The sequence below is a fragment of the Lygodium microphyllum genome, chromosome 10 (genome assembly GCF_053477565.2).
Source record: "Lygodium microphyllum isolate KBCC chromosome 10, Lygodium_microphyllum_v1.1.10, whole genome shotgun sequence".
Taxonomy (NCBI): domain Eukaryota; kingdom Viridiplantae; phylum Streptophyta; class Polypodiopsida; order Schizaeales; family Lygodiaceae; genus Lygodium; species Lygodium microphyllum.
Genome location: NC_141144.1, coordinates 71,902,843 through 71,974,931, shown reverse-complemented (window position 1 = coordinate 71,974,931; position 72,089 = coordinate 71,902,843). Strand labels below are relative to the sequence as shown.

At 42.0% G+C, this 72,089-nt stretch overlaps 1 protein-coding gene and 2 non-coding genes across 4 annotated transcripts; all 3 read right to left on the bottom strand.

Moving 5' to 3' along the window:
• Nucleotides 1-16,977: 16,977 nt before the first annotated feature.
• Nucleotides 16,978-61,209, bottom strand: LOC148030150 (Nucleoporin, Nup133/Nup155-like protein). Of its 2 annotated transcripts, none has more exons than XM_087686425.1 (8): nucleotides 60,894-61,209; nucleotides 32,870-32,994; nucleotides 30,966-32,750; nucleotides 29,991-30,727; nucleotides 29,568-29,723; nucleotides 18,277-18,625; nucleotides 18,134-18,201; nucleotides 16,978-18,027 (listed from the first exon to the last, which is right to left on the bottom strand). In XM_087686425.1, exons 1-8 carry the CDS (start codon nucleotides 61,145-61,147, stop codon nucleotides 17,548-17,550), a joined length of 3,954 nt encoding a protein of 1,317 aa, XP_087542551.1. In that variant the 5' UTR covers nucleotides 61,148-61,209; the 3' UTR covers nucleotides 16,978-17,547. The 2 variants fall into 2 exon arrangements, with proteins under 2 accessions (XP_087542551.1, XP_087542550.1); XM_087686424.1 differs by having other exon boundaries at nucleotides 16,980-18,030.
• LOC148030152 (U6 spliceosomal RNA) lies at nucleotides 19,002-19,102 on the bottom strand. Its single transcript, XR_015692294.1, has one exon. It is a non-coding gene; the product is annotated as a U6 spliceosomal RNA (small nuclear RNA).
• Nucleotides 20,180-20,282, bottom strand: LOC148030151 (U6 spliceosomal RNA). The gene has a single exon (XR_015692292.1). It is a non-coding gene; the product is annotated as a U6 spliceosomal RNA (small nuclear RNA).
• Nucleotides 61,210-72,089: the final 10,880 nt, after the last annotated feature.

The window sequence follows — 72,089 nt, the reverse complement described above, 5'->3', positions numbered from 1 at the left end:
CCAAGCCTACTTAGAATACTATCATCTAGTATAGTACTTAGTGACTTGTTTACTAAAGGTATAGTCATTGCCATAGCTTCATCCCAGACAATGTCACAAAGATACACTTGGCTACTCAATTATTACGATTACATGATCTCTTACCTTGGATATATGAAGAGGATATAAGGTTCTCCATTTTTCTCATTTCACTACAACAAGCAAGCCCTTGTGGACTTTCCATCTAACTATCAAAGATAGTGGAATACCCCAAGTTGTCAAGCTAACCAATAGAAATCAAGTTCTTTGTGAGATTTGGCACATATTATATAACATTAAGAGTGAAGTAGAGCCATTATGAAATGAAAACTACAGATCTCCTGCACCAACTATGTCACACACATAGTCCTTTCTAAGGTGGATAGATCCATGCCTCCCAATTCAAGTGCCAATCTGATGCAACCAACACATTTGCATGAAGATTAGAAGTAAATAGCACTTCACTATCATCTTTATGTGCACTTATTAGATTCACTTCCTTAATCTTCACTTTGTCTTTCCCCTCTTTCTTGTTTAGCATCCTTCTTCATCTCCTTTTGTTCTCACTTCCATTTATAAATCCTTCTTGATATGACTTGTTTTACCACAATGGAAGCATTCAATATCTTTCTTTGACCTAGATTTTCTATGTTGTGATAAATCACTCACCTCATATTATAGACCTCACTTTCATGTTGAGAGTACAAACAAGTATAGTATCCCAACAATCCATTCTTTCTATCTCAATAAACCTAATTGTGTCATGATGCAAACCAATATTTTGTAGTTGGCCTTTTAATGGATCTATTAGATATAACCCTCCATCCATCCATAAAGTAATGTGGTTATTTCCTTCATCTCTTAACCTTTTGATTTCAACTTGATTGGTAAGAACCTTATAGTTATTTCCTCTCCATGTGGAATATAGTTCTTTCCTCTCCATGTGGAATATAGTTCTTCCATCACCATATGAATATGAGTCTTATTTTTTAAAAAATCTTCATCCATGTCACATGTGTGTGTGTGTGTGTGTGTGTGTGTGTGTGTGTGTGTGTGTGTGTGTGTGTGTGTGTGTGTGTGTGTGTGTGTGTGTGTGTGTGTGTGTGTGTGTGTGTGTGTGTGTGTGTGTGTGTGTGTGTGTGTGTGTGTGTGTGTGTGTGTGTGTGTGTGTGTGTGTGTGTGTGTGTGTGTGTGTGTGTGTGTGTGTGTGTGTGTGTGTGTGTGTGTGTGTGTGTGTGTGTGTGTGTGTGTGTGTGTGTGTGTGTGTGTGTGACATTCAAATATATGTTTAGAGTGACTTCTCAAACTAATACATGTGAAAACACAAAGAAATATTGTGATCTAGTAGTCTAATCACCTTGACAAGCTTCTTGCTTCTTATAATCCAATTGATATGTCAAACTTCTTCCAATAGTGCATATAAATACACAAAAAGAGTAAGAGCAATTGTGAAAGAGAGAAGACAAAGAGAAAAGCCTAAAGCAATTGTTCCTGATTTGGGCAAAGTTTCTTCTTGACTTTGTACATCAAAGCAATTGTTTTCACCACCATTGCTTGGATCATCAGGATTTTGGATTCTTCTCCCTCATTTGGGTGAGTTTCCTTCTTGACTCTAGCTCTGGACTAGAGGCGAGAGATCTAGTTGCATTTTAATGGAGGGCAAGGGTCTACAGAATTTTGATTGGGACAGGGAATACCCATCTCTTCATGTCTTGCGCTACTCTAGCCAAATGTTCCTCTAGAATGTGGTGCCAAAGAAGGTTGGATTCTACCTTCTAGTCCAGGTTTAGGTCTAGCACGGCCTATTGTAGCACTTGAATCTACTCCTCGGCCCAAGCATTTTGTTGCTCTAGTAATTGACAATGCTTAACCATCATCTATAATTTTGAATTTGTAGAGCTAGTGCCAGTAGAGAAGTCAATGAAGAAGTCTAGAACAACCAGTGGTTTTGGTAAAGGTTCCTCCTCACTCCTCTTGGGACTAACAAGTTCCTCCATGGCAATCTCCTTCCCTTTACTTATGGGCACGAAGGTCCCTCCATGGCCGATCTGCAAGGATGTGGAGTGTGGATAGTCTAGGCAACAAGTTTGAACTTGGCAAAAAAGTCAAATGCAAAGTGGGACTAATATAAGGCAGAGTTGGTAGGGGTGCTCTCACCTTACTGCTGGGGGGAATGGGCTAGGTTGCAATGGATTGGAGGTTGGGTAGAGGGGGAGAACTTTGCCTTAGATTCTCCTTCATTTGGCTTGTCGGATAGAGGTAGGAGCTTGGAGCCACTCCTACTTGTAGTCACACTTGAGTTTCTCAATGATCTCCAAGTAGAGTGGGATTACGCCATTTGAGTGCTTTGCTCTAACTGCATGCACTTGGAGAAAGACATTCTCCCTCTCTAATTGGTAGGCATTGTTTCAGGACATCATTTGCAAAGGCTAGCTGGGCCTAATAGCATGTCTCTAGCCTTTGTCAATGTTCGTAGGGGGCAATGTCCTTTTATTAGAGTTGCTCAAAGAGGATGGTTTTGCCTAATGGTGGTCCACTTGGGTAGTGAGCTCGTGTTCTTGGTGGGCAATTTGGAGGGTTGGCGTTCTTGGGGTGACTAGTCCTGCTCTCGGGGCTTCATTGTGAGTGTCTTCCTCTATTTGGTCCTCATTTTTAAGGACTTTGTCTTGAGGGTGTTGTTCCATTGAGTCCTACTGAGGGTTGGTCGTGCAAGGTATTGATGTCATGTTGAGACTAGGCAATATCCATAAATGTTGAGAGCTAACAAGGTGGGTTAAGTTGTTTGCACATCACCTTCACGATTTTGATGCTAGACAATCAGTGTGCTAGGAATTTTACCTCAACAAAAAGTCAATCATGGAAGACATGGGTCTAAGCAATGGGAGAAGCAAAAAGGGAGAAGAAGAGAGATGCTACCTTTTTGGAGATGTTGAACAATTGGCTTGCAGGTACAAGGCTTCGACAAGGAACTTCATGCTATTGTGCTTAGATTTGTGGGGATTGATAAGGTTTCTCAATTGGTACTCGACTTGGTTAAAATGTTACATAGCACCTTGTTGGTTGATTCTACTAAGCCATTAGCTTGTGCATAATAAGAGGACTTTTTATGTACAATGAGAAAAAATGATATGAGTTCTTTGATGACCTTATTGACAAACCATGTACCTATATCATTGACCGATTGAATAGGGGTACCATACTGGGTGAAGATATCTTTAAATAAGCATCTGCAATTGATTTGGTGGTGTTATCTAGTAGAGCCCATGCTTTCTATGCATTTCACACAATAATCAATTATTATCATGATTTACTTATTTCTTATATAAGCAGTCATTGGTGAGATTTGAGCAATAAAGTCTAGACCCCATTTCTAGAAGGGCTTCAAAGGTAGGATTGGTTGAAAGGGCAAGTGATCTTTTGCACTAGGCTAACCCAACCTTTGGCAAGAGTCACACTGTTGGATCCGCTTATGTGCATCACCATGCATGGTAGGCCACCACAAGCTAGCTTGATAGATTTTGCAATTTGTCACCTCTGTAGCAAAGTTCTTGTTGGAAATCCCTTAGTGAGCTTCCTCCAAAATTGTAGGTTGCTCCATCTAAAGGATTACTCTTTGTAGCACTTCAAAGTGGGCATGGTAATACAGCTGGCCCATAATGGCCCCAAAACTCTAGCTCCAGAGAGCTAATTGTTTATGTTGATCCTTCTAGAGATGGGGCAGGGGCACTCTGGTCTCCAGGAAGGTCATCATTTTTGCATACCATGTCCATGGAGGGTTAGGTGGCTCAGGCTTTGGTACATCCATTGTAGTTGTAAATAAATAGCATTCGAGAACTCATCTTCAACACCTGTTGGGGGTTTTCCAAAATCAAGGCATGCCAAAAAGTTGGCAATCGTGTGTTAGGCTCTAGGGCAATGTATCACCTTATATTTAAATTTCTTGCAACATCAAAATCCATTGGGTTAGTGATCCAGTGACATTTTGCTACTTGACCAAATAAACTAAAACTAAATGGTCCACATGAAAAACAAAAGCATGTTCAAGAAAATAATACCAAAACTTCTTGATGTAATAGATCATGCCAAGGCACTCTCTTTTCATGGCTGAGTAGTTCTTCTCTACATTGGACAATCAATCTCTTGCTTGTATAAAATATTGGGCAAGACTATCTACTAGCATCTTCATGCATAAGTACATTGCCAACAGCCATATTAGAGGCATCAACAAATACATGAAATGGTATCCCGAATCTGGTGGGATTACGATTGGGGCTCTAGAAAGTAACAGTCCGAGGCAACAAAATGTTGTCTACCTCTTGATTCCATGGGTTCTGCCACCTGTGCCAATTTATTCAAGGGGATGGCCAAGCACGCTAAATGTCACACAAGTGGCGAGCATGCCATCAGATTTGGCTCAAGAATTTAGTGTGGATGGTGAATCTGGCACTACAGGTTGCATGATTACTACCACATTGGTGGGATCGACAACCATGTCAACTTGAGAAATAATTTGGCCTAGGAAAATTCATCCTTTAATAGCAAACACACATTTTAAAGGATTTAAACTTAAGCTTACCCCTCGACAACATGTTAGACAAAGCTGAAGGTGCATATCATGTGCAGCATTGTTTTTTCAAATAGGCTAAAGTCATCCAGAAAGACTCATAAAATCAAGTAGATAAGGCCCAAAGATCTCTTGTAGTTCTTGTTGAAAAGAGGGTGATGCATTTCATAGGCCAAACCACATCACCATACAGACATACACACCCCATGCAGTTATGAAAGCTATTTTAGGCTAATCTTCTAGGATAGCCACTGAAGCCATCAAGAAAGAAGTATATCTTATGGCTAGCCATTTCATCCAGAATACTATCCGAGTAGGGAATCAAAAACAAATCCAAAATGGTAGCTTCATTGAGCTTTCTATAGTCAATATAGATTTGTAGCTTCTTGTTCTTCTTGGGGACTATGACAATCAAGAAAATCCAGTCAACTCAATCTACTGGGGGTATAGTGCCAACTCATAGTAGTTGGTCTAACTTCTCTTTCACCTATTTGTCCATGTCAGGGTTCATCTGATATCGATGCATCTTAATTGGAATAGCATATGTTTTAAGGGAATCCAGTGTGGGTAGAATCTAGGATCCAGTCCATTCATCTATGAGTACTCCCAAGCAAACACATCTTTAAACAAAGTCAAAAAAAGTAATGAGTTGGTTGCAAAATTGCGGCTCCAATTGGACCTTGATCTTCATTGGTTTGGTATTTTCTACACCAAGAAACACTATCTAATTCATCTTCGTGCACTATTATGACCTTTTGCATTTGTGTCTCAAACTCTCACTCTTGTCTATATACGTCTTTTATCTCAACTTTAGCAATCTCATCAATACCAACATCTTTTTTCTCACCACCCAAACTTCTAGATTCCAGAACTGTTTGGAGTGTTGTCCTCCTCCTTTGGGGTTTTGTCATAGGCAGGCTCTATGCCTACATATACTATTCACTAATATACAACACATTGATTAGACACAATGGCTGTAAATCTACATTAGTATTTAGAAATTCCTCCTCCTCATCATCACTTAGGCCTTCTACCATGGTGACTATTTCACTAGTCTACATTGTGGTGAGGGAGGGGTAATATTTTTCAAAAACACATTCACTTTATGTTGATTCTTGTGGATGGTGAGTTTGCCTTTATCCCAATTATGGGTTATTATTGCTTGTACAGAGTCAAGGCCTTCCCAACAATAGGCAGTAATATTTGCTTGCTCCTCCATATTTAACACAGATAAAGAAACCAAGAATTGAATTGTAGTGATTGCCAAAAGTAGACCATATGATACCAAGTGGTCTCGCCCTTTGTTGATTTTTCAGGAGTCGGTTCCCAATCCATCAATCCCAATTCTTGATAGGTTGCCAATGTGATAATTTTGACACCGGATCCGCTGTCAAGAAAGATATTCTAGATGATTTGGTCCTTACATCGAATAGGAATGAACGAAATGGTCAAACTAGACAATGGACATGGTGGTACTAGCTCTTGTTGGATTCTTTGAACATCATCATTGACCGTGACTATTGTTTTTATACTTGCACTTATGATTCTTCTTGGGTAGATCGAGCATTCAACTCTATAGAGGATGGTGCTTCTAAGTACATTATATCCTGCATGGATTTGTTTACCTTTGTTGTTGTAGCTCCTATTGGCAAATCAGTGCAATGCGCCAACAATGCATCTTATCTTGTTAGAGTCAGAGGCAAAGTTATGGCATGCTCATATGGGACATATGAACTATGCCAGTTTGATGCTAATGCATCATACTTAAATTTTGGAAGGCTTACATGTCTTGGAGAGACCTCCTAAGCACATTTGTAAGGGATGCATTTTGAAAAAAATGCATCGGTTTTCTTTTTCTCATGATGTTTCTTTTAAAGCTACGGCCAAGTTACAGATTGTGCATTCAAATTTATGTGGACCTATGCGGAAAAAGTAATTGGTTGGATCTTATTACTTTGTTACCTTTATTGATGACTTTTACACTCTTTTTGGGTTTATTCAATGGTAAAAAAGTCAATGTATGATACATTTTTTGCTTTTACTACACTTGTGGAAAATCAATCCGACTGTGAGATAAAGACTCTCTATTTAGACCAAGGAGGGGAATATATGTCTTCCTTGCTGAATAATTTATTGAAGAAAAAATGTCTTGCACATAAATATACTACTGTGTATACTCCACAACAGAATGCGGTTGCAAAAAGGAAGAATCTGTCACTCATGGAGATGGCCAAATGTAAAAAATTGCCACAAGGAGTTTGGATGAAAGTAGTTATGTGTGGTTGTCATGTTTTGAACAGGTGCCCTATAAGGCGTTGAAAAATATAATGCCTTTTGAGGCTTGGGACAATCGTAAACCTTCAATTGGTCACTTTCATACTTTTGGGTGTCTTACATATGCTCACATTCCCAAAGTATTGAGAAAAAAGTTGGACAATAAGACTGTCAAGTGCATATTTGTGGGGTACATCAATGAAAGAAAAGGGTACAAATTGTACGATCTTGTTTTCAAGAAATTTTTTGTCAATAAAGATATTCTTTTTGATGAAAAACTAGAATTATCTCTTGCTGGTTATGATACATGTCATGCTGCAAAAGATGTGTTTGAGCAGTTGTTGCATATTTCTTTTGATGATACAATGGGGGCTTTGTTAAATAAACAAAAGGTTCAATCACCTACTCCATTAAATAATGCAGAATTTCAGCCTATGGTTGATCTGAATATTCAACAAGCTATTGAACATGAGGTTTATCAAGAGCATGTACATAACCAAGAGGCTAGACATATACATAGATGGTACCTGCAAACTCTACAAGACAATCATTTGGATGCTCCTCTTGCTTGGTCATACTCGAAGACAAACCCATCTGCATGATCATGCTAATGCTACAGAGTTTGTTATGGCAATAAACACACTTGATGATGATGAGCCTGGTTCTTTTGAGGATGCACAACATAGTCTACATTAGATGGTAGCAATGCAAGTTGAATATGATTCTATCATGAGGAATCAAATATGGGATCTAATTACATTGCATGTGGGAAGGAAAGCCATTGGTACTAAAACGGCCTATAAGCTAAAATGAAAAGTGAATGGATCCATTGATAAGTGCAAGGCCAAGCTTGTGGCAAAAGGCTATGTGCAAAAGAAAGGCATAGATTATAAGGAGACATTTGCTCCTACATCTCATATAACCACTATTATGTGTGTGGTTGCATTGGCTATCCATTATGGTTGGATTGTGCACCAACTTGACGTTAAAAAAAATATTTTTATATGGGAAACTTCAAGAAGAAGTGTATGATCAGCAACCCACGGATTTTGCAATTAAAGGATGTGAACACTTGGTATGCAAGCTGAAAAAGGATTTGTATGGTTTGAAGTAAGCAGCTCCACGTGCTTGCTATGCCAAAATTGATGTCTTCTTACTCAGCCAAGGATTCATTAACAGCCCATCAGAGTCTACTCTTTACATATACAAAGAGGGGGAATCCTTACTTGTCATTTTCCTTTATGTAAATGATCTTTTTCTCGCATGGATACATGTTGATCAAATTTTAGCATTTAAGAAAAAATTGCAGCAAACTTTTGATATGTCCGATTTGGGGCCTTTCCATTACTATTTGGGTATTCATTTTATTCATGATACTAGAGGCATTGGATTGTCACAATCCAAATATATATGTAAACTCCTTGAGAGATTTGGCTTTCAAGTTTGCAAGGCAATAAGCACACTGATGGAGACTAGACCTAAACTAGCTTTGCATGATGACAATGATATGTTTGACATTCATACATATACTCTAGTAGTTAGATGCCTTATTTATTTATGCAACACAAGGCCACATATGCGATTTGTAGTTTCAACCTTGAGCAGATATATGCACAACCCATGCATGTCACATTGGCAAGCTATGAAGCACGTTTTCCATTACTTGCATGACACTAGGACTCTTGGATTGCCTTATGGCAAGGGTAGACCACTACAGTTACATGCTTACAATGATTTCTATTGGGCTGGAGATTTTGATTCTCATCATTCTACAAGTCAAAATTATTTTCTTCTTGGCTTACCAATGAATAATCCACTGTTGCCACATTGTCTTGTGAAGCTGAATACAAGACGGTTTTCACTACTACAATTAAATGTGTATGGCAAGTTCCTTGCTTGGTCTTGATGTATCTATCACATAGCCTACTCCTTTGTTTACTAACAATTAGAGTTCCATTGCAGTGACACGAAACCCAATGTTTCATGCATGCACAAAACACATTGAGATACATTATCACTTTGTTAGAGAGAGACTACATGCAAGGGATATTAGCCTTGTCTACTATCTGTGAGAAATGCAGGATCTAGAGCATGGCAGTGATTTATGGTGGATGGAAGGAGAAATGTGGACTCATGATGAAGAAGATAAAGACATTGTTTATTACACAAGTGAATTAGGTTCCAAGATTGAGACTTGGACTCATAAACACAATCTTGTGTATGTGGACAATGACATTGACACTTCACTGAAAAGAAAAGAGTACTATCATTGCATTAAGAAAAGGAAGCAAGTACAATGCTTTATAGGAAAGTAGGAAACTACAGTAGGCACCATTGTGCATATGGGATAGGTTAGCCTGCATGTCCTTGGCCCCGAAGCTCCATACAAAGAGGCTGTTTAGTGAGTGTGATTGCTGAATCTCAACACCCCTCCTCAATCACAACTAGAAAGGCACAAAGTGTGTAGAGGCTGTAATGAGAACCACCTACAAAGTGTGGACACACCACAAACATGGTAGACACCAGAGGCTGTTGCAGAAAAGGCCAAGTGTGGGCACCAAAACATGATGGACATCCAGAGGCTGTAACAGAGGCCTCATAAAGTGTACAGGGACTGTAATGCCAAGTTACATGAGGAGTTTACAAAGCTTATGGCAGGAAGCATTAGGGCAAGGAAATACAAGGCTTTTAAAACAGTCTATCAGAGTTATGAGAGTAGAAGGACTAATGAGTCTTGTCCTTCCGATCCTGGTGGTCTTCATCTTCTTCTTCTTCTTCCTTTGCTCCATTTTCTTCTTCTTCTTTGACTGCAACTAGATAGGCCTTTTGGGTTCTCTTTCTTGCGTGGCAGAACTTCTCGGTGTGTCCGGTCCTTTTGCAGAAGTCACAGAAGAGCTGATCCTTCTTGCCTTTGTACATGTTGCCAACATATAATGCATGCTCATCTCTAGAGGTACTTGGTTCTTCCTTAGTTTTTAGCTTCTTTTCCTCTTCTAACAGTGATGCCTGGATATCAACAAGTTCAGGATTTGGCATGTTGATTAAAGTTGTTGATACATTATTATATTCAGGAGGCAAACTCTTAAGTAGAACACCGATGCAAACATCTTCATCCATTTTAATGTTGATTCTTGCAAGTTGGGTTAGGAGTCCTTCCATGTAATTGAGATGTGTGGCAAGTGATGTGCTAGACTTCATTTCAAGCCTGAAGAACTCAATCAGGAGACCATACTTTGATGATTTAGATTGTGCACCGAACAAGGTGTCAAGTCTTTTCCATGTATCCTGTGAGGTCTTACAGTTATCCACATGGTGGATATAACTGTCGTCTAGCTTCAGTTTGATAATGGCATGGGCTCTGTCATCATTCTTTTGCCAAGTAGTTGCAAGGTCTGCATCCCGAGGTTTCTTCTCTTTGCCATTTGTGATGGCCCAGAGACCCTTTTTCATCAAGATGAGCTTGATGCGGGTTTGCCAGGTGTGAAACCCGACTCCTTTGAATCGAGCATTTGGAGAGTCTTTTCCCATGTTGAGGTTTCAAGATCAGCAACAAATCAACACCAGAATTTTGAGATTTTGTCAGTAGAAGAGCAGAATGCAGTGTGTCAAGAGACACAGTTAGTGACAGTGTGAAAACACACTATGTCAGTGTTGATGTTGAGCTTGATTCTTCTTGTTCAGGATCGTTCGATCGTTCTTCAATCTTCTCAGGTCCTTCCCCTCCTTGATTTGATGCTGGGTCAATGGATTAGAGTGACAGAGGCTTGGGTTGAGTGTCAGGAGAGAGAAAATGAAAGAAAAAATGAGTTTTTGGAGATTTTGGCTATGGTGGAATTAGGGTTTCTGAGACAGGGGCCTGGTTTTTCTCAGATTGCAGGAGCTATACTTTATCATTTTCAAAAATTTTTACATGTCTAGGAAGCTTACTTTATGGGCTATCAAAACCCTATGGAAATCGTCCAGATCGTGGACAGCACGACGCAGGCAGAAGGCGCGAACAGCCACGGCGCAGTTTGGGGCAACGATGACGAATTTCCGTAATACCAAGGTCAGGCGCAGCAATGTGGTCGATTGATGTGCCAGGGTGAAGCGCCTTGAGTAGGAAAACAATCTCCTAGAAGGAATCAGGAGCTGAAGTGGCCTGGTTGAGAAGTTATGGAAGCTCCAAGTGAGGTAGGTCCTGTCTGGCTATGGCAGACACAGAGCAGAGATTGAGAATTTTCACAATGCTGAGCTTCAGATAGCCAAATGTCATGGATTGATGTGATACAGGGAAGCTTTGTGAGTTAGGGAATACTTTTCCAGAAGGAAGCTCCAAGAGATTTGACCTGTGGAGTGAGATATAAGCAGCTCAATCTAATAGGGTGCTGCTGGCTATGGCTGCCATGGAAGCTTCAGTGAGGGTAGAGTTGGGAGATGAAGTCATGGGATGGAACTAAGCTGACCAGAGATTATCATGAGCTGAGAGAGGGCAGAGGAGAGCTAAGCCGAGCTGAGCCATGCCCGACTGGGCTTTGATACCATGTGAGAAATGCTGGATCTAGAGCATGGCAATGATTTATGGTGGATGGAAGGAGAAATGTGGACTCATGATGAAGAAGATAAAGACATTGTTTGTTACACAAGTGAATTAGGTTCCAAGATTGAGGCTTGGACTCATAAACACAATCTTGTGTATGTGGACAATGACATTGACACTTCACTGAAAAGAAAAGAGTACTATCATTGCATTAAGAAAAGGAAGCAAGTACAATGCTTTATAGGAAATTAGAAAACTGCAGTAGGCACCATTGTGCATATGGGATACGTTAGCATGCATGTCCTTGGCCCTGAAGCTCCATACAAAGAGGCTGTTTAGTGAGTGTGATTGCTGAATCTCAACACTATCCTACCAACAACAATGTGACAAACATCTTTACCAAAGCTCTTCTTCGTGAAAATTTTGAAACATTTCACAATGCTATAAATTTAATCTCCTTTGGTAGATGATCCTTTAATATTGATCATTTATCACTTCATGGGTATTTATTGGGCCTTACTAATGCCTACACTCACACAAGAGTGTCGATGATCTGCACATAAGACACTAGGACACTTTTTACTCTCCGTAAGAAGTTTTTTTTCCCAATCACATTATTCTTCATTTGTGTATTTATGTTACACAATTTAGTTAGTTACCCACATAGTACACACTTCTATGTGTGAACATACTTTAAGCCACTTACACAACCCTAAATTCTAAGGGTTGTACTTTGTTCTTTGATACCTTACTTTGCAATCAATCAAGTGTCGAACAATGACCACACAGTCTCTCTTTCTCTATATCTACAAACTCTCCCAATCTGATATGTTCTCCTTCAACAAAGATTCCAACAAATTATGAAGCATGTATATTAATATGTTTAGTGGGGCTGGAAGGCCAAGTAGAAGGCAAACCATAAGTAGTGCAGATTTACTCGTAAGATGAGGTTGAATCATAGAATCTAAGAAATGTTTGCCTAGAAAAGAAAGTTCATGAGTAGAGTTTAGGTTCTATACATTTACAAAATAATTGGTTCATGATGATGTTTCAAGACTTAGTTTGGATTTTATGCATCATGTGATTTTTTTTGTTTGATTCATGCATTCACAGGGATATTCAAGGCTCATGATGGTAGCCTTATGATTTTGATCCTCTATGTGGATGATATGTTGATTGTTGGGAGTGCTCATGATGAGCTGGATGCCTTGAAAAGTCAACTCAATAAGAGCTTTGAGATAAAAGACATGGGATAGGTCTCACATATTCTTAGGATGCACCTTACGTGCGATCACTCCAAGGGGCTCCTCTACTTGTTGCAGAAGGAGTACATTCAAAAGGTCCTTGAGAGGTTTCATTTGTAGGATGTTAAGCCTATTGACTATCTTTTACCTTCTCACGTGAAGGTTTGTCAAGCCGATTCTCCACAGCTTGATGAGCAGAAGACCGAGATGGCCAAGATCCCTTATTCATCCGCAGTGGGCAGTTTAATGTATGCCATGATAGCCACTTGTCCTGACATAGCATTTGCAGTGGGAGTTGTGGCACCCTATATGGCTACACCTAGCAGACGGCATTAAGATGCCGTCAAGAGTATCATGAGGTACTTGAAGGGCACATCAGCTATGTGCATCTATTATTATGGTGGGCACGATACAGGAGTCGTGGGATACACTAACTGTGACTATACAAGACATGCAGATAGTAGGAGGTCCACCTCTAGCTATGTCCCCACCTTCGCTGGAGGAGTTGTTTCTTGAATATCCAAGGTATTGAAATGCACATCCCTATCTACCACAAAGGCAGAGTATATTGCAGCCACTAAGGCTTGCAAGGAGGCTCTCTAATTAGGCCATCCAGTGTGGCAAGCACCTTGGCATTATTGATGTTGTCCCTACATTGCATTCAAATTCTATGAGTGCTATTCAATTGACCAAGAATCCATCTTCCGTGCGAAGATAAAGCACATTGAGGTATGTTACCATTTTATACAAGAGGTCATTGAGGACAAGTCTATTAAACTTGTCAAGATCTCAACTAACCAAAATCTTGCAGATCTGCTCACTAAAAGCCTCTCAGTGAGCATTTTTCCTTTCTTAGGAAGTTGATGGGAATTGGATGAGATGACGTCTTTCCTCATCCTATTGTACTTATGTACATTTGTACTTTCACTTTTTTTTCTTATTCTCTCCTCACTAGGGGCACATTCTCCTTTAAGTGGGCGGTTGTTGGGAATAAAGGCATCTATGCCTAGCCACCCATGTATTAGTTACACTAACCATACTCACATGCTCATACACTTAGACACTATATGTAGTAGGCGTCCATCACTGTCACTTCACTCATTATTCTTTCAGTGACATTTGAATAAAGGAAAGGCCAATCACACATCTCTCTCTATACCAAAGCTCGTACTTCCACTCGGTGCTTCCACTTCAGGGCTCATTCACTTCAAAAACTAATCTGAATTTTGTATGATTAGCTTTTTGGCTATAATATGCTCGAGGATGTGAGCTATCAAATCTTCACAATGCTTGTTTTTTGAATCCAAGACTAAAATAGCTCAAGTAATTATGTAATGTTTTTGTAGAGCGTGCATTATGGAGGCAACAACTAGTCATTATTGCTATCACTAATGGAGCAAGTAGTTCTACATCAAGGTAACAGTGGTTAAGTGTGATATGATTTAGTTGATCAAAGCTTGGTATTTATTGTAATTTCTAAAAATTTACAGATTTCCAAGTCAAGCGAGCTTTTGTTATCACTCTTGTACATTTCGAAGAGTGACATTTATCATGGCAAATCAAGGACAAAGTGATATCTTCACTAATGTATCAAAAGATTATAGATTAGATGGCAACAACTATTCTCTACAGTTCTTCATAATGAAGAATTTGCTTCTTGCGAAAAATCTCTGGGGTTATGTCAATGTGGGAAAGAAGTCTATCCCAGTGATGTGGCTCCTACAACTTCTCCACAAGGATGTCATGGTCAAAGGAAAGCTCTCATTTAGCCACAACCCCAAAGAGCAACTACATAGAAGGCTTGGAACACTAGGAATGCCTAAGCATTATCACTTATTGCATTGGTAGTTCAACTGTCTATAATCCAACATATCTAGTCTACCGCTACTTCACGAGTAGCATGGCTTACACTTGAGCATATATTTACTAGAGAAAATGATACTTACATTTTTTTATGAAAAAGCTTGAATATGTGAAGATAGAAGAATGTGACGCTATACAAGATCACCTTTATAAAATTCAAAACTTCTACAACACTTGATGAATGTAGATGAGTATTATTCTAATACTTAGATAATCTCTATAACTTTGAACTCTTTGCTACTTTCTTATTTAGCCTTTCATACGACATTGAATCTTACAATGCAAATTTCTATGCAATCACTTGTTTTTCTTCAAGTTGATAGTTTATTGCTAAAAGAAAAGCAAATAAGAAAAAATAGTAGGGTGGATATTATAGCTTCTGAATAAGCTTTTATGGTACAACAGAAGGACAAGGAAAATCAATCCAAGAATGCTCCGTAAAGTTCTAAAAGTTTACAAACTTCATAGAACAATAAAAAAAAGAACACATAATCCAAGGACAAGTGCCATTACTATAAAAAGCCAAGTCATTACATCACAAAAATGCAAGAAACATATTGCTAAGGAGAAAAATGAATCTAAGATGACAGTTTTAAATGCACCTATTATTGCTGCAACAAAATCTACATCATTTGTCATTGACCATAACTATTATTTTTATACTTGTAGTTATGATTCTTCTTGGGCAAATAGAGCATTCAACTCTATAGAGGATGGTATATCCCACACGGATTTGTTTATCTCTACTATTGCAACTCTTGTAAGCAAATCAGTACAATGTACCAACAATGCATCTTATCCTGTTAGAGTATTGGACACCGTTTTGAAAGCCATTGATAACTCTACTCTTCGTTTACACGATGCTTTATATGTACCAAGGATAAAAAAGTTATCATGTTAGAGTGTTGCACAAATTGTTTTAAAAGCCATTGATGACTCTACTCTTGGTTTACACGATGCTTTATATATACCAAGGATAAAGAAGAATTTGCTATCCATTTTTCCTTTAGCAAAATGTGAAATGCAAATCACATTTGATGATAATAAATACATAGTCAAGAATAAAGAATTCTTAACTTTGATACCCGATGACACATTATGTTATAGACTTTGAGTTAGATGCTCAGTTGATTGATCAATCAATTTATTTAACATCTACTCTTACTCCTACTAATGTCAGAGGTAAAGTTATGGCATGCTCATATAAAACATATGAACTATGGCAATTTGATGATTATACATCATACTCAAATGTTGGAAGGCTTACCTATCTTAAAGAGACCTCCTAAGCACATTTGTAAGGAATGCATTTTGAAAAAAATGCATCGATTTCTCTTTCTCGTGATGTTGCTTTTAAAGCTACGACCAAGTTGCAAATTGTGCATTCAGATTTATATGGACTTATGCGAACAAAGTCATTGGGTGGATGTTATTACTTGGTCACCTTCAATGATGACTTTACACGTTTTTGTTGGATTTATTCATAGGTGAAAAAGTTAGAAGTGTATGATACATATGTGGCTTTTACTGCACTTCTGGAAAATTAATCCGGCTATGAGATAAAGACTCTGTTTGGACCAAGGAAATATATGTCTTCCTCGCTAAATAATTTTTTGAAGCAAAAAGGAATTGCATATAAATATACTACATATACTCAACAAAATTCTAAATCCTAAGGGTTGTACTGTGTACTTTGATAACTAACTTTGTAATCAATCAAGTATCGAGCAATGACCACACACTCTAATGTCCACACTCTCCCAAGCCGAGATGTTGTTTCCCTTCAACAAAGATTTCAACAAATTATGAAACACGTATATTAATATGTTTAGTGGCTGGAAGGCTAAGTAGAAAGCCAACCATAAGTAGTGCAGATTTACTCGTAAGATGAGGTTGAATCATAGAACCCAAGAAACATTTGCCCAAGGAAGAAAGTTCATGAGTAGAGTTTTGGCTCCATACATATATGAAATAATTAGACATCTATGGTTCATGAGCATGTTTCAAGACTTTGTTTGGATTGTATGCATATCATCTGTTTTTTTTTTTTGTGATCCATGCATTTGCTATATCTAATAGTGTGATGGATAGGGTTTTCACACTCATAGAAATTTTTTGAGAGACCAACCTACATCTCAGTGTACTACAAATTCAGAACAGAATACATTAAAAAATACTGCTAAGGGCATCAGTTTTGGGACCAATCGAGCATCAGCTATCTAAGATTTTTGTGATAAAGTTGTTTCACATTTGTGAATTTATTTGCTTGCTGGAATGTGTTAAATTAGGTAATCTACCACCCTATCTGAGAAGGAAGGCTGGTTTGACTAGGTCAAGCTTATAGCAGCTAAGTTGTGGCAGTTATAGAGCCCTTAATCACCTTGGAACAACTATTGGTACTTTGTAACACCTTTATTCCGAATATCTTTTCAACAACGTTTTCCAAGGTCACTACAATATACATTGCCTCATATCTGTCATTTTAGATGGTCACATTCACATTTCATTATAATCTTGAAGGCATGGCCTAATGTACACTGCACCTTAAACTTCACAATGATTGGCCTTAGCTTTAAACAAGATCAAGGGCCGCTCACATCCATATTATCAATCTGAACAGCTGCAATGCAAACTGTATAAAGTCTCAAAAGTAGTTCACAATGAACTCTGTGAAAGGGCAAAGGATGCATGACAGACCAGAACCCTCACCTAACATTACAACATCTAACTACTAGTTGGGGGAAGCCCAGCACATGGCAGAAGAAAAATGTTACAAGGATCAGTGTATTAAAACTGAATTCGCTATGCATCCAATATGAACAGCAGTTGACTCTCTGGTTGGACAGGCAGTCCTAAGATTTCATCTCCAATATAAGACACAGAGCTTGCACTGAGTAAGGGTTGTACATAACTACTGGTATACTGAGATACAATCTGATTTATGATGTCGGTGTTGATTTTACAGATACAACTCTAAACTCGCTATGAACACAAGTACCGAGTATTTGAAAAACAGCATGCATAAGATCCAAAAACATTTCAAAAGGAATTGCATTCCCTTCAATTCATTCACCCTTACCCATGCGAATGGCAGTTAGCATGGCATGGCCTGCATCAGGAAAGTCTCGATGTTGCATCAACACTGTCTCTACACTTCCTACATGCTCCAGCCCTTCAGTTTCTTCTTGCAAGAGAGGTAGTACATTTCCAAAAGAGCCCCCAAGACAAAAGGAGTACTCCCCATAACAGCGCTTTGAGGCATAATACAGTACTGTACTCCGCAAGGCCTCTAGGTGTTGCTCATCACTCCATCCATCTCTTTCAGATACCTGTCGCATGGTTACCCAGTCATCTTGATCAGCAGCCCTTAACCAAGCATTCTCGAGGAGACTCTTATTACTCTTTCGAAACATGTCTCCACCCCAGGCAAAGACATCAAATGCCTGCAGCACTAGATCCCTGCTTTCACTATTGAGGCAAACCTCTACAAGCTGCCTTGGTGTCAATACATCATCATCAGCTACAATTCCCAACTGAAAAGCTTTCTCCTACAAGTACAGCCTTATCTTGTTAGACTAGCACACCAGTCTCATTGGTTGAATAAGGTTCAAGTGAATACAAGGAATTAATCTTTCACTTCATACGACTTACCTGAACATTAAGCATCCCGATGTCTGCATCAATATTTAAAGCTCGCTCCTCCAAATCCACGTCACCACCTGCAGGAGGTTCTTTCACTAACAGCAAAAGCAAATTAAACAATTAACCGCTCTTTTGAAAAGAATGGTGCACACCTGCAAAGGCAGAAAGTTTTGCCAGATTTAGGAGCCGTTTTCGATACCGCAATTTGAGCCTGCCATATTTACAAGAAGCCTTCAAGTTCCCTTGAGCAGTCTCTATGGTGGCAGACACTGCCTCCTCAGTAGAGAGAGCCAGCCAACGCAGAGTGCTTGATGCAAGCGCAAAATGTTGCAAGTAGAGTTCATGAAGCCAAAGGAGGTCCTTGTGGCTTTGAAGGAATAGAGAAAGCTCTTCTCTGAATTCTTCCCCCAATCGAAGTAACTTTGAGTACTGGCAGTTTTGATAGCACTTCTCAAACACAAAGTTACTGAACCTTCCCTCCTTCAGGCCCATGCTTTCATGCTATCCAATTTTATTCCATTTTTAGTCTCTCCCTCCCTACCTCCCTCCCTCCGTCCCTCATCCCTCATGACATTCAACCCCACTAATGTTTAGAATTTTGTCTTGTCATCATTTTGCTAGTGCCTTCCAGCACACCCAAAGTAGAATGATTTTGTTAGTGCCTTCAAGCAGACCCACCTTAGTCCCTGCTTCCCTCATATCTAACCCCAGTACTGTTTAGGAATTTGCCTTGTCATGGTTTTGTTAGTGCCTTCAAGGTTCGCCAAAGTAGAATGTAATGATAAATCTAAATGTAGCATGGTTTTTGTGCCATGCACTCTTAAATTGATGGCCATTCTCTCTCTCTCTCTCTCTCTCTCTCTCTCTCTCATATTTATTTAATTTGGACCATTTCAATTTGTGTGTGTCATCCTTGCACAGGGGCCATGCTAATCTTCTTTATACTGCTCCAATTTTATCAAATGTCTCCAAAAAGACAACCATACTCCCTTTTTTTTTCGTGAAGATAATTGAATTAAGTAGTAAATATTTACATCAAACCATCAAGTCAACATTCTCTCTGTATCTCTTACATTCTATTACATCAGACCATCAGGTCAGCATACTCTGTCTCTCTCATACTTTATAGAATATTTACATGAGGCCTGCAGGCTCTCAGAACAACCAGAACAACCTATCACATGACCCATTCTAATAAATCACGCAGAAGGAACAACTAGAGTAGAGCGAACAATCGCCAGCCAGGGAACAGCAATATCCGGAAGAACCAGGTCAGCTGACATCATAGAAGAGATTTGCCATAGCACCAATCCATGCACACAAGCCACATGTCCATGGATGCCTGATGCCGAATCAAAAATAAAGGCATTGCGAGTACGCCATATATGCCACAGGGCTGTCCATCTGAGGAAATGGAATAGGCAGGAACAATCTGAAGGCAAAGAGGGCGTAGAGGACATTTCCCAGAATCCACGAACGAACTGGTAAGCAGTGCTAAGCCACCGAGAACCACACACGGGGAATGAAATTCCAGATCTGTCACACAACAGGGCAGGAGACAAAAAGGTGAAGCAGTGTCTCATCACATGTAGTACAAAAAACACGACCTGCAGAGATCTTTCAGGCACAGAGCACTTTTCCCATTGGAAGTTCCCCAATGAGCAACCGCCACATGAACACTTTACCCTGATACGGAACCTCAGACTTCCAAAGCTAGATAAATCTTTCCCGCCACTTCTTTTTGCTATCCCTGAGATGCCAGAGCTTATTGACCTTACCCGTGACCCATCTCTTAGCTTCCACCATCTAATGATATATCGGATTAGCTGACCTTTTCTCAAAGTCATCAAGTAGCACAAACATCCAGTCACGCCATGGATGCAATGCCTATAGGACAGGCAAAGGAGAGAACCTCTGAAGATTGTCCTATATGGACACCCAAATGTCCCTGTATCCACGAGGCACCCTAAAGTACTGACGAATACGCCTAAAGGAATAAAGGCGGGGTTGTCCAAGGACAACAATACTCTCTCTCTCTCTCTCTCTCTCTCTCTCTCTCTCTCTCTCTCTCTCTCTCTTTGTGCGTGTCATCCTTGCGCAGAGGCCATGCTAATCTTCTATGTATCATTCCAATTTTATCAGATGTCTCCGAAGAGACTCTCTCTCTCTCTCTCTCTCTCTCTCTCTCTCTCTCTCTCTCTCTCTCTCTCTCTCTCTCTCTCTCTCTCTTCGTAAAAGGTAATTGTATTAATTACGAAAAAAGGTACAAGTTTACATGATTACAAGATACACGATGGCTCTAAGACATCATGTGTAAAATCTCAGTACTAAACAACAAAAGAGTTACAAAAGTCATGGCAAAGACGCAGAGGAAATTGCCATATGCCAGGGAAGTAAGTCCTCCTGAGGAAGTAAGTCAGAGTGCTGAATAAGATCTATCTGCCAATGCAAGAGACCTTTAAGCCTCACAATATGTCCCGGAACATTAGAGGCCGAATCAAAAAGAAAGGCATTCCGAGTGGTCCAATTGTGCCAACATCCCCAGTATCTAAGAAAGTGAAACAAGATCTTCATATGCGACTGTGCTGGTGTGGGGTATTTTGGCCATACAAAAACCCAATCAAAAGGGCTTAGCAAGAAACCAACCGCTGCTCACCAAACCACTGACAAGAGCGACCAGATATTCTTAGCGAGAGGGCAAGAAATAAATCGATGACGGGCCGATTCCACAGTAGTGGTACAAAAGAAACAATTGTTGTTAGAGATTCGACGCTTGGAAAGGGCTGTAGCAAGAGGAAGACCACCAATCATCACCCTCCAAAGAAAAACCTTGCATTTGAAAGGTGTCTTATTCAACCAGCCCTCCATCACAGTTGCCTTCCACCATGACTGAGATTTCCGCAATCCCCAAACAGTATTAGCTTTAGTAACCAACCATTGATGATCTTTAATCAGAAGATGATACCCCTAGTTAGCTGAGGCCTTTTCCGAATTTAACTGACCTGCAAGGTCCCAATCCTGCCAAGGACGACCCAAAGCAAGGCCAGGAAAGGGTTGCCTACTTTGGAGCACTAACAAAAGCTGTTCCCATAAATCACAGTATCCATGAGGGATTTTGAAAAGCCTCCTGGCTGTACGAAACGATATCAAGACATTACGACTGGCAAGGGTGGCATCTGTAACAACTGAAGTCAAGGCCAAACGTGCCATGCGGTTAAATTTTAGTCTGAGCTCATGTTTGCCTTCCCAAGAAAGTAATCGCGAAGCTGCCAACAATTCCAGTTGAAAAGAGTTAGTATGTAAGCGGTCCTCCGCTGGATGCCAACGCGCCTTCTGGAAAACCAATTTCCAAGAGCAGACCAAATGAACAAGCAGGGATGAGGAAGGACTAGAAAACCGAGAGTCTGCATTAAGAACATGCCACCAGGAGCTCCGAATTTGTGTATTACCATGCACAAGCCCTTGATCCTCAAGAAAATAACGGGCTATAACAACCCACGGGTGATGATCCACGCACATGGCACGAAAAAGAGACCAACGAAATGCCAACATATGAGTTTTGACATCCAAAATAGCCCCACCGCCCATGCGTTTAGGAGTACATGTATGCGACCAAGAAATCCATGAAATGCTTGCATGCAAGGAATCCTTCTTCCATAACATGAAACGAATGTGCTAAGTAAGAGCATTCAAAGTAGTAGTAGTCCAAGGCAGCAATGGCAAGAAATATATGAGCATTGGCAACATAATTGTCTGAGCCACTTTGAGGCGAACATGGAAGGGCCAAGATTGCGACTTCCAATACAGAAACTTAGCTGCCAGTTTCTGTGAAATCCACTCTAGTAGTTGGTAAATCGGACTCCATGCAACTGAGAATGGTTGATTTGAAAGCATTGATACGAAGACCAGAAGCATGACCAAAGAGCGTCCAAACATCTAATGCTTTGCGAAGATTGTCCTTGTCCGCACGCAAAATCATAAAGCTGTCATCAGCCAAAGATTGACTAATGAAGTGCTGTCCAAAAGGAAGAGACAATCCAGCCAACTGAGTAGAAGCTGCCATAGAAGATAACATCGAAAGAACCGGATGAGTCGCAAGGGCAAAGAAGAGAGGACTCAAAGGGCAACCCTGTCTCACAGAGCATGCAAGGATAAATGGCTCAGTAACACCACCATTTAACATAACTCGAGAAGAAGCTGTAGCACTAATGGTGTAGATCAAGCGGGATATCCGAGTACCAAAGCCCATAGTAGACATAAGTTCAACAATGAAAGACAAGTCTAAATAATCAAAAGCCTTTTCCAGATCCAATTGAATCAATACCACTTCCTAATTAGAGTGCCTTGCATTGTCAATAGCCATTTGCACATTTAAGATATTATGCAGAATGTTTTGACCCTTAATGAAACCATATTGAAGAGGATGCACAATGGCCGAAAGATGCTTGTGAAGCCGATTCGCCATCACTTTAAAAAAGATTTTATACATCGAACCCATCAAAGAAATTGGTCTCCAATGTTTCAACATTGACGGCGAAGGAACTTTTGGAAGCAGTTTGATAAGACCTTCTTTCCATGAGGAAGGCATGAACCCCGTTTCCCAAACCTGCTGAAACATAGTCGTCAATGGTTTCACCAGTTCGGTAGCAGAAATCTCAAAGAATTCATTGGTGGACCATCCCAACCGGGACTTTTATCCTTGGGCAGGTGTAACAAAACATCCATAACCTCCGCTTCCCAAATATCTATCTCCAAAGTAGTTTGCATATCAAGTGAAACCTGATTGCAGACCAAATCATAGAAAACTGAGTGTGCATGAGTAACTTGGTCAGAAGGTGAAGGAGAAGAACCAAGAAGGTCTAGAAAATAATTCCTGCACATATACACAACAGTTTGAGGATCAGTGACCATTCAACCTTCTGGATCCTGGAGTCTAGTCATATTTTCTCGAGCAGGAGATGCATGTAGAGCTCAAAAGAACTTATGAGTCTGACAAGCACTATCTTGCAAGTTCTCAGTCAAATTTTGCAATTTGGCCTGCTGATAAGATTTCAACTGAAACTCTTTAATAAGATCAACCAAACGCATCACCCGTGACAGCAGAAATACATCATCTGGAGTGTCCACCAATAAAGAGCGAACCAAAGCCAGTAAGTCCTCCCTTGCTTATCGACGCCGCCAACAAAGAGAGGCATAATGGATCCCATACTGCCGAACAACCCGCTGCACATTAGAGAGCAATCGTTCAAAAGAAGCATTGCCCTCAGAGGCGAAGTCCAATAAAAATCTATCAATCAATTGTTACATATAGCCCTGAAAGATGGAATGCTTCAAATAAGACGAGTTGAAACGCAAAGGGAGTCTATCCAGAAATTGCTTAAAAGGTGCAATGGGTTGTGCAAGTATCTCAAGCTATAGAGGGAAATGGTCCGACAAGGCATATTGCTGCAACACTTTCATTTCCAGCATCTCAAGAACATATCATCATCCTGCATGATGTACATGCGGTCCAACCGCGACCATGTAGTTGCATACTGTGCCGAATGGAAAGTAAACCCTGTAGAAGAAGGGTGTAGCCAAGACCAAAGATCTTGCTTAAGTACAGCAAGAGCAAACGCATTCTACACACGACTTTCCGGAGCGTCCATCACCGAATGCTCTGATGTGGACTGTGAAGAATCAACATACATATTAAAATCCCCCATCAAAAAACCTCGTCTGCCAAGTGACAAGGAGGTCTGCAAAGTATTCCAAAGATCCCGGCGAGATAAAGGGTCATTCGGAGCATAGAGGCCCAGTAACCATAAGATCTCTCCTTCAAATGAAACTTCAATTACCACAAAACGGCCATGTACATCATTTTTAATAAGAACAGACTGATATTTCTCATGTACAATCATAAGCACACCAAAATAATGCATTGCAACACATGTGCATCTTTTAATTGCACATTTGATTAATCCTTTAATCAAATGTCAATTAAACATAAGCAAAGCATCAAATTTTCACGTCCTCGTGACAGACCACCCCCTTGAAATCCTTGCAATCGTCCTTGATTGCACTGTAATGTGTCAAAGCAAATAATATTGCACTGGAATTTTCACAAGGCATCATAGTCAACACAACATTGGCCACTACTAGCTAACTATCTCATATGCCCACCATTTGCTGAAAATTTCCAGCCAGCATAAACATAGCATAAAGCTCAACAATATTCTAGAACTGTTGCTAGAAACTCATCAGATGCATCCCAAACTCTTGTTTCTCAACAGTGCTGACTACACAACCATAGTAAAGCATAAATCGAGCCAAAACCATGGCTGAATTGTCAATGGCATTCAATACACATGTTGTTGTCCACATAACCAATTGAATACCACCGAAACTAATGATCATACACTGAAAACTAGCACTTGGTAATCAATCTCTCATGCAATGTACAGTTTCAGAGCTGCAATGAAAACCATAGCCATTTGCATTCATACTACAGTGACTAGTACACTGAATAGTGACCTCATGGCAGACATACTATCAGCACAGTACCTTGGATGCATGCTGAATACATCTGAGATTCACTATACACGAGAGCAGTCCATTCCCGGAGGAGTGGAAGTGCTACCTCCCCCTTGAGTATCAGGTGGTACTCTGGACCCTTGCCCTGCTAAACCTGAAAGAGTCCGATCTAAAGTCAGCTCTAAGTGAAAGGCATCAAGGTAAAGTTGCAACAACTAAGGATGGTCTGCCAAGTTATCCTCTTCCATTCATTTAGCATCCATTGGTGAACAGTAGTGAAACTTCACCCAATAGCTTATGGAAGCTTTGCCTTTGACCTTTCCTCTTTATGTGCCAAAATCTGCTCGGATACCAATATCTCATTCAACTCCTCTACATTGGACTGAATTTCAGCAGATACATCCTTAGGCACATCAGCATAAAAAGACCTCAACAAGCTCACATAAAAGGAGGTAGTGTTTCCGCTAGTGTAGAGGCAATTTCCATGATAGCCAGCATTAAAAGAAGCATTTGCATGACCAGCACTTATTCCTTGAACCCCAAAAGCACAACAGGGTACCGATGCTTGTCCATATGCGTGATTTTGCACACCAGGCATCATACCGATGCTGCCATACATCGGATTATGCATTCCATGAGCCATACGCGAGTGCATTGGGTTATGCAAACCATGCATTGGTTGCTGAAAATTATGGGGAGGTGTGCCATACATTCCCACATTCGGTCGCTCACCCACCATAGCATGAAAAATTGTGCTACCACCAAAGTATGTTGGCTGCCCTAAATTCTCATGCAAACCTTGCTGTCCAAAAACCATAGGATTAGCATTCACATCATGAAATTGCATTTGCATTTCTTGCCCAACTGGCACCAACTGCTTTTCACCATGAGCATCTTTAGGAGCATCTTGAGAAGGCTTTGGCTTGTTCTTCGGTGCATCTTGCTGTCCCGAAGTTCTAGAAGAGGATTTTCTCTTCTTGTCCTTAATGTCCTTCGTAGGAGTGTTCAAAAACCGAGTAAACTGAGGATCTTTTGCCAATTCAGCAAAGATATTGGTTACTGCCCTCATTCGATTCTTGCATGCATCATCGAATTCCATTTCCCTTTGTTGATCATCATCCTCTTTCTGCATTGAGGGTCCAACATCTTGGCCTTCAGCCACATTTTCAGCATGTTGTCCATGATTCGTGCCTTGTCCAAGATCAGGCATTGCATTTCCTTCTTCCCCATGTGAATGTCCATCATGAGAGGCATCATTACTACTTCATTGCGTCCCACTGTATGAAGACATCTTGCTATAATTTCTCAGCTGAGCACAAAGATCAACACTAGCACAAAGCTTTGGCTTGCAATCAGGTGCCTCGGGCCCACCAAATCAAGAGATCTGATGTATCCCGGCAATGGAACCATGTAACCCGCCTTCCTTCTCGGATAGGGTGGTTTAACCTAATTAAACACTTAATTACAGCAATTAGCAAATAAACATAAACTGAAATGCTCACTTTACCTTCATAAACTTAGACAGTGGACACCCTGTTGGCCCCAAAACTGGTCCCCTTTTCCGTATTTCTTTAATTTCAATTGTTGATGGATAAATTACAAGCCAAGATTTCACGATCTCCTTGGCTGATTCAAAATCCCCTTGCTATTCCAATAATCAGCAAAGCATTCGAGAAAATTGCCCCTTTGATTTTCACCCAAGACTTGCTCTAATGGAACCCCAACTGGTCAAATGCTGCCCCAAATTCACAATAGATGGGACAGCATCTGAAATCCTCACAATTCCACGAATTTCCGGTGCTGATTTCAATGTACAATGCCTTTGACTGATTACACGGATCCCAAGGTGGCTGCTAAACCCTAATTACTGCTGTAATTTAGGGTTTACAACGTAAACTCTCTGCTGTCCACCAAATTTGGCTCTACTCTACTACCTATAGCTAAGAATTGCTGAGAATTCTTGAGCATAGACTGGAGGAGATGAGAGAATGCTGTAGAAAGAGAGAAAATTCCGAGATTTGTTGCGAAGAATTGATCAAAATCAGTTGCTACCCTGCTGTAACAGCCCCAAACGGATGCACCAACAACCATAGGAGCATCAAAGACTGTGATCTTCAGGAGAAAGTGCATCAGCAGCAATTGCCACCTTCCCAAGGTCAAGAATATGCAATCTCCATCACCAAAATGGTCTCCAATAGCTGGGAAATGGCCCCAAAAGCTGGTAGCCGCAGTCCAACAGCTCCAAAATGAAAAAACAAGATTTCCCTCTCCCTTCAACCCTATTTTGCCTTTCCCCCACTTGCATGGGAAAGTTTTGCCAAGTGGCAGCTTTCTTAATCCATTTTCAGTAATTTCCAGTCATTTAATTAATTTTCAGAATTAATTAATTCTGAAAAATAATTCAGCCCTTAATCCATGCCAGAAAATTGACCTTGCCCATGCATAAATTAATTGGCTAGGCCATTTGCAACCCCAAGTGGTCCCATGCATTAATTGACCCTTGGACAAGCATTAATCCATTAATTAATGCCTAGTCGCTAGTGTTACCACTGACACTTAATGGCCAATTAATGGTCCTAGGGGCAAACTGACACCAAAACTCACCTAGAATCTAACAAGTGTCACTTGTTATAACTTTTGCCTTTGACATCCATCTTTTTCACAGGGTCCTTCGGCCTTCAATTGTGGAAAAGTACCTTGCGCCTCACATGTGCATCTTTTAATTGCACATTTGACTAATCCTTTAATCAAATGTCAATTAAACATAAGCAAAGCATCAAATTTTCACGTCCTCGTGACAACAAGCATAAAACTAATGAGTTTGGCAATTGTTATCATATCAAGCATCCAAACAGGACAACAGTTTATATTTTACATATTGCTCATTGTGAAGAGTCTGTACTCTACATTTCAACCATTGTGAATAAGTGGTCAATTCATCGAATGAGTCCCCAGCTTGCTGCAAGGTGACAAATTGTTCCAACAAAGATTGCAAATGCTGTAATTCTGCTCTGAATGCAAATGCTTGCTGAGTCCCATGAGCTCTGGACAAAAGCACATGTATTATTATGAAAGATTGCCCATGCTCCAATAGAAGGAGAAGTAGAGCGGGACACTAGATGCTCCTTGGATGTAGAGAGCTAGGGATGTCAAAGTTAGATTGTGTCACTCTTGAAAACCTAGTGCTCACAATAACTCAAGATACTCCTTATGGAGCACCAGCTCTAATAATATGTGAGGATACACTAGGGTTTGCAAAGAAAACACAGAGTGTGCAAACATTACTAACAAATAAACTCAAACAAGAAAGTAAATGAAGAAGAAAAAGAATGAAGAATGCTAAATGAAAACTTAAATGAATAATCACCAAAAGTATACAAGGTGTGATACAAGGATGCTTAAGGAGTGGGAGGGCTGTTCACCAGCCATTGCCTCTCGTGGGAACCGGCCAAGGGATAGTGTGACATACTCTAAGAGATCCTGAATGCAGCAAACCACGAATTCTTAATGTCAAAATCTGTTGTAGGCCACTCTGGCAGCAAGGCCGGCAGAGGGGATTCAAACACAGAAGTTCCAAAGAGGATCAGGAATGCATAGGCCAAACGCAGCAGTGTGGAAGATGGCTGACTGCAAAATGATGATGTCTGGCAGCAAGAGTGCACATGGAACCAAAACACAGCAAGTATGATAGCTGGAGATGCAAAATACAGTAAAATAACAGCCCATCAACAGCTTTTTGAGGCAAGGGATGATGAGAGAAACCAAAGGGAGTAAGTAGATGGGCAGAAAATGAGGCAAGGCAGCAGCATGTGATGACGCCAATGAGAAGATGAGAGCAAGAAGAGTTGGACAGCTGGTGCTGATGTGACATAAAATGAATTTTGAGGATTCTATTTTGGGGCTGTATGAGAACCCAAGGAAGTTCACCAAAAAATTCGTTTACCTTTTAGATTGATCCTAAGTAGCTAATCACATGCATCGAATGAAAGTTCATACCTTTCTCAGGATAGACCTTCCTCCAGACATAGAAAAGGCAGAGGTTACAAGCACTTGAAGGAGGCATGGTGACAATACAGTCTATTCATGAGGGAGTTCCTGAGGATTGAAGGACAGATTTTCTTTCATCATAGACTTGGCTAGACCTCTTTTCTAGAGGATATGTGCTGTTGTTGTGGATAGCCACAAGGAGGGAGGTATCCTTCCATTTCACAGTTGAGGAGGATAGTAGACTCACAGAAAAAGCTGAATTGTCAATTACGCTGGCTGCATTAGACAAAGGATCAGGGTAGCTCATTGTGACTGTGACCCAGCTTCTTGTTCACATGTGCAGTGGAGATTTTGGGCTTATCAGAAGAGACCTTCACAAAGTCAAGAGTGGATATGGAGAGACCCTTTCAGGACGGAGCTCCATACATCCCCTTTTTCTTTTAGAGATGACTGGGCTTAATTCTAGGCCCGGGAATTTTTCGTCTTCTTGTGGCTTATGGCACCTAGGAGGTTAGCAAAAAGCAATTAGTTGGACGCTGGCATAGTCACAGTTGCTTGTTCAGATGCAGAACGATTGAGGAGACTCAGAGACACTGTGTTTGAGATTGCCCCAGGGCTCAGAAGTTTTGCAGGAGAGCCCTCATATTAGTTCACACCACTGATGTGATGAGATTATGGTGACCTGGCAAGAAATAGATTCTGAGGATTTGCAAGAGAGCCCTCAGATTAGTGCAAGATTATAATTTTTAGTGACCTGGGGAGCAATAGCATGGGTCAAAAACGGTAAGCCAGTGGATATAAGGACTTTCAGGAGAGTACATCCTATCAGACGTTAGACCACTGTCCTTTCCTGGTCAGTTGCAAGTGTTTTGAATAGAATATCTTTGTGAAGACTCTGGAAAATTTATACTACAGAACAGGACAAGAAGATAAAAACACTTACCATAAGGCTTCTTAAGCAGTCCATGTCATTTAAATCAGTACAGATGTCCCAAAGTGTCTGGTAGCCAGCATGACGCTTTGCAAGAGCCATTAAAGGTGGGTAAAACTTTTGTAACACACTCAGTTTTTTCTCTCCTCCATCTGGAAGCCTGTCACCCTGGAGAAAGAACCATTTAAAACAAAAATCAGATCATCCCCAATTTTTGCAGCATTTATATGAGGTGCTAGTGCTCTCTTCTTAATCAGAAGGAAGCCCAACCTAGCAACTATGATGCAAAGAGGCACTTTATCCTAGAACTCGCAAAATGAATCTATATCGTCAGATTTGATATGCATCATGTATTGACAAATGAACAGGAAGTTTTTAGCCCTAATCTATCCACCTAAGTGCAGTGAGCAAGTATCTTTAGGTGAGAACTCCTGCCTCCGAAACCGCCTCAACAGTTCTTTTTGCATACTGGTACATTGCACCAAGGAGCATATCCCTTCTGTTCCAATATTCCATCTGCAAACCCTTGTACTCTTCTTCACATTCGACTTTTGCAGTGATGGCACCAGCATAAGCTTCCAGCAACACGTCAGCCAGTGCTTCAAGATGGCTCATCAATATTGCCACTATTGATGGTAGCAAAACAGTTGCTTCCTCCTGAAGCTCAATAATAAGTGTAGCAAGCCTCCAAAGACCAGATCTAACAACAGGCTTACAATACCAAGGTGTCAATCCCTCTGGAGAAGGGTACCAACTCTGCTGAGAATCCTTGAAGCAGATAGCAGTTTGCAAGGCCTTGGTGCAAGCATGTGAAACTTCACCAACTTTTTCTACTTGTAACTGGACCGGCTGATCTGTCTCCCTACCAACAATCATATCGATATGCATGTGAATAACAGAGAACAAATCCTCCAAGTCAGACACTCGACTATAGAAGACCTCTGCCTTTTCTCTATCTAGAAGCATGACATTGTTCCTTCGTGCCTTTTCCCCTACAATCTGAACAAGATCCCACAATGCTCCAGCTGATTCACCAAGCTTTATGTCGGAGGACTTTGCTAAAGCCGGTGAACTCTGTAGTCGAGCTTGAACTGACATATTGTGAAATTCTCGTAGCCACATCATGGCAGCAAGTTTCTCTCCATGTTCCAAAATGAGCTGCAATGCACTTCCTGCAACCCCAATTATTTTAGATCATGTTCAAACAAAACATACTCCAAACAGGACTAGACTGCTAAGTTTTAAAAAGATGAATTTTAAGGGAAACTGGCAAGCCTATGTCAGTTAACACTCAATAATCCAGAGAGATTCATCTGCTATGTACTAGCTTCCACCAGAGAGGTATACCCTTAAGGAAAAAATATAGCTATGATTCAAGAGCATGTCCCAAATGCAAATTCAAGAACATACTTTGCTTTTGAAGGAGCTCATCATGACATCTAGAAGCCAATAAGAACTGGAGAAACTGTTGATGCCGCCGTTGCTTCTCTGCAAGCTGTGAAGAAACAACAGCCATCATAGCTGCACTTGAAGCCGTGCCTGTTGTCCATTGCTTAGCCAGTGTGTCAATTAGGCCTCTGCTAGCAAGGGCAAAGGCACTCATATTCCCTTCTTTGTCGAAAGCCCCTGCTTGATGTAACTTTTCTAGCACACCATGTGTGTGACCAGTTGATAGAAACTCTTGGAAACACTGGGCAACTAAAGCCTCTGCCTCTCCATTATGTGCAGATTGTCCCTGAACAAGTGGAGTTTCATTCCTGCCTCCAGATCCACCTATCTCAGAGTCCTTTCTAACAAGTATTGAGTTGTTTCCAAAAGCAGACCACCGACGATCATCTCTTCCAGATCCCTCATTCTGACTTCCTCGTCGGGATAAGCTTCTTTCAGGAGGCTCAACCCCACAAACTAGTACTGCCTTGCCAGGTATCGCCCAAACCCCAGCTTTCTCTGTAAGAACTAGCCATGTGCCCCCCTCATTTTCGTCAGAAGAAGGAAGAACACAAGCATCAAGCACTTTCCCTGCATCCCATGCAAGATCAAACTGATATAGTTTCACATTCCCACCATTACAATGGGCGATTGTAGCTGTACCATCCCTAGCTAGTATCATGGATGAGCCTTCAGGCTTGCCTCCCAGGCGAAGCCGCATGGAGTACAGAAATTCCTCCTCCTCTATCCTGGCTTTGGGAAGAATTACCTGAATACCCCCTTCCCTTTGTGCAGATTTTGAATGCCATGAGTATGTAACAAGGAAGTATTGCATGTAGCTTGAGCTGTTGATTCTGTCCTTGGAGAATGATGCCAGCAGCAACTTCAGCCTTTTCTTTGCAGTTTCTACTTGTACATCTAGCAACCAGACCTGCTTTTGTCCAGCAAGCATTTTGCCACTATCCAAATCTGCAAGAACATCAAAAGCCCATGCTAAGGATACCTGGCCACCCAAATTAAGCTCAATATCCCAACATTCAAGCCCAGTGGCAGTCAGCAACAGTAACTGCCTCCAACCTTCCATCACAGAACCTTCATTGTTTAGCCAAACAACAGTTCTCGCCCCAGGGGTATTCCTAATAAAAAAGGAGTCACTAACTTCACCATGAGCAGGGCCAGAATCCTCTACTCTTGCAATACAATCTCGAGAAATACCTCTTGAGCTGCAATCAAATCGCTCAAGCTCCCCATTAGATCGACAAGCAATAGCCACACAGCCACCCGCACCAGAACCTGAGTGAGCAGAAGCTACCAGTGCATTAACTTGACTCGTGGAAACACCACCCCAACTCGTAGGAGATTTCCAAACAGTAGGTGCATTGAGCTTCTCCTCCCCACGATTATCTTCCCCAGAAGGAAGACTCACAATAGGCATATTGTTTGTTTCTGAGAATATATCAGGCCAGTAGATAACTGCTGAACTCTTTCGGCTGCACATAATCAAGCCTGCAGACTTACAGTTTTCAATATAATTACTGTTTTTTGTCTGCAAATCTTTCTGTAAACCAACTAGGCACACTGCCCAACCATCTCCATGCCTGGGGTCAATATTTTCACCATCATCTGTACAAACTAGCTGAGGCATTTGTAAAATGCTGAAGCTTTCAGGTGCTTGACTTGAAACATGACTCCAAAGAAACAAGCGAGCATGTTGGAGCATCCATGATAGACCTGTTGGCTGGTCCATACCACCAAAGATAGATTGGTCTGCGAAAGTCCAACAAGAATTTTCTGTGGATCTTAAAAAAGGACAGGATAACCATCCAAGCACTATATCAATCACAAATTTCTTGGAATTTGAGCTTAAAAATCAAAGTTACAATCACCTGGTCGCAAATGAGCCACTTCCTCTGCTTGTGCAATTCTGAGCTCTTGAGGGAAGTCACTCACGAAAACAGGCAGGTTGCTGTCAATCCCATCCTTATCAAGTATCTTAGCAAGAGGAGGTGACCTACTTGTCCACAGAATTCGCTGGTGTCAACTAAAAGGGTCTCCAAAAATGAATGCCACCACCAACAATGTTCAAAATCACATTTAACATTTACAGAAATCCAAATATGAAGTCTCAAAAATTAGTCAGCCATTGTTAAAGCAGTTAAACTGACTCTCATACAAGCTCTTAAGGGTTCATTCATCAATGTCACCATAAACTCCATGCACAACATAACTTACTGCATGACTTCAATTTTCTATCCCCAAACACATCAGCGTCATGTATAACTGCAATGGCTCAACAATGTAAACTACAGCTAGTCAAAGCATTTACACATGAACCTCCACACCATATCTTGATTGTCAAGAAAGTTAGAAACCATCAACTTTCATCAATGAGACTGGTACTATCGAGTGCTGCACAACCAAGTGATGGAAACACCAAAGCCTCTTATCATCCACATTATTGTGACTTATAGTTCCCAAGAAACCTGTTTCATAAGTAAGGAAACTTATTTCATACTTTGCAGTTTCATAAACATATGAAACACCAACTTTTAACCTTTCGGGGAAAAACCCTACCCTTAAAAACGGTTTTGACTTTTGTAATCAACAATTATCATGGATTCCTTTGATACTATGATGTGGATTATAATGAATGATTGGTGTTGATTGCAAGAATTTTGTTTGCCATCTATGCTTCTTCTATTGGTAATGAACCATGATAGTTGATATTATGTTGAATGTTCATTTGCATGGTACAAAATCATGAATCATAATCAAGTGCTCCATAACGTGAGTCATATTCTATATCTATGTAAAGTTAGATCTTTTTTTACAATCTCGAATGAAACCCATTTCTAACATTTTACAAAACTCATATGAAACCTCTAACCCGTTTCATACCTCCCATTTCAGAAACTCCTGGAAACTATGTTTTTGTCCATATTAACACCCTGTAGTCCAATTCCTGACCTCTACGATCTATCTTATTAGCTGCACAAAGCCAAAGTTTTTGACAGTCACTACCTTGGAGAACTTATAGAAGTTCTTGTTCTTGTCAAGACACAGCATTGCTGGCATCAACAGCCCTAACAAGCAAGTCATAGATATTCCTTACTTCAAATTGCAAAAGTGCAGCTGTACCAGCCTGATCAGTCCTCAGACAGCTAGAAAAGCCACCAGACTGCAAATTGCAGAACTCCAGGTTGAGAACAGCAACAAGCATCTGCCAATCAGCCTTATTTGCACCCAAAATGGCACCATAATTTTTACGCAGCTTTAATGTTACGGGAGGAAAACATAGATCGCAAGGTAGCAATGCATAGGAAAAAGTGGCATACTGCTTAAATGCAGCAAGCAATGAAATACCACACGATTTTCCAAACAACACAACCACCTCCCAAAATAAACCTAAGCAACAAACAGCAGTAGAATGTCAGCAGCCAACCACTCGGGGGCTACTCACATTACCCTCTTCTCAAGGCATAAACCCAACCTTACCCCTTGCTCAATCATGGACACCTTGTCAAAAGAGCATAAAATAATAGTGTAAACATGATAATAGGTGGTTACAATACTCGGGATTTGTCTCCAGTGGACATCACTTTCTAACTATTCCCATTGCTCCGCCTTTGAGCATCTTGTACACTCTAGTTGGACTCTCCGAATCAAGGCAGCAGCAAATTGGAGATGGTTTTCACGATGGAAATCAGAAATTTCTCTCTACAATATTCTCTCTCATTCTCCGACCATTTTTCAACTCCCCTCAACATTTTCCAGCAGTTTGAGTCATCAAAGAAAGAGATTTCAATCAATCTCTCCTATAAACCTTAATTTACGGTAGAAATTAGGGTTTTGGCAGCTACCTCAAGACAAGTGCTTAAAATTGAAGACCTAAGACTTGAATTCCAATAGCTGAAATTGAAAAATTTCAGAGAGATTCAAGAGGCCAACTAGCCGATTTCAATTTAGGGTGGACACAAGATTCTCATATGGATTCTTATTTACACTTGTAAGCAATACGGCTATTGCTTCATCTACATCAATATTCTTTCTTAAGAGTTGCAAGCTAGGTTTCTAGGCTCTTGAACTTGTTAATGTGTATAGTCATGGAAGCATTGTCTTTTATATCTAGTTTATAAAACTGCATGAGTAATTTTACCTTTGAATTCTTTGCTTGATACTAAATATCCTGTCAAGTTCCTCCCAAGCAATTCTAGCATCTCGGATGCCAGAGATATGATGTAGCATATCACTCAGTTTGGTCATTATGAATTTCTTGTTATGCCTTTCGGTTTGACCAATGCACCCGCTACATTCAAACCAAGGGGCAAATTGGTTTGAAGGTTTGTTGGTCATTGATGACAAGAAGTAGCACTTGGATTAGCAAAGGAGATCGGTGAATCTTAATTGTACTCCATCCAGTTGCAATAAAAGATAAAGAAACATTGGAAGGGGCATTTTGGGACCAATAGGCTATCCATTGTCCAAGATTTAAGACATAATGTGTGTTTCAATTTATGTGAATTAATTGGTTGCTGTAATTACTGTTAAATCAACCACCCTATCCGAGGAGGAAGGCTGGTTTCATTTACTGCTGATCCAACTTTACTTGTCTACTGTAGCCTGGGCAACCAATTTTTGGGTATTTTCTGCCTATTTTCAATGCTCAATCCTCTGCATTTTTGTGCTCCAATCTGCGTTTCGATTTTCTGCACTATTTTAATACTGTACAGCTGCATTTAATGCTCACACAGCCTGCATTTTTGTACTCTGCATTTAATGGACCTGCAAGCTAGGCAACAATCTTTTTTGGCCACCAACAATGTTTTTTGGCTGTAATCAACCTGATTTTTCTCGGATTTTGCAATCATTTTCTAATCAGCTCCTCCATAAATTGCATGTGAAGTCGTCGTGATTGGTACAATCTGTGCTATCTTTGGCTGTACTCTTTCTCTACTTCTCTTCTTTTCTTTATCTTCTTCTCATATTCTCTCCAAATGGCACCTCTCTACCGTTCTACTAATAATAAACTTCATGGCCTTGACTCTCTCACCTAGAGTGTTATTATGAAAGTATGGTTTGGGCAAAAGTGATTATGGTACATGGTTTTTCGAGCTCTTTGAGTGTCCCTACCCTACTCCTATTCTAGATGAATGGGACCTTGTCAACCATGAGGAAGTTGTACTCACATAGAATCACGACAACGCCCGCGCGTATTTTAGTCTTCTCCAGTGTATCTCTAAAGAGGTTCTACCAACGATCACCTCCTATAGGACAACTTCAATGATATAGGAGAAGCTTCAGATGTATGAAGCTCCCTTGACTATGTGTGCAATGACCCTCTATAATTAACTCCAACAAATGAAGTTCGAGCTAAAGGATACTATCCAATCTTTCTTACTTTATGTTACACAGGTACAGGATCAATTTTGGCACATGCAGTCCACCCTTCTAGACGCTCATCTTGTGGGGACTGCTCTCTACAAGCTCCCTCCAAATTTTGATGGAGTAGCGAATGCTTTGCAAGCACAAAAATCATCAAAACCAATAAGCTTAACACATTTGTTCTCGACGCTACTTGAGCATGAGGCGTCTTTGTAATTATAAGGGAGGCTTCCATCTTAGTATGGTGGCCATAATGAGGCATTTGCAACTTCAAAGAGGGGTGACAAGAAGTCAAAGGCCTAGTACCATCATATGGTAAGAAGAGACATTTGCGCAAGGACTGTAAGGAGTTAGCGGCATCGAGAAAGAAGAAAAAAAATAAGAAACAGCAAAATACGGACTCTCCAAATGCATCATCCTCATCCTCCAACCAAGGTGAAGGCTGTGGTACGAAAGGGGCCATCTTCTTCAAACTGAGAGAAGGGTTTGGTTGTCCCTCTTACTCTTTTCTAATGCATATGATGCAATCATCCCTCATGACTCTCCAATGCCAAAGAGGGAGCGAGAGGGTGATCAAGTAGGACAAGTAAACCTCATCTATACAAGTATACAAGTGCAAAGGATCCAAAGAGGGACTTCTCTTCCGCTTCAACTGAAGTCTAGCAATTTTCAGATCCTAGAGCTAGGATTGACATCCAAGTTTATGATGGATTGTTCCTATATAGAGAGCAAGATTAACTCCTAGTCTGAGCTCACATAAAGGGGGCACTTTGGCAATCTGGCCGAAGCTGGAATCCATCGTCACGTATGCTCAAAGGCATTGGTGAGAGAAAGATTGACTCCTAGTCCGAGCTCACATGAGGGGGCACTTTGGCAATATAGTCAAAGCCGAAATCCATCATCACATATGCTCAAAGGCATTCGTAACAAGATGGTTACATGTGCTCTTACAAGGCATTGTTGATAGACAAAGAGAGTCATAATGATTCTTCTCTATTTTCAGGTTTTGATACAACTAACATCGACATCCGATTCTCTTTGAGATACCTTGGTGATGGCTACATCACCCAATATTTCTCGAGAAACCATATCATTCAATAGCATTTCCCTCCATTTCCATTTTTTGTTTCTATTTACAACCTCAAAAAGGCTTTTTGGGCACCTTCTAAGAGAGTCGAGACTCCACCCAAGAGACTTCAATGGACCCACACTCTAGATAGTCTATGCCCATATATACAGCATTGACTCTACCTATCTCACATTCATTCCTTCTAGTGTTCTATCACTCTTTCATCTCTCCACTACTGCTCACACCCCACCTAAAGGATGTTGAGGTAAAACACACTTTACAACTGATTAACACGCTTAATTAATGAAAAATGCAAAATTTGTGCATGGTTCAAGAGAGTTTCAATGGTCCCCCAAAACCCTAATTTTTTGGAGCACCCTTCAACATCTATAAGTACACATAAGTACACAAGTTGCCCACCATTCAGCCTCATCCTTTTGTGCAGGTTTCTCACTCTACCGTGCAGATTTCAGCCATCAACCAACTACCATCTGTTATCCATCCATCACCGACTACAGTCCACCACTATCCAGCCCTAGGCAGTCTATTTGCAGCCATCATCTTGCTGTTGGAGGTCTCCATTTACTGCATCATCATAGCACCTAATCAACCTGCATTTTCAACATCTAGTTCCAAGCAACAGGCTACTACCATCTCTTGCCTCAAGCAACTGTTGCAGTACCTATGTGTTTGCTGTTCAACAGGCCATCTACATCAGCAAACACCTCTCCCATTGTTGCCTCAATTCCCTTACACTCCAATGATCAACGTTTGGTGTTTCCTGCACTCCAACGCTCCGATTGGTGATTCTTTGACATTGCATTGCTCTACCTTGGGCATTCTATACATTTATTTATAGCATTCATTCACTTCAAAATTTCTTCTCTTTGTGTTTGTCTCTATGTTTGAGTTTACGTTTTTGCATTTTGTATTTTGGTATAGGGTTTGAGTTTTTCTTGTGTCTGTCTGAGTCTTTGTGTTTCAGTCTTGGTCATACATGATGTGTTTTCTTGGTGCAAACCCTAGCATATCTTCACATGGCATCAAAGCTAGTGCTCTTCTAAAGAGTATCCGACAGTAATTGTGGAGGCTAGCCTTTGGGCAAGACTTACATGCAACTTCACTTATAATGTCTCAGGCACCTTCTTCTTCGAATCCTATGATGCCCTATCAAGCTTCTCCATCATTGGATGGCTCTAAGAAGGTATTATGGTCTCGAGGAGAAGGTAGACACACCTTCACCTTTACTATCTTCTTCTTCTCTTTTTGGTCATCTTATAGATGAAAAGTTTGAGGAGTACTTGCACATCACGTATAGTTTAGTTCACACTTCTCCACAGGTGCTACTACTTCGTCTGGACCGATTGGTGAGACTGGCCATCTCTCTAATCTTGGAGGGACCACAGCATTTGGCACATCTAGCAATCCATCTCCTTTATCTCAGCCAAGCCTTATGTCAAGTTCATATAACCCTTTTGAGTCGTATAAGCCAAAACCCTCTCTTGTTTCTCCTTTTGGTGTATAGAAGCCGGATGGTTTTCAATATGTTAACTTTAATAGAGGAGGCTCTTGAAATGGATGCTAGAAGGAATACGAAGGCCTTGTCACCAAGTCGCGGTTGAACCTCTCAGATCCCGATCTAGGTGGTACCTGAAGATCCTGGGTATCAGTAGAAGAGATGGCTGGTCGAAGACAACCACCCCAAGAAAGTAAAGGATGGGTGAAGAACTTCATGTCGAGTAGGTTCCGCCTGCGATGTGGAAGGTGGAGGGACCCCCGCTGAAGTCGAAGAAGTAGATGCCCCCTCTGAGGGCAAAGAAATAACATCCCCCTCTAAAGTAGATAGAGAATCCAAAAACTTATGGATCACAGACTCCGAAATGTCTAATGACAAAGAAAGTGTCATTGGTCGTGCCGAAGAAGGTATTTGGGGTGCCGAAGAATTCCCAGAGGTAGCCTCTCGAACCTGAGTAGTCGAGGGTGGGAAAGGGTGGGACTCAGAATGAGCAAGAGGTGGGTAACAGTCGTTGTCTCTTAGTGGAGCAGACTGGGTAGCCGAAGAAGAGGAAGGAGTCGAGCAACCACTGTCTCTCAAAGGAGCAGACTGACGAGGAGACGGTATCAAATAATCACTGTCTCTCGATGGAGCGGGCTGTGGATCCATAGGTCATGGAAGCCACTGTACCTGAAAATAAGTGGGAGAAGATTGCCACTGGCATTGCGATGATCTCCAGGAGGTCGTAGCACCAATCGATCCTTCATGTGCTCGAAAGGACTTGGTGTGCATCGGATGCGTCTTATTGCCTTGAGCATAGTACTCTGATAGCCGATCTAGAATGATCTCTGTGGCCCAAAAAGAAGAGGTGGCACAAGGAGTGCCTAGTGGAAGATGCATGTACTTTGGGAGGTGGGGAGCAAAGGTCGAAGTCGGCAAGCATCTGTGGTGTGTCCGGTGATGCCACAGTAGGAGCACCCAGTAGTCTGGTCATCTGTTGGTAAAGAAACCATGGATACCAGTGTGTCTTGCTGAAGAAGAAAGAGGCCAGCCACCATAAACCACGAACCGCAATGTCCCCCTCAAGGGGTGTGAGGGCAATGTGAAGCATGAATCGCAATGTCCGCCTCAAGGGGTGGGAGGGCAGTGGAAAGGCTCGATGTGAGCTACCAGTGGGAGGAGGATGCAACCAGCAATAAGAGGTTGCAACCAATAAAAAAACGCAAGTGAGTAGAGAGAAAGACTAAAAACGCAGGTAGCAAGTGAGAGAAAGACTAAAAACGCAGGTAGCAAGTGAGAGAAAGACTAAAAACGCAGGTAGGACAGCCTACCAATGTACCTTGCTGAAGAAGAAAGAGGCCAGCCACCATGTACCACGAACCGCAATGTCCACCTCAAGGGATGTGAGGGCAGTATGAAGCACGAACTGCAATGTCCGTCTCAAGGGGTGGGAGGGCAGTGAAAGGGCTAGATGTAAGCTACCAGTGAGAGGAGGATGCAACCAGCAATAAGAGGTTGCGACCAATAGAAAAACGTAAGTGAGAATAGAGAAAGACTAAAAACGCAGGCAACAAGTGAGAGAAAGACTAAAAACGCAGATAGTACAGTCTACAGGAGAGAGAAATACTAAAAACGTAGGCAGTAGGTGAGAGAAAAACTAAAAACGCAAGCAGGACAGCCTGCAAGAGAGAGAGACTAAAAACGCAGGTGAAAACAGCAACAACAATCAATATGCTGAAATCAGCTCCGAACAATGTGTGATAGACTGGAAACAAGCGCCAAACTGTTGTAAACAGCATTGGCTAGCTTGGACCGTGATGTCATTCGCGTTTGGGGTGTAGGCAACAAGCTGAAATACCTGAAATCTGCAAAAACGAGATTGTTTTCTGAATGGAGAGTGATCAGCAACAGTCGTTTTGTTGTAAACAGCTGCAAACTACGCATGGAAGGCTGGAAACATGCGCCACACTGTAGATAACAGCAAAGAACAGCTGAGACTGCGATATCCTCCGTGAAAGGGGTGTGGGCATCAAGCTGAAGACACCTAAAATATGTAAAAACGAGATTTTGATGCAGCGGAAGAAGAAGAGAAGTGGATGCGGAACCCGCCACGGGTCTTTGCCTTCACTAGAGTAGAGGATCTTTGCCATTGTTTGAGCAGAACCAGCTCTGATACCATGTCAAAAGATGACGTACCAGCGAGATAGTAGGGTTGGCGGGGAGGAACACGGAGTGAACTCGACAAACATGGAGAAGAGAAGAGAAGAGAAGAGAGAAAAAACTCCGATGAATGGAATGATGAAGTTCCGAATCATGGAGTGAATGTGATACAAGGGAACAAGGGTATCGTAGCACAAGGAAGATGATGAAGGCAGCCACGAACCACGAACCGCAATGTCCTCCTAAAGGGGTGTGAGGGTAGTGGAGAGGCTGGAGAGAAGAGATGACGGATTGAATGAATTAGCCATGAGGAATAAATGAGAGAGTGGCCTATAAGTAGGCACAGTCAGTCTAGGATGATGCCCCTTTTTGGGGCTGCAAACCCTAAATGCAAACCCTAAACAAAAAACGCAGAAATGCAAAAACGCAAACTACGGGTGAAGGATGAAGGGTTTCTCAACAAAAACCGCTCACGATCAAAGGTGACATGAAAGGAAGCACTTGAATCGAGAATCCATGTATGCATGTCATCATCTGTATCTACAAGTAAAGCATGTGCACCAGAGTGTGAAGAGACAAAGAGTATGTCACTCCCACTATCACTGTATTGAGTGACTACATTCACCTCTTCAATTTTTACACTGCTCTTCTTGGGCTGACTATCCTTCTTCTCTTCCTTGCTATCATCTGTCTTCTTGCCTTTTTCTTTCTCTTTCTTCAATTTGTAGCAATCACATTTAAAGTGACCCTTCTTGCTACAATGATGACATTCAACATCTTTGCCACATGATTTACTGCATCCCTTGCTATCATATTTGCCCTTTTGCTGTGATCTACCCCTAGTATGCAAAGCACTGGAAGACTTACTGGATGCATTGTTCTGCTGATTCATCTCTTCCATAAGTAGGGCACTCTCTACATCAGCATACAAAAGGATCACATTAGAATTGCTCATAGTAATCCTGAATATATCCCAACTCTCTAGTAGAGTGCAAAGCAAGAAAGTAGCCTTAAATTCCTCATCAATCATGAACTTCAAGGCAACCAGCTAGCTGAAAATGGAGTTATACTCACTCAAGTGAGTAGACATTGCTGTACCCTCTTTCATACACAAATCCATAAGCTTTTTCAGCCAATACACTTTGCTCACAGCACTCTTCTGTGCATACAGTTCTTCCAGTCTAGTCCATATAGCATATGCAGAATCCAAACCTTCAATGTTGAACAACAAGGCATCAGAAATCAATAGCTCTATGGTTGAGCTGCAAGCTCATTTAACTCATCCCAGTCGTCCTGTTCCATGTCTGCGGGCTTTGCCCCTTTGGTTTAGATCGGCTTTGCTTGCTTCTTTTGCAACAGGACATTATAGCACTGCTTTTGCCAAACTGCAAAGTTATGTGTGAATTACTGCTGTCATTGCTGCCAGCCATGATTTTCAGCCCAAATGTGACCAAAAAACAGCAAATGCAGACCCAAAACTGTCACCCAAGTGACCAAGGTTACAAACAAGTACCAACTAGCAATAAATAACTAGGTAGAAGCACAGATTTCATATCTGTAACTAAATTTTCAGAAGCATCAAACCATGTGCTACAGCATTATCCAACTGATTACAGCTGTTCCAAGGGCCTATGCATCACATTACATGAGAAATCCCAAATTTTAGCTACAATTTCTATTGTACACGTACCCACGGGCATAAAATTTAACAAGAACGATCAAAAGCCCCAAAATTTTGTGCTCAAAGCATCAACCACACATCTGCATTTTCTCTATTATGCACAGAACAGGCCAATTTTGCCAAAATAGATCAATTTCAACAAAACCCCCAAATTTTACCAAGTGTTAATGTCCAAATTGCTTGGAATTTAACCTGCATGTACATAAACTGACCAAATGTTGCACAGATTTTGCCCAAACTGCAAAAGCCCCAAATTGCACAGGATCCAATGTGCATCAATGTCGAGAAATTGGGTAAATTTCAGCCCAATTTGTGCATGTACATGAAAAGCCCCAAATGTCAAGGACAAAATGTCACAAAATTCCTACAATTTCTAAGACAGATATCACTATTGCATCTTGCTCGCACCAAATCTGGACAAATCCCCAAATTTTCCAAGACCTGTGTGCACTAATTTCAGTGAAATTGAAAGAATTTCACTAAAATGTGAAAAGCCCCAAAATTCCCAGGTAAATGTGTATGCATCGACTTTGCAATTTTTGAGTCAAATTGTCCAATTCTGCATTGAGATCCCCAAATTCGGGAAAAGCCCCAAGTTTCTCGGCCTAAACCTGCACAGATTTGCACACTGTGCTTGCGTGCGCGAAGATTCGGAGGAGAGGAGGCAAAAAAATAATCTCAAATATTTTTTAAAAGAAGGAGAAAGATGGCGGGTCAACGGCCATTCAGGTCAGTAACACGTCACATGCCAAACTGCCGCTTGTTGGTCGCTTGCTAAAGTCGTCCTGTCTGCTGTGAATTTATGTCTAATGAGTTTGCTCGTTTTTGTGCAGATAGGGGCATTCACCAGGAGTTTGCTAACACCAACACTCCCCAAGAGAATGGCATTTTGGAGCGGAAGAACCGAAGTGTGATCGAGACGGCACGCACCATGATAGAGCACCGACAGACACCTCAGTTTCTGTGGGCCGAGGCAGTGGCTTCCACAGTTCACATCCTCAATAGATCTCCCACTTCGACTGTTGACAGGATGACACCTTTTAAGGCTTACTTCGGGACTAAGCCTGATTTCTCTTATTTCAGGATCTTTAGGTGTGACGCTTATGTGCACATTCCGAAGACGCAGCATGATAAGTTCGAGGCGGCTTGACGACGACAGGTTTTTGTTGGCTATAGCTCCCAGTCCCAAGGTTATCGTTTGTTTGATCCCGTTAAGCGAGATGTCTACATGAGCCGAGATGTGCGGTTCGTGGAAGTTCCGGCCACAGAGGGGGGTGAGGAGCACCCCGTCCTTGGAGATCCAGGGGAGAGTTGGGCTCCCAAGACAGTTCCTTTGGAGCCAGAGCCTCTTGATGGAGATTCTTCTTCTGATTTAGAGTCTTCTCTTCCACCGGCCACCCCGAGGAGCTCCCGCCGGTGGATGTTCTTGAGTCTTCAACAAATGGAGAGCGACCGGGAGAGGTTCATCCTCCTCCTTGTTGGGCCCGTGACACACTCCGAGATTTAGGGATCGAGGGGGTCTCTGAGGAGTGGGAACCGCAAGATGAACCACGGAGGTCACGGAGGAACCAAGCACATTCTTCGGAGCTTTTCTTCTCCAACTATTGTTTACTGACCCGTGTTATGCAGGATCAAGAGCCCACTTCAGTAAAGGAGGCTTTGCAATCTAATCATTGGCGGAAGGCCATGGAAGCCGAGTTGGAGGCTATTGAGAGGAATGGCACTTGGTCTCTTGTGCCTCGTCCCTCTCACAAGACGGTGATTGGTGTCAAGTGGGTCTTTAAGACCAAGTACCTTAGCGATGGTTCTTTGAACAAGCACAAGGCTCGCCTTGTTGCTAAAGGTTTTGCTCAGTGCCCAAGCATTGATTTCCATGATACTTTTGCCCCCACTGCTCGTATGGCGACTATTCGAGTTGTTCTTGCCTTGACTGGCCATAGGAGATGGCATGTTTATCAATTGGATGTGAAGTCGGCCTTTCTTAATGGTGACTTGCAGGAGGAGATCTATGTTGAGCAGCCTCTTGGCTTTGGATCCTCGGATGGGAAAGTTTCCAGGTTGAAGAAGGCCTTGTATGGGCTCAAGCAGGCTCTGCGTGCATGGAACGAGAAGATTGACTCGTTTCTTCAGTCAAAGTTGGGATATCGGCGCTCCAAGGCTGATCCGCAGCTTTATGTGCGCACTTCCGAGGGTGGTCGTATGTTGTTTGTATTATATGTTGATGATTTGATTTTGACAAGAGATCATGCACAAAAGGTCCGAGAGACCAAGACAGCTTTACATCAAGCATTTGAGATTATGCATTTGGGGCTTCTTCATTTTTTCTTGGGTCACGAGATTTATCAGTCTCAGAGGGGGATTTTCATCTCTCAACAGAGGTACATTCACAAGCTCTTGGTGACTTTTGAGATGGAGACTTGTCAGCCCATTACTACTCCTATGGATCTGAATTGAAAGGCCACTTCACACTCAGATTCTCCCGTGATGGATGCTTCCCGCTACCGTTAGTTGATTGGATCCTTGATTTGGCTTCTCAACACTTGCGTTGATCTTTGTTTTGCTATGGGTCTTTTGGCAAGGTTCATGACGGAACCCAAACAGGTGCATTGGCAGGCTGCCCTGAGGATTCTTCGGTATTTGAGGGGGACCTCTGACTTAGGGATTTCTTATCCCGCACATACAGATGCTTCAGATTTGGTTCTTGCACGTTGGAGTGACTCGGATTGGGCTGGCGATGTGGACCACTAACGGTCTACTACAAGCTACTGTTGTATCTTGGGTACAGGTGTTATCTCTTGGAGTAGCAAGCAGCCGCCCACGGTAGCCCTTTCTTCTACTGAGGCGGAGTATCGGGCTACGTCTTCCACCAGATGTGAGGTTGTGTGGCTTTGGAGATTGTTGGAGGAGCTTGGCTTCCCCCACACTCGTCCTACTCTTCTGCAGTGCAACAATGAGAGTTGCATTGCCTTGGTACGGAATCCAATCTTCCATGCCTGGACGAAGCACATTGAGATCCAGTATCACTTCATTCGAGAGAAGCTTCTAGATGGGACCATTGATGTGGAGCATTACAAGACGGAGGATAATCTTGCAAATTTGTTTACGAAGGCACTTCCCCAGGCTCTTCTTCGGCAACATTCCAAATCCCTCAGTCTTTTGACCCGTCCAGGATCTGAGAGGGAGTGTTAGACAATGTCATTTCCTGGACAGTCGACCAATCGGACAGCAGAGCAGTACGGCCAGAGTGGATGCCACGTCAGCAAGGTAGACAGGTGCCACGTGGCACAGGTAAAGTCGGACTATAGTTCTGTGCAGTCGGCCAATTTTTCTACAGTCGGCTGCATTAAATGCAACCGACCTGGTATTGGGAATTTCTATTTTTTCGGCTATTTATAGTCACTTTTGTGGACACTTGAATATTCATCTTTTCAGATCTGATCTTGAGATCTGTTGGCTGAGACAGACTGTGCTCGCGCTGACGGAGATCGAGGTCATCAAGTCGAAGACATACGCAGATATTTCCTCTGTCCCCTTGTGTATTTCTGCACTCTTATACAGCATACTACACCACACATTTTCTGCGTTTACACTCTCCTTTTCTCTCTCTCTCCTCTCTGTGTTCACTCTCTCTCAGTCTTTGTCCTACGCTTCCACATCGCTGCACTCTGACACTAAGGGTGTGTTCACACTAGAGCACATTTAAAGGCACGAGACCTGTATTTTTCCAACACACACATCCATTCAGAGAGACAAGGGTTGGTTGCCTCTTCTTTAAGAGGGAAAACCAATAGTGGCAAGAACTCACAAGATGCGAAGGCAAGCCAAAACAAGGATGACACCACTTTCTCCGACAAAAACAAAGAAACACGACTACTTTGACATCAAATTCCTAAGAAAAATAGGTTTTGCGCACATTGCCAGAGGTCGGGCCATGTGGATAAGGAGTGTCCTACCAAGGCCCAAGGTCTTCCTCCTAGAAAACCACAACAAACTACTATGACTGTCTCCACTCGGACTTGCCACTCCAGTGGGGCTACGCCTCTTGCTGCTGCACCATCTTCTCCATTTGCCCCAATGGCTACTAGATATGTGGCATGCGGACAGTCTCAGCAACCTATCTCCTTTACTACTCCTAAATGATTGGCTGATTGGTCTGCTAGTGACTCACCTACTGCACTTTACGCATCCATTCCTAGGGCATCCACTGTACCTTCTAAGACCACTTCCCCACCTTGCCATACACAATGGTGGCCACAAACTTTGCCTTTTCCTTTTTAGACTTCCACTACATACTTAGAAACTCATTGCATTGCACTCAACTTTGCTTTCTTTTATTTTATTTTCAATTTTGTTTTTTAAAGCATCCCACTACTTACCTCTGTGCTTGCAAATTTTTTTCTCTTTTGCAAGGTTTTGTACTTTAGTGTAGGGCTAACATACAAACTTACACTAGTCCTTTCTGAGCTAGAGACAAGAGATGCGCACTATTCCTTTCATGGCTCCATCTACTTGGAGTTTTGCTCTTCAACCAGCATAGAGACTTCTTCTTCCACGGCGGATCTTGCAACATCTCTCTTGATGCTATCATAGTGGTGACTTCTATCCTTGCTCTTTCAATAGAAATGCTTCATCATTTTCATCCACATGGTTCTTAGCACCACATGAAGACCGACATCCTTAGGCTCCTCTTCCTTTTTCGACATCCAAGTTGAAAGGAGGTTCCTACCCTTCTTGGTATTCTACAAGTTTCGGTAGTTGTCTTCAACATCTACCTTCCCTCTTGTTGTACCTACCCCTATGCATTGCATGATCTCATCATCTTTGTACTAGGGCACTTGGGCAAGTGAACAATCTCCCCACGAGAAACATTGTCCAAGTGACACCTGTTACATGAGCATTCTTCAACATGTAGCATACTATACATCCCATTGTGCAAAGCACCACTAGACAGATCCTAAGCTATTTTCACCGACAAATTACACCACCATTCTTCTTCACATGATACTTCATTACCTTTCCCTCATCATCGATATCCTCAAGTGGTTGGTAAATCTTGTACTGTTTTGTGATGTGTTGGATGTACCATCCCTACTCCTGTCTTTTGGATCATTGTTACTTAATTGGCCACCACCCCCTAAAAGTCACTTTTCACCATGAAAAAAAAAAAGTTCAATGTGGTTCCATCCGCCTTTCGGGCTTGGTAGTGTTGAGAAACCCTTCACCTGCAGTTTGCGTTTCTACGTTTTGCGTTTTGTGTTTTGCATTTAGGGTTTGCAGCCCCAAAAAAGGGCGCCATCCTAGACTGATTGTGCCTATTTATAGGCCACTCTCTCATTCATTCCTTACGGTTGATTCATTCAGTCTATCACCTCTTCTCTCCAGCCTCTCCACTACCCTCACACCCCTTCAGGAGGACATTGCGGTTCGTGGTTCGTGGCTGTCTTCATCATCTTCCTTGTGCTACGGCACCCTTGTTCCCTTGTATCACATTCACTCCATGATTCAAAATTTCATCATTCCATTCATCAAAGTTTTTTTCTCTCTTCTCTTCTCTTCTCTTCTCCATGTTTGCCGAGTTCACTCCATGTTCCTCTCCGCAAACCCTACGATCTCGTTGGTACGTCATCTTTTGGCATGGTATAAAAACTAGATCTGTCCACCTAGCAGCGAAGATCCTCCATTCCAATGAAGGCAAAGACTGGTGGCGGGTTCGGCATCCACTTCTCTTCTTCTTCCGCTGCATCAACATCTCGTTTTTGCAGATTTCAGGTGTTTCAGCTTGCTGCCCACACCACGTTCACGGAGGACATCTCAGCCGAAGCTGTCCATTGTTGTCTCCATTAGTTGGCGCCTGATTTCCAACCCTCTTCACGCAGTTTGGAGCTGATTCCAAGCATGCGACTGTTATTCCTGCACAGACCTGCTGCCATACAGCCTGCCACATCATCACAGTCTTGCTGCCTACGTTTTTAGTCTTTCTCTCTCCTGCAAGCTGTCCGGCCTGCATTTTTAGTCTTTCTCTCTTCTCACCTGCGTTTTTCTACTGGTTGCAACCTTTTACTGTTGGTCGCATCCTCCTCCCACTTGCAACTCACTTTCAGCCATTTCACTACCCTCCCACCCCTTGAGGCTGACATTGCGATTCGTGCTTTGCATTGCCCTCACACCCCTTGAGGCAAACATTGCGATTCATGGTTCGTGGCTGACCTCTTCCTTCTTCAGCAAGGCACACTGGTATCCATAGCTTCTTTACCAATAGATGACCAGACTACTGGGTGTTCCTACTGTGGCATCACCGAACACACCACCAAAGACTGTTGACATCGACCTTTGCTCCCCACCCCCCCCCCCAGAGTATATGCATCTTCCACCAAACACTTCTTGTGCCACCTCTCCTTTCTCAGCCACAGAGATCGTTCTACATCGGCTATCAGAGTACTATGCTCAAGGCAATAAGACGCATCCAATGCGCACTAAGTCCTTTCGAGTACATGGAGAATTGATTGGCACTATGACCTCCTGGAAATCGTCGCAATGCCAGCAACAATCTTCTCCCACTTATTTTCAGGTACAGTGGCTTCCACGACCTACGGATCTGCAGTCCGCTCCATCGAGAGACAGTGATTGTTCGAGAGACACTGGCTGCTCGACTCCTTCCTCTTCTTCGGCTACCCAATCTGCCCCACTGAGAGACAACGAGTGTTACCCACCTCTTGCTCATTCTGAGCCCCACTCTTCCTCACCCTCGACTACTCAAGTTCGACAGGCCACCTCTAGGAGCTCTTCGACACCCCAGATACCTTATTCGGTACGACCGGTGGCACTTCTTTCATCATCAAACATTTCAAAGTCTGTGATCCATGAGTTTTTGGATTCCCTGTCTACTTCAGAGGGGGATTCAGAGAGGGATGTTATTTCTTTGTCCTCGGAGGGGGCATCTACTTCTTCTTTGACTTCAGCGGAGGCCCCTCCACCTCCCACCTCAAAGGGGGAACCTAGTCCACATGAAGCTCTTCACCCATCCTCTACTTTCTTAGGGTGGCTGTCTTCGACTAGTCATCTCTTCTATTGATATCTAGGATCTTCAGGTACCACCTAGATCGGGACCTCAAAGGTTCAGCCGTGACTTGGTGACAAGGCCTTCATATTCCTTCCAGCATGGATACCCGGAGCTAGTGGCTTCTCTCCCGAGGTTGAGTTTCATGTTTTCCAGTTCACTCTGTCCACTGTTCTTTACTGCAGGTTTCCTTTCAGCTAGAAATCTTGGATCTTAAGGATTCTCTACATTTTCTTGTCAAAGTGCAGCAATGCGGAAGCGTGGGATCAAGACTGAGAGAGAGTGAACGCAGAGAGAAGAGAGAGAAAGAGACAATGGAAGATGAAGATCTGCTGTATAAAGTGTGTTGTATACAAAGATATGCAAATATGTACACGGGCGCAATGCGGGGGACTGCGTGTCTCCACCTCGACGATGCAACCTGCTGTCCACCTCGAAGTACGCTGCAGTCTGCACGATCTCCAGCCTGTAATCTGCACGAATCTCCAGCCTGGGATCTATAATCAGAAGTGTGGGAGGATATGCAGAACATTGGCTATAAATAGCCAAAAAGAATGCACCCAGAAATGGAAGTCGGCTGCAGCCGACTGGTACTATACAAGTCGGACTGCCACGTGGCTGGCCGACTGGTCAGTCCGACTAGACTGCCATGTGGCGCCTACTCGGCCAGGGACTCTGATCGCTAACACCCCCTCTCAGAGCCTGGACGGGGCAGAAGCCTGAGGGAGCTGGCATGTCTCCGAAGTAGAGCTTGGGGAAGCGCCTTCGTAAACAAATCTGCAAGATTGTCCTCTGTCCTGCAGTACTCCACAGCGATGGTCACATCCAGAAGCTTCTCTCTGATGAAGTGGTACTGGATCTCTATGTGCTTCGTCCGGGCATGGAAAACAAGATTCCGTGCCAAGGCAAGGCAACTCTCATTGTCGCATTGCAGCAAAGTAGGACGAGTCTGGGGGCAGCCAAGCTCCTCCAACAATCTCCGAAGCCACACAGTCTCACATGTGGTGGAAGATGCGGCTCGATACTCCGCCTCAGTAGATGAAAGGGCTACCGTGGGCTGCTTCTTGCTACTCCATGAGATAACACCTACAACCAAGGTAAAACAGTAGCCTGTAGTAGACCGCCTGTGGTCCACATCGCCAGCCCAATCCAAGTCACTCCAATCTGCAAGTACAAGATCTGAACCACCTGTGCCTGCTGGATAATGAATCCCTAAGTCAGATGTCCCCCTCAAATACCGAAGTATCCTCTGGGCAGCCTGCCAATGCACCGTCTAAGGTTCACTCATGAACCCCGCCAAGAGACCAACAACAAAACAAAGATCAACACGAGTGTTGAGGAGCCAAATCAATGATCCAATCAACTGACGATAGAGCATCCGCCAAGGGAGAAGCTGAATGTGAAGTGGCCTTCCAGTTCGGATCCATAGGAGTAGAAATGGTCCGACAATCCTCCATCACAAAAGAAACCAAGAGCTCTTGTACATATCTCTGCTGAGAGATGAAAATCCCCCTCTGAGACTGATAAATCTCATGGCCCAAGAAGAAGTGGAGTAGACCCAAGTCCGTCATCTCGAACGCCTGATGTAAAGCTGCCTTCGTCTCTTTGACCTTCTGTGCATGATCACTTGTGGCAATCAAATTGTCAACATACAACACAAAAAACACACAACCAGCCTCGGAAGTGTGTATATAAAGCTGCGGATCGGCCTGGGAGTGCCAATATCCCAACTGTGACTGAAGGAACGAGTCAATCTTCTCGTTCCAAGCACGCGGAGCCTGCTTGAGGCCATACAAGGCCGTCTTTAACCTGTAGACTTGCCCATCTAAAGATCCAAAGCCAGAAGGCTACTCGACATAGATCTCCTCCTTCAAATCACCATTGAGGAAAGCCGACTTCACATCCAACTGGTAGACAGGCCATCTCCTATGGCCAGCCAAGGCAAGAACAGCTCGAATAGTCGCCATACGAGCAGTGGGGGCAAAAGTATCATGACAATCAATCCCTGGGCACCGTGCAAAACCTTTAGCAACAAGGTGAGCCTTGTGCTTGTCCAAAGAACCATCGCTAAGGTACTTGGTCTTTAAGACCCATTTGATGCCAATCACCTTCTTGTGAGAGGGGCGAGGCACGAGGTACAAAGTGTCATTCCTCTCAATAGCCTCCAACTCGGCTTCCATAGCTTTCTTCCATGGTGCGGATGTGAGGCTTCACGGAGGTGGGCTCTCAATCCTGCATAACACAGGTCATCAAACGATAGTTAGAGCAAACAAGCTCCGTAGAATGTGCCTGGTGCCTTCGTGACCGCCGCGGACCATCCTGCGGTCCCCACTCCTCAGGGACCCCCTCGATCCCTGAATCTCAGAGTGTGTCACGGGCCCAACGAGGAGGAGGCCGGATGTCTCCTCGTCTCTCTCCATCAGTTGAAGACTCTGGGATATCCACCGGTGGTAACTGCTCGAGGGTGACCGGTGGAACAGTAGACCCTGTATCAGAAACAGAATCGGAATCAAAAGGCGCTGGCTCCAAAGGAACTGTCTCGGAAGCCCAACTCTCCCCTGAATCTCCAAGAATGGGATGCTCCTCACCTGCTGCTATGGCCGGAACCTCCACGAACCGCACATCTCGACTGGTGAACACATCCTGCTTGACGGGATCATACAAACGATAGCCTTGGGACTGAGAGCTGTAGCCAACAAACACCTGTCTTCGGGAAGCCGCTTCAAATTTATCACGATGAGTCTTGGGAATGTGAACATAGGCATCACACCCAAAAACCCTGAAATAAGAAACATCGGGCTTAGTCCCAAAGTAAGCCTCAAAAGGTGTCATCCCATCAACGGCCGAAGTGGGAAATCGGTTAAGAATGTGGACTACAGTAGCCACAGCCTCGGCCCACAGAAACTGAGGTGTCTATCGGTGCTCCATTATGATACGCGCCATCTCGATCACACTGCGGTTCTTCCGTTCAAGAATGCCATTTTCTTGAGGAGTGTTGGTGTTAGCAAACTCCTGGTGAATGCCTTTATCTGCACAAAAACGAGCAAAGTCATTAGAAACAAATTCACCACCCTTGTCGGATCGCAAGGTCTTTAATCGCCGGGCCGATCGGTTCTCCTCAAAGAGAAGCCAATCCTTGAAGTGGAAGAAAGCCTCCGACTTCAACGCCAAGAAATAGACCCAAGTCATCCTGCTGTAGTCATCTACGATCAACATGAAGTATGAGTTGCCTTTCAAGGACTCGTTCCGCATAGGGCCACAAAGATCCGTAGATACAAGCTCCATCAGGGAAGTAGACCGCCACGAAGCTTTGTTGGGAATCGCATCCCTATGCTCTTTCCCACGAATGCAGGAGATGCATGGCTGCTGGCTCACCACTATGTCCGGCAACCCTCGAACAAGCTGTCCACGTGACACCCTCCGAAGATAATCATAGTTAAGGTGTGACTAAACCAAGCATGCCATAGCTCTGAGTGTGTCTGAGGTAAGAAGAAGAGTAGGGAGAGCGGTAGAAGATGTCAATTTGTAGATGCCGTTCTCCTCATATCCTGATGAGAGAACCTTCCTTGACCCACGATCAAGGACTCGCACCGAATATGAACCGAAAGTAGATGATACCCTAAACCTAGCACATGCAAGACCTCTGAGGTATGAGTACCACCACGTCCATCTGGAATAAGCTGCATCTCACCCCGTCCTGCAATAGACATCGAAGAGCTATCTCCGATGAGAATCTGCCCACGCGAAGATCGCAACTGGGCAACACCAACTGATGAAGGAGTCATGTGCCGGGAGGCACCACTGTCAACGATCCACTCTCGAGCCTGGGGAGTTGTCATCGCAGCATCAGAAGCCTTCGGTGTAGAGTCCTCAATGACTGCTAGATGAAGAAACGCAGCTGATGAGGGTGCAGCCACTGCTCCAGAATCCTTCGAGTCCTTCTTGTTGGTGTCCTTCTTGTCTTTGTCAGGGCAATCCTTCTTTCAATGGCCGGTCTTACCACAAATATGGCATGTGAATTCTTTTTCCTTGTCCTTCTTTGACTTGTTGTCCTCCTTCTTCTTCTTTTGGTCATTCCCCTTCTTCTGAGAGGCTTGACCTGTCAAAGCTTCCGATTTGGAAGCATGCTGTCCCTTCAGTTGTTCCTCTTGGTCCAAGACCATAGGAACCAGCTCTTCCCACCGAAGAGTAGACTCTCGCCCCGAAGCAATAAGGGCGGAGTAAAAAGCACCGAATCGTGGCGAGAACTAGGACAAGAGTGTAATCGCCATGTCTTCGGAGGAAATCGGCTTCCCCGCATTCTGAACCTGCATCTGAAGCTGTCTAAGCTTGTTGATGTGCTCCCGCAACAAAGAAGACTTGTTCACGGACAAGATCTGCGTCTGCACCTCCAAAGAAACCTGCTTTATAAGGGTCATCCGGTTAATACATCTGGTCAAGCTCCAACCATATCTCCCGAGCCACCGTCAAGTACTCGATGTGGGCGATGACGGCTGTAGTACAAGACAGAAAAAAAAAAGAACGAATCCGGGCATTCAGTTTGTCCCAATGAGACTGTGCCTTGGCCAACTCCGAACGAGCATCGGAAGAGAGTTTAGACTCATCTCTCACCGAGGGCCGGTCAATCTCCTCCTGTACAAGCTCCGCCAAATCGTAAGACTCAAGGATAGCCAACATCATCACGCGCCAGATGCGGTAATTGTCGCCATCGAGCTTTTGATCCGCGGGAAGAGCCGGTAAGACAGGCACCTTCCGATCCATGATCGTCTAGAACTCCAAGTCAATCTTTGTAGACATCTTCACTTGTAATGCCTTCACATACGCAAAAGCAGCCCCCTCTGACTGTGAAAACGCAGCCTGCTAGGGCTCTTTCTTCCGCGTCCCGAGCCTTCTTTACCCGCCGGAGGCAATGAAAAAGTAAAACCTCCACTTGAAAGCTGAAAACCCAGCCTTCCTCCTCTTCAAACAACAGCAAACAGCAGCAAATCCACCAACTGGACTCCTTTCCTGCGCGCCCACGCTCGCTTCAGCCTTGTTCCGATGCGCAGCCCTCCCATTCACCCTCGAACGCTGGAAACGCAGCCTTGTGTCGCGATGGAATCTCCTCTTCAGGAAGGTTCTTCACTCAGTCAGCCCTTCTTCACTGCTCTAATACCATGTCAGAGTGCAGCGATGCGGAAGCGTGGGATCAAGACTGAGAGAGAGAGTGAACGCAGAGAGGAGAGAGAGAGAGAGAGAAAGAGACAGTGGAAGATGAAGATCTGATGTATAAAGTGTGCTGTATACAAAGATATGCAAATATGTACACAGGCGCAGTGCGCGGGACTGCGTGTCTCCACCTCAACAATGCAACCTGCTGTCCACCTCGAAGTACGCTGCAGTCTACACGATCTCCAGCCTGTAATCTGCACGAATCTCCAGCCTGAGATCTGTAATCAAAAGTGTGGGAGGATGTGCAAAACATCAGCTATAAATAGCCAAAAAGAATGCACCCAGAAATGGCAGGTCGGCTGCATCTACAGGTCGGACTGCCACGTGGCTGGCCGACTAGTCAGTCCGACCAGACTGCCATGTGGCGCCTGCTCAGCCAGAGACTCTGATCACTAACACTTCTTCCTCTTCTGTTCTTGTCTTGGTCACTTGGTCAACATGGAGCCACCTCTTGAGATCAAGTACGGACTTATCCTTATGGTTCTTGGCACCACACAAAGTCCGACATTCCTTTTATGTTTTGCATGTTTTCATCATCTTTGTACTAGGGCGCTTGGGCAAGTGAATAATTTTCCCACGAGGGACATTGTCCAAGTGGCACTTGCTACATAAGCATTGCATCTCCACCTCACTCTTCTCTTTGTTCCCCTTTTTGGGCCTGAGAGGGGGTGTTGAGAAACCCTTCACCTGTAGTTTGCGTTTTTGCATTTCTACGTTTTGCGTTTAGGGTTTGCAGTCCCAAAAAGGGGCGCCATCCTAGACTGACTGTGCCTATTTATAGGCCACTCTCTCGTTCATTCCTTACGACTATTTCATTCAGTCCGTCACCTCTTCTCTCCAACCTATCCACTACCCTCACACCCCTTCAGGAGGACATTGCAGTTCGTGGTTCGTGGCTGTCTTCATCATCTTCCTTGTGCTACAGCACCCTTGTTCCCTTGTATCACATTCACTCCATGATTCAGAACATCATCATTCCATTCATCAAAGTTTTTTTCTCTCTTCTCTTCTCTTCTCCATGTTTGCCGAGTTCACTCCGTGTTCCTCCCCGCAAACCCTACTATCTCGCTAGTACGTCATCTTTTGACAAGTAGGACACTAGGCAACCAATGAGCACCCTTTGTTCAATGCCTTGTCCTCTCTGGGGTAACTACTTGGACTCCCTTAATAAGATAACCATCGCCTCTATAGTATTGGCAAGCCACTGGGCAACCAACATGCACCCATTATTCGATACCCTAGCTACCTTGGGGTGGGATGCCTTGGGGTAAATATTACAAGCCTTTCCTTTTAGGCTTAGTTTTAGGCCTAATAGAGGGTATTGAGCTAAAACACGCTTTACAACTAAATAACATTTTAAAATAGCCCCAAAACACACTTAATTAATGAAAAACATAAATTTGGTACGTGGTTCAAGAGAGTTTCAATGGTCTCCTAAAACCCTAATTTTTTGGGACACCCTTCAATATCTATAAATAGACAGACTACCCACCATTTAGCCTCATCCTTTTGTGCAAGTTTCTCACTCCACCATGTTCAACCATCAGCCACCTACCATCTACTATCCAGCTATTCATCGACTACAGCCCATCACTATTCAGCCCTATGCAACCTATTTTCAACCATCGTCTTGCTATTTGGCATTGCTCTACCCTTGGGCATTCTATACACTCTTACATTCATTTATAGCATTCATTCACTTCACAATTTCTTCTCTCTATGTTTGTCTCTATGTTTGAGTTTTAAGTTTTTGCGTTTTGCATTTTGCGTTTAGGAATGTCTCTGTTTAAGTCTTTGTGTTTCAATCTTAGTCATGCATGCTATGTTTCCTCAATGCAAACCCTAGCATATCTTCACAGAGGACATTGCAATTCATAGTCTACATCTCTCCCTGTACCATGCACCCTATCTTCCACACCTTCGAGACTCCATTTTAGCCAGTAGATTCTCTTCCTCCACCTAGTGACCATCTCCACCATCTTGCACCAAATTGTACTTGTGTTTTTAGCTACAAATTCTCTTCCTCCACTTAACGAATATCATCTCCATTTGGCATTAGCACGCACCTGCGTTTTTGTTACTAGATCACCTCGCTCTACCTATCGACAGTGCTCTCCACCTAGCATCAATCTCTCACGTTTTGTTTTACAGTTTGACACCTCCCTAGCATCAACAATAGCTCAAGTAAGTATCTACTACCTCAAATACCTGTGTTTTTCCAGTTCCTTCTCCATCAAGGGTTGGATTTCCTCATCTAGCAAGCCGTCCTATTAATCATCTTCTAGAGTACACATTCGTAGATGGTGATCTTCTTCTTTTCCTCCGACGTCATCAAAAGACTACATTTCGCTTCCTCAATAGCTATCCTTCAACTTCAACACTTATCTTCTATACTCTACTACTTGAAGGACTACGTTTCACTTCCTCTACAATGCAGGGTTCCTATAGTTACTACCACTTAATTCAAACAAGATAGTACAATTATCTTCAAAGCTTCAGCTCTAATGTATCAACTTTGTTCACTTAGAATGATTCAGTGCTTCATCATCTTCTTTTTCTGTGTTTTTTCTGAGTTTCTCCTCTCTTAATGTTTGCTATATATACTATGTTTTCTCCCCACAAAGTTGCAAATCCTACTATCTCTCTGGTTTGCTTTCACAACAGTCATTTCTTGACATGGCACTAGAGCATACTTATTTCTTGACACGACTTGCATATCCTTGGTCCTATTTTAATAGTCTTTGTTGTGTGGACTATGATGAGTCATCATCATTGTATCATTGTATTGTATTAGATCACCCATGATCTAAGAGATGATGTTATCAAATTAGTCAACTCATGAGTGAGTGTGCATGTGTATTTGTGGACTAGGCGCAATAGAGTATTCTAGGTATAATAGAGTATTCTAGGTATTTTCTTATACTTATTTGTTAGTATTCTCGCATTATTTTATGACTAACCAATATTTTATTATTACTTTATTACTAACCAACCTTATGCACTATTGGTATTATTTTATATCTGTATATTCAAGGTTCCTACTCCTCAATTATTATCATTCACTTATATACTTCCAATGCAAGTTCTTTTGGAGGAAGTAAGTCAATGCCCAAGCCCCACACAACCAGTGACTCGCTATTATAGACGATTATCTAATGTTTGGTATATGGATCCCAATTTCCAAGTACATCTTTGAGTTCTTCCCTTGCAATATTCTTTTGTGTTCTTTTTATTTTCTTATGCTTTCTCTGTTCTCTAGTGTTGTGCAATCTATTACAACAATCTTCTACACTTCCATCATTACACCCACTTCTAACAATTTCTTAGTAAGGCTCTTAGCTTCAATGGATATTACTGATGAAACTCCTTTACAGAGATAGGAGGCAGGAAACCATATTCACTTACTAGCATCATAGACCTTCCAAAGAACAAGGTATTCAAGCCTTCCACGGGAGATTCTGAAATCAAGGATAATCTCGACTTCATACTCTAACCTTCGATTTCAACAAGTAGTGGTGGTTATAAGTTTGTTCCACTGGCTCTCTCCGTATGTGTATCAACTATAGAGAACTCAATAAGATAACCATTAAGAATCATGATCCACTTCTCTTCAAAACTCTTAGGACAACTTAGAAAAACAAATATATCAAATATTGTTTTTCATGGATCATATAATCTTACTAGAATAAATAAAGGTGATGTTAAAAAATAGCTTTTTACAGAAGGTATGGCCACTTTAAATATGTTTTCATATCATTTGGTCTTACAAATACTCCAACATTCTTCCAACATCTAATAAATGACATCTTCAGCCTCAATATCTTAGATGACTTTGTGATACTAAAAGGGCTTGTATATTAATTTGGAAAAGCACTCCTTTCATCAACCAAAAGCGAAACTCCTTGGATATATTCTCTCTCAAAAATGAAATCTCAATGAATGAGAAAAAGGTGAAGACTATTCTTAAATGGAAAACACCAAGATCAGTTCAAGATATACAACATTTCTCTGGATTCACAAACTTTTATCAAATCTTCGTTAAGGATTATTCTAAGTTCACCCTGCCACTCACAAGATTAACAAGAAATGATAAATTTATATGAAAATCCCATATTAACTATTGATGATCTTCAATGACTCCCTTGCCACATAATTATTTTTCTTGGAAAATTCTATTGTATATTTTTATTGCCTTACATTTTAAGGTCAATAAGATAATGGAGTATGACTCTACCTCTGTTTGGCATCTTTTATAGCCTAAGAAGGAGTGTTGAGCCACCAAAATCAAGTCTCGCATTAACATTTACTAGACATGCATTAATACCTAATTTTTCTCCTTTCAAAAGCTCCCAAAAAGCTTCATTTACGTCAAAAAGCTTTATTTGTGCATAATAGGACAAATGCACAAAGATCCTCTATACAAGGATATGTAATGGGCATCCAACTATCTCACTTTAACATCACACTCAATCATTTTCCCTCTTCAAAGTGAAGTTCCTTTCCTTCGCTCTAGCACCTAGTGCATGCTACCCTTCCTAGAGTTGCTGCCTGTCTTGGAGATGCCACCCACTCAGCTAGTGTTGCCACTCATACTAGCTAGCTACTGCCCAACAGTCAAAGAAATTGCTGCCCATCTATGTTCTCTACACTTGCCTTTCATAGAGGCTGCTACCCATGGTCTAGACCTATCACCACCTTATTCAAAGGGCTCCTACTTGTATCATTCAACTTCTGTTCACTTGGTGTCCATCGCCCATCTACTACATCCTATCGACCACAATATAGAGCAATCGCTCACCTTCCTAGAGGTTTTCCAAGCAAATGCACCCTATCAGCCACAATATAGAGCAATCCCTTGCCTTCCTAGAGGCTTTCCCAAGCAGATGACATCAGTGTTTTGCTATTATCACCCCTAGAGATCACTTCTTCATCATCATCAACTACAAAGGACTGCATTTCACTCCATTGATGTCCCCATCTATCCGAATTCCACTATCTTCTTCAAAACCCCCCCACCCAAGGACTACATTTGACTCCCTCCATCGTGGATGCTCCTTCGACAAGCATTACCACCCTTGATCAGCCAAGACAACATTAGAGGTTAAGAAAGCTTTAATAGATTGGCCCCCATTCACACATCTCATAAGCCATGAGCTTTAAGACCTCATTCACATGGATTTTAGACTTTGGTCGCTTTTCCTTGAGATTAATGCATCACACAATATTTCAGCTTTGGATCTCTTGTACTCTGGTTGATTGCACCTTAATGCTATCACCACATACCTAGCTAGGTGCAATTGGGGGCAGGGGGGCTGCCAGCTCAAGGTGGGGACTGGTAGCCCCCCTGTCCCCAACTGCAACTAGCTAGGTATGTGGTCCCCCCAAGGAAAAGCGCATGAGGTTGAACAGTATAGGGATAGATAAGGGAAAAGAGCCCCCTTTCCCACATGGGAAAATGTCTAAACCTTCATGTGATAGTTGAGTAAGGAAGTTGATTAGTGTTGCAGCAGCCACAACAGCAAACACGAGTAAGAGTTGTTTGAAAGAAGTCTTGATTATTTTTGCAGCAGCCACAACAGCAAACACATGGATTAATAAAACAAGGAAAGGTAACAAATACTCTGTCTTCTCTCTTCTTCTTTTTCCCCTTCTTTAAAGGCTTGTAGTTTATTAAAAGAAATATTAGTTGTTATTGCAGCATCGCGGCAGGAAAGGCATTGTATCAAAAAACCGCTTATTTCCTTTTTTTAAAGCTTTCTAGTTGATTAAAAGAAGCATTTATCTTTTGAGCAGTATCACAACAGGAAAGACATTGGATCAAAAAACCGTCTATGTTTGATTATGAGAAGTCTTGCCTCGTGGAGCTGATTTTGCGATGGGAGCGGCTAGTTGACGGGGAGAAAGACGTCTCCGGGGAGACGAGGGGGTAGGAGACGAGAGGGGTGGACGGGGATTCTACATCGTCTGCCCCTCCTCTCTGTCCTCCTCCTCCTCCATAGCCCTGCAGACGGCCGTCTCTCTGCTTGAATGGAGTTGGCCTGCCACCTCCTTCACCTCTTCCACCAGCATCCCTGCTAGGTCTCGATCGAGTACCAGCTGGTGAAAACATCTCCAATGGCCTTACTCTTTTTGCTCTCCGTCCCTTGCTCCGCCTTAGAGGTCAGTGGCAAATGAATTGTGGAGGGCTTTTCAAAAGACCCTCTCTCTCTCTCCCTTTTTTTTTCCCGTAAAAGGTAAGTGTATTAATTACGAAAAAATATACAAGTTTACATGATTATAAGATACACGAGGGCCCTAAGCCAACGTGTGTAAAATCCCAATACAAGGCCACGAAAAAGTTACACAAGTCATGGCAAAGACCCAGAGGAAATTGCCATATGCCAGGGAAGCAAGTCCTCCCGAGGGAACAAGTCCGAAAAAGACCCTCTCTCTCTCTCTCTCTCACACAGAGCAAGTGAATTGTGGAAATACATGTAACCTCATGTAGGCCTACCCCTATCCTTTTGTAGAATCTCTCTCAAACCACCTTAAATTTCAGAAATTGTCAAAATACCCCTCATATTTCATCAAAATTCCTAACATATCCCCCCTCCATTTCTAGCAACATACCCATGGACCAAAATGCCTCTCAAATTTTTCAAAAATTCCCACCTTTTTCCTCCAAGCTTTTCGTAAAATCAAAGCACCCCTTGAACTTTAGAAATTGCCATAATACCAACCTACCCCCTTCATTTCTATTAGCATTCCCTTAATACCCCTCTAATTTTCCTAAAATTCCCACTGTTTTCTCAACACTTTTTGCAAAAATGTCTCAAAATATCGCAATTTCTTAATATTCCTATGATTTGAATTTTGTTCTGTTGTCGTGGTGTTATACATCCACACATGGAAAAACTATAAAATCTCTACAAGATTTACAGGAAGAATGACTGGTTTACTAGAATAGTCTGAAATCTCTAGTATCATGTTAAGATGACTTGATTCCCACTTTAGATGAATCCAAACATATATTATGACTTATTTTGAAGGGAATAAGTCGTCCAAGATAAAAGATGGAGAAAAATAGCGTGATTTATAAAAATTAATATTTTCATCTATTTTTTATGGATTTTTGCAATTCTGTCCACTCGCTCTTATCGATCCGATGAATTCCGGTCGTTTTGAGTACCCGAACGACTATATTCGATGTTTATATGACGAAGTTATAATCCAAACAAGTTACAAACAAAAATAGGGCTATAAAAAATGAAAATAGTGAAAAGTAAATTTTTTTATTTTAAAAAAGGTATAAGCTTTAAAACTGAACACCTTAAGCTTTTATGAGTGAAAAGGAGTCGAGAAAAACTATAAAAGGGACGACAAGGAGAGAATGAGCATCAACAAAATCAAGTGTGTGTAAGGCTTGAGGTTGAGCTTGAATCCCTTGCCTTCTTCGAGGATCGTCATCGAATTTTGGAGAGAAGGCTTAAGGTCAAGTTTGAGCCCCTCGCTTACATCGAAGTTTCAATCATCGCGAATCACTATGAAGTGCGGCACTCCTTGTCTTCCTCGATTCCTCCTTCTTCTCTTCTCTCTCAATTCGAGATTTCGACTTTGTCTTTACCAAAACTCTTCTAATCAAATCTAAAAGTATTTTATGGATCTTGCCTATAGCTTTATTTTGGAGAGAAGGCTTGAGGTCGAGTTTGAGCCCCTCGCCTACATCAAAGTTTCCATCATTGCGAATCACTATGAAGTGTAGTGCTCCTTGTCTTCCTCGATTCCTCCTTCTTGTCTTCTCTCTCAATTCGAGATTTCGACTTTGTCATTATCAAAACTCTTGTGATCAAATCTGACAATCTTTTATGTATCTTGCCTATAGCTTTATTTAAGAATTTGTTTGTCTCATGCAACTTGTAACTAAACTCTTTTGGATAATTATTTTATGTTGAGTTTTTCTCTCATCTCAAAGCGTCCCTGCGGCGAGCGACTTTCATGAACCCCCCGCACGAATCCCATGCGACACCTGGTGAACCCAACGTGAAAGCATCGCTTCTGATCATTGAGATGGGAGACTCATTGAATACTCCACCCACTTCATCATCGAGTGCTTCTTCCTTTTTGACCAAAGATATGAAGAATTTATTGCAAACTCTTTCTTCAACTATTATGATGCAGAATCAGCAGATGTAGCTATCTATGCAGCAACAGTAGTTACATCAGCAACAATTGGATCAACAACGAATGATGCATCAAGAACAAGAGCATACGCATGGTGCAACCAAGGCGATTGAGGCTGTAGTAAGTGAGAGCAATTTATTTGATGGCGGACGGAATGTCTCAGCTTATCTTAAAACTTTTGAAAGCGAGATGCGCTTCTTTGGAGTTCCCACCAACTTGAGCAACTATTTCCTACGGCTTTGTCACACTTGCTTTGCAAGTCAAAGTGACTATTTATTTGTGCAAGATTCAACCTATAATGTTTTCAAGAAGGCGCTCAAAGATGAATATTTTCTAGAGGATTATGGTATTGCTACGCGGAAGACATTCAAAGAGAGGGTCTATCAACCCAACAAAGGAGTTGTTGCTTCTGAGCTATTGCGCGAGTTTGAAGAATGATACAACTAGTTCTTGAAGAAGAGTGAGGAGATTGATTTTGATGAAGAGGTTACTGATGGTATTTATAATGGGCTATTATGCTCGGATACTATGGAGAATCTTTCAACATTACTAAAAACTAAAAATCAAGAGTTATCATATGTCTCATATGTCAAATCTCTAGCGATGAATTGTGAGATTGCTGATTTCATGCTACAAGAAAATTTGGGTGTTGAGAATTCTCAGCAAACAATGTTCTTTGCTGAAATATTTTAGCAAAAAGATTTTCAAAGTGCCAATTTACAGCAAGCAAATAGGATTTATAGCTGAAGTAAGATGCGAGCCTCACTGTTGGGCTGTTAATATGTAGTCTGAAAAAGATATGGCTGATTTTTGTCAATCAAAAGAATTTGGTGTTGTTTATACACATCAAAATTTGTGTTTTCCAAGATATTTGCAACAAGAGGTGAAATTTGCAGGTTGTAGCAAAGAAGCCAGAGTACAGAGACAATATGAGTCTATTGACAAAAAGATCAGATTACCTTTGGACAGCGTTGATGATTTACCAATGATGGATATGAATAAGATTGGAGTCACGGGATGGTCTGATGATGAACTAGTCAAAGAAGATCTTAAAGCTATGGAGTAGATTTTTGTAGGAGGAGGAAGACAGACAGCTGAAGGCGGTAGTTGAAGGACAAGTCGACGACAAGCCTGCAGAAGTTGTGTGAAAGGGAGGAAGTTGTTGAAAAGTAGAAGATGGAGGAGAAGGCAAGGACGAGGCCGCAAGCCAAAGAAGAAGAAGAAGAGACAATGCAGCAGAAGAGACGGTCGAAGTTGATGAGCTTGGAAGACGATGAATCGACAATAAGAAAGACGAAGCATCGGCAGACTGCAACGATGGAGGCCGTGAGGAAGAAGATGATAGTAACAAAGGACGGAACGAAGGGAGAGAAGGCAGAAGGCGACGAAGACGAACTTCGACAAACACGACGAGGAAGAGCAACAATGCAGACGGTGTTGTGACAGAAGAAGACCAAAAGGATGCATCAAAGCTGAAGAACGAGAGACGCAAAGAGTGTGCAGATGCTGAAATTTGCTCTACGACCCCATGTCGAACTCCTCCACAGGACCTACAGAAGTAGAGAATAAGACCTAAAGAACGAAGACAAAGACAGGCGTTGCTGCAATGGCATGGGTCATCAAAGCTGCAGATGAAGTCAAAGCTCTACAAGCCAGTGCAAACCGAAGATGACGAGGTGACGTAGAAGACACGCGACTTCTATTACGTTGCCTTGGAGGACCTCCTAATAACATCCTTTTCTTGCTCCAGCTCTTCAACTTGGTTTGTGAACTTTACAACGACATTATTGAAATCAGTTGTGCCCTATCTAAAGCTCATACTCCTCACTTTTTGTCGAAACCTTGGTAATAGAAATCTTTGAAAGTTCACTTGGTTTCTTGTGGATGATTCATAGTATCACAAGTGTCATTTCACTCGTCTTCCTCGTGAGACATATGGATGTTGGAAGCAAAAATTTGGAGGAGCTAGAGTTTCTGTTAGTAGTTCCGTACAATGGGATTTGTTTTTTTTACTTTGCTTTGAAGACTTTCAAAGTATGAACTCTCATCACCCTTTGAAATTTCTGTCTTCTATTCCTTCGAAGAGTTGTTAAGTGTCATGATGAAAGCTAAGTATTCCCTTTCGAATTTCATGAATTTTCCTTGAGTTGATTAAACTTCACCAACCTTTGCTTCCATCTTGTAAGCATCCCTACAGCGAGTGACTTTCATGAAACCCCCCCCCCCCCCCGGGGCACAATTCCCATGCGACACCATTATATTTTTGTAGCATGAGAATTGCATTGTGTAATATATCAATGAGGGAAAATAGCTAGTGTTCATGCAAAACTAATGCCAATAGTCTTTTGGCTCATCTATGATGATTTTTGTTGAAGTCACTAAAGGGCAATTGCTAGTTATAGAGAATAATGGATTTTCCAAGTTTCAAAGCGATTCATGATAAAATATACAACATTGTTTCAATAATATGAGAACTTTGAGGATAGCTTGGAAATGTTAATAAACTTATGGGCATTTTTGTAAATTTCCTTTTCCAAAATACCATTTTGCTCTCTCTTTTTTGGGCCAAAGTAAATGAATTATGGAGGACATTTCAAACTTGGCTCAATTATTTCCTATGTTGACCATATGAGGACATGTTTATACAACAATCAAGTGCCCAATATTTTCACTAGACTCTGCTCCAAGTTCATCATTCTCTCCTCTCAATGTTTCAATGTCACTCTGTAACTTTGGTTGCCTTGAGCTTCGCACATGGAGGTGGCTATTTGACACATTGGTCACAACAAACCATGATGTATGGTCACCTATTTGGACCTCTTGCTTGGCTACATACTTATGGACAAAGATCGAGAGACCATAGATTATCATACCTCATGATATTATTAGAGCCAAGTTTGTTGTGCTCCCCATGATGATGGAGGCCCTTTTTTAAACCATCAGCTTCATACACATAGTACCAAACATGCACCCAAATAGACTCCCTAAGAGAGTCTTCGAGGCTTCTAGGTAGCTAACTAAGGCATGATAGGAGACTTCATGGTATGCATAGGTTAAGTAGTGGCTTGCATGATATGGGATCAACATGGATCATCTCCCCCCTTTCAATATGACCATGGCTCCCCCTTCATACTCCTCTCCCACATAGAGAGAAACTTGGTCATGCAGTAGGACATTTACTAGTTGTATATACTGCATACATGGATTTCAACCAAGCAGCCCCTACCCCCAAAGATGTCACACTATAGAGACCACTTCATGAAGACTATAGTGGATGGCTTCATTGATAGACTTAGAGACCTAAATATATGCATACCATAGGAGAGGCAAGTAGCCATTGGCCAGATTAGGTATCCTCTCACCAGCTTGAGATTGAGAACAAGAGGGTAGTCCACATTCCCCGAGTTGAGCAGATTTGCAGGCTATGCTAGGAGGAGCTAGAGAGCAAGGAGCACTACATCTATAGATGCAGAGCCTATATCATAGTCTGAGCTTGGTACCCCTTGTTATTTGAAGTAGACACCTCCCTCAAACTAGTCATGGAGTCCTTATATGAACACCACCTAGGCTAGTTCCTAGTCGAGATTTAGAGGCTCTGCACATCACTACTATAGGCTAGCACTACATAGGGATGGGGACATCAATCATAGCTCATCAATTTCTTCCACATAGTGCCCACACACACAAAACCCACACAGAGAGGGGTGACAATCCAAAGAGCCAAGGAGATTACAACAGCATGTCACCCGCAAAAACAAGGTTACTACACACAAATGCTACATTAGAGAGAGATGAGGGACGTATGCTAGTGACATGAGCAAGCTAATAAAGTCAAGGACCTAATTCAAATGTGACCCTCATACTATTTCATCTGAGATGTATGTCATACTCTATCCACCGATCTTGATTGAGTGAAACTAGATATAAGGATACCCCACATAGCTAGACATGTACTACCTCATCCTCCCACTATATACTTATACGAGCACTATTTTGTTTTGTACATCACATTAGCTTCTTTTCACAATATATCACTAACCATCTTTTAGCATGTCCCACTTTGATATCTAGTGATGACCTGCAATACATGGTTTTGTCTCTTAGGCCTCAGAATATATATGCATGCATGCATGCATATGTATGTGTGTGTGTGTGTGTGTGTGTGTGTGTGTGTGTGTGTGTGTGTGTGTGTGTGTGTGTGTGTGTGTGTGTGTGTGTGTGTGTGTGTGTGTGTGTGTGTGTGTGTGTGTGTGTGTGTGTGTGTGTGTGTGTGTGTGTGTGTGTGTGTGTGTGTGTGTGTGTGTGTGTGTGTGTGTGTGTGTGTGTGTGTGTGTGTGTGTGTGTGTGTGTGTGTGTGTGTGTGTGTGTGTGTAAAGATAGAAGATAGCATGTAGGCCTCAGAAAGCTCAAATTTAAGCTAATGAGTGCAAATAACTTAAGAGCTAATGGGCAAAGAGTATGGGGTGGTCAAGACCAATACAGACACATTAACCTACTCGTTATTAATAAACTCTTTTGTCATTTGTAGTATTCATCAAATGCAAAAATAGGATTACAAAATTCAACTATATACTCGTGTCTCCCTTTCAACTTGTGTGAATTCTAGATAACTGTGAGAGACAATTAAGTGAGATCGAGATATTTACTCCATGGTTCAACTTCTTCTCCTCCTACATTAGAGTTTAGAGAGCACATGGGAATTAAGCTAAGGAGTCCAAGTTTGGAGCTTATCAAAAAAGACATGGGTTCCTTGAGATAAATGGTTGAGCTTGCTAGAATAGATCATGTCAAATGATAGATTGGTTTGTAGAGAGCATAAATGCTTTGAGACACTCATATTCCATCTCACATCCTTCTCACATCAAGATGTCCAACCATATGAATGGGTTGGCATGGTTTTGGAAGTCCTAATGTGGAAAGTGACTAAGATTAAGTAAGACAAAATGAGAGAGAGATGTTCATATGCACACATTGACTTGCTTTAACTGATGTGCATCAAATAGGCATAGTCACAACTCATGGTATTCAAAAGCCATCCCTAATCACATCCATCTCTTCTATGAATGAGGAAGAATGCCATTAATAGTTGTACATTATGGGTTTACTAGATGACCAAGCTACATGGACATGCATACTTCCCATGCTATGAGAGTCTTATTAACAAGACTATGAATATCATTAGACGCTTTGATGTTGAGGCAAAGTAGGGATGGACAACAAAATTTGAAAACTTTGCCATCTACACATGGAGTCCAATAAGCATTCCATTATAAACATCTAGTATATTATGAGATCGCAACAACAGATGCCATGCTGGTTTAGAGAAGGTCTTGGCACCTTGGTCAAGTGATAGTCTATAGACCACCCTAATCAAGGGTGCCTTTGTGTTTTCCTCATGTAGCTAAAAAGGCATTAAAAGAGCATTCTACACATGTAAAGCTAGAGATCCCAACAAAAAATCACTAGCTTCTTCAAGCTGTTGGGAATAAAGGACCACCATGCCTTTTATACATGCTCAGGTGTGAACACATCCTTAGTACTTGTAGTTTAGTACTTTACATATAACTATCACAAAACCTAAAAGAGGTACAACTCTTTGTACCCACACATCGTCCATCTCACTCACTCACTTTCTCTCTCTCTCTCTCTCTCTCTCTCTCTCTCTCTCTCTCTCTCTCTCTCTCTCTCTCTCTCTCTCTCTCTCTCTCCTGCTGCTCACTCTTTCTCTCTTTCTCTTGCCATTGCCATTGCCATTGTTGAATATCGAACCTTCATTCCACCTTGGTCACCACAAACTAGTATTAGAGCTAAAGGCCATCTCGACCATGCTTTTGGAGCTTGTCCGAGCTATGACACAACAAGTCATCAGTCTAAGTCAGGTCACGAGATTGTCCAACAATCAGGTGTGCTAACAATTAGTAGTGGTTAGGCAGGTAGGTGCAAGCCGTAGGTAACATCACGCATGCAAGCTACATGCAAATAGGTAATGAATGGCGGATAAGATGGATAGTTGGGTCGCATGTTGCGCGATCTGTCAACAAGTTTTTTTCTCTAAGATTTTTTTAAAAAAAGGGAGCTATGTGGGTTGTCATGTGCACTAAGCACAGCTTGACAAATCTCAGAATCTAGCGTGCATTTACTCTTAACATTTGGGGATTTTGGCGTATGCTTGAATATTTTACTCGACTAAGTAAAATTTGTGGAATTTTGCACACTTTTGGTCTTAAAAATAGGGGCTTTTCATGTAATTACAAAAAATGTATAATTTATCAAAATTTTTGCACATTGGACCGCACACAATTTGGGGCTTTTGCAAAAATGGCAAAATTTGTCTTGATATGTACTTGTAGTGCAATTTCTATGCAAATTGAGCATGTTGAACCTCAAATAAATTTGGGGTTTTTGCTAAATATGTGAAATGCTGCTAAATTCGAGTATGCAATCCACTCGGGAGTTATGTTTGATGTAATTTCAATAGTTTAAGCAGAGAAAATTTGGGGCTTTTGACCATGGGAGTCAAATTTTTGCATGTGGATGCATTTGGAGCAGGATTTGTAGCTAAAACTTGGGGTTTTCTCATGAAATTGATGTATTAGCCCATGACAAGCTATAATCACTTGTGGTGTCTATAGTACACATTTTATACCTCTAAAAATTGAGTTGCAAATTTGAAATTTTTGCAGTGACTTGAATTTCATTGGTGGTTGGTGCTTCCTTCGTCCCTTGGTCCTTTTGTGAGAATTGGGCTCATATTTGTTGACTTTTGAGTCACTTTTGAGCTATAGATCATGGTTGGAAACAGTGATAGTAGCAATCTATTGCACATTAAGAAGCTTGAGGATGTGCACAACTTTGCTATATGGCAGAAGCAATGCTATAATGTCTTAGTGTAGAGAAGAAACAAGTGAAGCCCATAAATACAAAAGGGGTAAAACCAACAACCATGGATCCAAATGAGTGGGATGTGTTAGATGAGCTTGCACACTCTACCATAGAACTTTTAGTGTTAGACACCTTGCTCTTCAACATAGAGAAATTGAAATTTGCCTATCATATGTGGCAACAACTTGAGGAGTAATATGCTCAAAAAAGTGTAGCCAACACGGTTTATTGGTTGAAAATTCTGATGGGCCTTCGTATGATGAAAGGTACAGCCATGTCTATACATTTTAATGGGTTTAACTCTATTTCCAACTAGCTGATTGCTTTGGAGTTTTGCACTGATGAGCAACATTATTGCTATGCACTTTGCTTGAAAGTTAGGACACTTTTAGGACATCAATAAGTAATTCTAAATTCAGATGTGGAGAGCTCTTTACTCATAGAGGAGCTCAATAGGCAAAATATTTCAACAAACAAGTCTTCCAATGCACTGTATGCTAGAGGCAGATCCCAATAGAAGGGCATGCAATTTTGACAACAAAGCACGCAACAAGTCTTGTGGAAAAAATGTGGAGTTCCATTATTCTGGAAAGAAAGGGCACTTCAAGTGGGATTGCTTTAAGTGGAAGAAAGAAAAGGGCAAAGGCAAATACATTGACAATAACAAAGATGAGAAAAAGGACAACCAGCATGCAAAGAAGAGCAATGTGAAGATAGAAGAAGTTAATGTAGCCAGTCACAAGAGTGATAGTGGCACTGATGTACTCTTTGCTTCTTCTTTTAGTGCACAATCATTGATTGCAAATTTTGATGATGACATGCACACTTGGATCCTTGATTCATGTGCTTCATTCCATGTAACACCACACTGTGAGTGGATTTTTTACTACAATGGTGGTAGACATGGTGTTGTTTGCTCGGGAGACAATTATGCATGTGACATTGCAAGGATTGGCAGTGTGTAGTTAGCATTTCAGCATGGTTCAGTGTTCACTTTGCATAATGTGAGGCATGTATCTCAGCTCAAGAAGAGCTTGATAAGCATAGGGTAGCTAGATGATGAAGGCTATCACACCACTTTTGGGGTAGCAAATGGAAGATGTGTAAGGGCTCTAGGATTGTTGCCAAAGGCTCTAAAAGTGATACTTTATATTCATTACATGTATCTAGTGGACGTGATCATGTTGTCGTCATAATCGAGTAGCCACAACAAGTGTATCTTTGTGGCATAACTAGTTGGGGCACATGAGTCAAACTAAAATGAAAGTGCTTTCTTGTTTGGGTTATTTGCCATGTTTGAGGTATGATTATTTTAACCATTGTGATGATTGTATTTTTGGCAAGCATGCTCAAACATCACATAAAAAGTCTATTTCATTAAAATCTTCACCCTTAGAATTGGTACATTTAGATGTATGTGAGATGCTAAGGTTGTCTCTATGGGAAAATAAATATTTTATCACCTTTGTTGATGATGCCACATGCAAAGTATGGGTTTATCCAATCCGTCGTAAAGACGAGGCTTTGGATAAGTTTTAAAATTTCATGGCACTTGCAAAAAATATGACTAGCAAGACATTAAATTATCTTCACTTTGACAATGATAGGGAATATATATCAAAAGCCTTTTAAGCCTTTTGTGATAGCAAAGGGAGCTCATTACCCCTTAAATCCACCCCAAAATGGTGTCGCTAAGAGCATATGAATAGGACTATTCAAGAGAAGATCCATACCATGATGTCTCATGTTGCATTATCTCGTGGATTTTGGGGCAAAGGTTGTTATGATAGCCATACATTTGATAAATAAGTCACAAACAGACATATCTTTGGGGGGGAGAGTCCCTCAAGAAGTGTAGTCGAGCAAGCCACCTTCATATACACACTTGAGAGCGTTTAACTGAGATGCATTTATGCATGTACGCAATAAACAACACAGGAAACTGAAGCCAAAGTCATGTAAATGCATTTTTCTAGGATATGGTAATGAGGCTTGAGAAAAGAAAACTT

What these genes read in the sequence shown, in the direction of transcription:
- LOC148030150 (XM_087686424.1), bottom strand. Translation starts at nt 61,147, where the DNA reads ATGTTTTCACCAGCTGGTACTCGATCGAGACCTAGCAGGGATGCTGGT. An exon ending in AGTGGCTCATTTGCGACCAG is followed by an intron (nt 32,751 to 32,869) that starts GTGATTGTAACT and finishes GGACTTTCGCAG; the next exon opens with ACCAATCTATCTTTGGTGGT. An exon ending in AAAACTTTCTGCCTTTGCAG is followed by an intron (nt 18,202 to 18,276) that starts GTGTGCACCATT and finishes AACCTCCTGCAG; the next exon opens with GTGGTGACGTGGATTTGGAG.